Raw genomic sequence first — 69,984 nt, 5'->3', positions numbered from 1 at the left:
CTCTAACTCCCTCTCTGCCTCTCTGGTGTCTCTAACTCCCTCTCTGTCTCTCTGGTGTCTCTAACTCCCTCTCTGTCTCTCTGGTGTCTCTAACTCCCTCTCTGTCTCTCTGGTGTCTCTAACTCCCTCTCTGTCTCTCTGGTGTCTCTAACTCCCTCTCTGTCTCTCTGGTGTCTCTAACTCCCTCTCTGTCTCTCTGGTGTCTCTAACTCCCTCTCTGTCTCTCTGGTGTCTCTAACTCCCTCTCTGTCTCTCTGGTGTCTCTAACTCCCTCGCTGTCTCCCTGGTGTCTCTAACTCCCTCTCTGTCTCTCTAGTGTCTCTAACTCCCTCTCTGTCTCTCTGGTGTCTCTACCTCCCTCTCTGTCTCTCTCGTGTCTCTAACTCCCTCTCTGTCTCTCTCGTGTCTCTAACTCTCTCTCTGTCTCTCTGGTGTCTTTAACTCCCTCTCTGTCTCCCTGGTGTCTCTAACTCCCTCTCTGTCTCTCTGGAGTCTCTAACTCCCTCTTTGTCTCCCTGGTGTCTCTAACTCCCTCCCTGTCTCTCTGGTGTCTCTAGCTCCCTCTCTGTCTCTCTGGTGTCTCTAACTCCCTCTCTGTCTCCCTGGTGTCTCTAACTCCCTCTCTGTCTCTCTGGTGTCTCTAAATCCCTCTCTGTCTCTCTGGTGTCTCTAACTCCCTCTCTGTCTTTCTCGTGTCTCTAACTCCCTCTCTGTCTCTCTCGTGTCTCTAACTCATTCTCTGTCTCTCTGGTGTCTCTAACTCCCTCTCTGTCTCCCTGGTGTCTCTAACTCCATCTCTGTCTCTCTGGTGTCTCTAACTCCCTCTCTGTCTCTCTCGTGTCTCTAACTCCCTCTCTGTCTCTCTGGTGTCTCTAACTCCCTCTCTGTCTCTCTGGTGTCTCTAACTCCCTCTCTGTCTCTCTCGTGTCTCTAACTCCCTCTCTGTCTCTCTCGTGTCTCTAACTCCCTCTCTGTCTCTCTGGTGTCTCTAACTCCCTCTCTGTCTCTCTGGTGTCTCTAACTCCCTCTCTGTCTCTCTGGTGTCTCTAACTCCCTCTCTGTCTCTCTGGTGTCTCTAACTCCCTCTCTGTCTCTCTCGTGTCTCTAACTCCCTCTCTGTCTCTCTGGTGTCTCTAACTCCCTCTCTGTCTCTCTCGTGGCTCTAACTCCCTCTCTGTCTCTCTGGTGTCTCTAACTCCCTCTCTGTCTCTCTGGCGTCTCTAACTCCCTCTCTGTCTCTCTTGTGTCTCTAACTCCCTCTCTGTCTCTCTGGTGTCTCTAACTCCCTCTCTGTCTCTCTGGTGTCTCTAACTCCCTCTCTGTCTCTCTGGTGTCTCTATGTCCCTCTCTGTCTCTCTCGTGTCTCTAACTCCCTCTCTGTCTCTCTCGTGTCTCTAACTCACTCTCTGTCTCTCTGGTGTCTCTAACTCCCTCTCTGTCTCTCTCGTGTCTCTAACTCCCTCTCAGTCTCTCTGGTGTCTCTAACTCCCTCTCTGTCTCTCTGGTCTCTCTAACTCCCTCTCTGTCTCTCTGGTGTCTCTAACTCCCTCTCTGTCTCTCTCGTGTCTCTAACTCCCTCTCTGTCTCTCTGGTGTCTCTAACTCCCTCTCTGTCTCTCTGGTGTCTCTAACTCCATCTCTGTCTCTCTGGTGTCTCTAACTCCCTCTCTGTCTCTCTCGTGTCTCTATCTCCCTCTCTGTCTCTCTGGTGTCTCTAACTCCCACTCTGTCTCTCTGGTGTCTCTAACTCCCTCTCTGTCTCTCTCGTGTCTCTAACTCCCTCTCTGTCTCTCTCGTGTCTCTAACTCCCTCTCTGTCTCTCTCGTGTCTCTAACTCCCTCTCTGTCTCTCTCGTGTCTCTAACTCTCTCTGTCTCACTCGTGTCTCTAACTCCCTCTCTGTCTCTCTGGTGTCTCTAACTCCCTCTCTGTCTCTCTGGTGTCTCTAACTCCCTCTCTGTCTCTCTGGTGTCTCTAACTCCCTCTCTGTCTCTCTCGTGTCTCTAACTCCCTCTCTGTCTCTCTGGTGTTTTTAACTCCCTCTCTGTCTCTCTGGTGTCTCTAACTCCCTCTCTGTCTCTCTGGTGTCTCTAACTCCCTCTCTGTCTCTCTGGTGTCTCTAACTCCCTCTCTGTCTCTCTGGTGTCTCTAACTCCCTCTCTGTCTCTCTGGTGTCTCTAACTTCCTCTCTGTCTCTCTGGTGTCTCTAACTCCCTCGCTGTCTCCCTGGTGTCTCTAACTCCCTCTCTGTCTCTCTAGTGTCTCTAACTCCCTCTCTGTCTCTCTGGTGTCTCTACCTCCCTCTCTGTCTCTCTCGTGTCTCTAACTCCCTCTCTGTCTCTCTCGTGTCTCTAACTCTCTCTCTGTCTCTCTGGTGTCTTTAACTCCCTCTCTGTCTCCCTGGTGTCTCTAACTCCCTCTCTGTCTCTCTGGAGTCTCTAACTCCCTCTTTGTCTCCCTGGTGTCTCTAACTCCCTCCATGTCTCTCTGGTGTCTCTAGCTCCCTCTCTGTCTCTCTGGTGTCTCTAACTCCCTCTCTGTCTCCCTGGTGTCTCTAACTCCCTCTCTGTCTCTCTGGTGTCTCTAAATCCCTCTCTGTCTCTCTGGTGTCTCTAACTCCCTCTCTGTCTTTCTCGTGTCTCTAACTCCCTCTCTGTCTCTCTCGTGTCTCTAACTCATTCTCTGTCTCTCTGGTGTCTCTAACTCCCTCTCTGTCTCCCTGGTGTCTCTAACTCCATCTCTGTCTCTCTGGTGTCTCTAACTCCCTCTCTGTCTCTCTCGTGTCTCTAACTCCCTCTCTGTCTCTCTGGTGTCTCTAACTCCCTCTCTGTCTCTCTGGTGTCTCTAACTCCCTCTCTGTCTCTCTCGTGTCTCTAACTCCCTCTCTGTCTCTCTCGTGTCTCTAACTCCCTCTCTGTCTCTCTGGTGTCTCTAACTCCCTCTCTGTCTCTCTGGTGTCTCTAACTCCCTCTCTGTCTCTCTGGTGTCTCTAACTCCCTCTCTGTCTCTCTGGTGTCTCTAACTCCCTCTCTGTCTCTCTCGTGTCTCTAACTCCCTCTCTGTCTCTCTGGTGTCTCTAACTCCCTCTCTGTCTCTCTCGTGGCTCTAACTCCCTCTCTGTCTCTCTGGTGTCTCTAACTCCCTCTCTGTCTCTCTGGCGTCTCTAACTCCCTCTCTGTCTCTCTTGTGTCTCTAACTCCCTCTCTGTCTCTCTGGTGTCTCTAACTCCCTCTCTGTCTCTCTGGTGTCTCTAACTCCCTCTCTGTCTCTCTGGTGTCTCTATGTCCCTCTCTGTCTCTCTCGTGTCTCTAACTCCCTCTCTGTCTCTCTCGTGTCTCTAACTCCCTCTCTGTCTCTCTGGTGTCTCTAACTCCCTCTCTGTCTCTCTCGTGTCTCTAACTCCCTCTCAGTCTCTCTGGTGTCTCTAACTCCCTCTCTGTCTCTCTGGTCTCTCTAACTCCCTCTCTGTCTCTCTGGTGTCTCTAACTCCCTCTCTGTCTCTCTCGTGTCTCTAACTCCCTCTCTGTCTCTCTGGTGTCTCTAACTCCCTCTCTGTCTCTCTGGTGTCTCTAACTCCATCTCTGTCTCTCTGGTGTCTCTAACTCCCTCTCTGTCTCTCTCGTGTCTCTAACTCCCTCTCTGTCTCTCTGGTGTCTCTAACTCCCACTCTGTCTGTCTGGTGTCTCTAACTCCCTCTCTGTCTCTCTCGTGTCTCTAACTCCCTCTCTGTCTCTCTCGTGTCTCTAACTCCCTCTCTGTCTCTCTCGTGTCTCTAACTCCCTCTCTGTCTCTCTCGTGTCTCTAACTCTCTCTGTCTCACTCGTGTCTCTAACTCCCTCTCTGTCTCTCTGGTGTCTCTAACTCCCTCTCTGTCTCTCTGGTGTCTCTAACTCCCTCTCTGTCTCTCTGGTGTATCTAACTCCCTCTCTGTCTCTCTCGTGTCTCTAACTCCCTCTCTGTCTCTCTGGTGTCTCTAACTCCCTCTCCGTCTCTCTGGTGTCTCTAACTCCCTCTCTGTCTCTCTGGTGTCTCTAACTCCCTCTCGGTCTCTCTCGTGTCTCTAACTCCCTCTCTGTCTCTCTGGTGTCTCTAACTCCCTCTCTGTCTCTCTGGTGTCTCTAACTCCCTCTCTGTCTCTCTGGTGTCTCTAACTCCCTCTCTGTCTCTCTCGTGTCTCTAACTCCCTCTCTGTCTCTCTGGTGTCTCTAACTCCCTCCCTGTCTCTCTGGTGTCTCTAACTTCCTCTCTGTCTCTCTGGTGTCTCTAACTCCCTCTCTGTCTCTCTGGTGTCTCTAACTCCCTCTCTGTCTCTCTGGTGTCTCTTACTCCCTCTCTGTCTCTCTGGTGTCTCTAACTCCCTCTCTGTCTCTCTGGTGTCTCTAACTCCCTCTCTGTCTCTCTGGTGTCTCTAACTCCCTCTCTGTCTCTCTGGTGTCTCTAACTCCCTCTCTGTCTCTCTGGTGTCTCTAACTCCCTCTCTGTCTCTCTGGTGTCTCTAACTCCCTCTCTGTCTCTCTGGTGTCTCTAACTCCCTCTCTGTCTCTCTGGTGTCTCTAACTCCCTCCCTGTCTCTCTCTGGTGTCTCTAACTCCCTCTCTGGCTCTCTCGTGTCTCTAACTCCCTCTCTGTCTCTCTGGTGTCTCTAACTCCCTCTCTGTCTCTCTGGTGTCTCTAACTCCCTCTCTGCCTCTCTGGTGTCTCTAACTCCCTCTCTGTCTCTCTGGTGTCTCTAACTCCCTCTCTGTCTCTCTGGTGTCTCTAACTCCCTCTCTGTCTCTCTGGTGTCTCTAACTCCCTCTCTGTCTCTCTGGTGTCTCTAACTCCCTCTCTGTCTCTCTGGTGTCTCTAACTCCCTCTCTGTCTCTCTGGTGTCTCTAACTCCCTCTCTGTCTCTCTGGTGTCTCTAACTCCCTCTCTGTCTCTCTGGTGTCTCTAACTCCCTCGCTGTCTCCCTGGTGTCTCTAACTCCCTCTCTGTCTCTCTGGTGTCTCTAACTCCCTCTCTGTCTCTCTGGTGTCTCTACCTCCCTCTCTGTCTCTCTCGTGTCTCTAACTCCCTCTCTGTCTCTCTCGTGTCTCTAACTCCCTCTCTGTCTCTCTGGTGTCTTTAACTCCCTCTCTGTCTCCCTGGTGTCTCTAACTCCCTCTCTGTCTCTCTGGAGTCTCTAACTCCCTCTTTGTCTCCCTGGTGTCTCTAACTCCCTCTCTGTCTCTCTGGTGTCTCTAGCTCCCTCTCTGTCTCTCTGGTGTCTCTAACTCCCTCTCTGTCTCCCTGGTGTCTCTAACTCCCTCTCTGTCTCTCTGGTGTCTCTAAATCCCTCTCTGACTCTCTCGTGTCTCTAACTCCCTCTCGGTCTCTCTCGTGTCTCTAACTCCCTCTCTGTCTCTCTGGTGTCTCTAACTCCCTCTCTGTCTCTCTGGTGTCTCTAACTCCCTCTCTGTCTCTCTGGTGTCTCTAACTCCCTCTCTGTCTCTCTCGTGTCTCTAACTCCCTCTCTGTCTCTCTAGTGTCTCTAACTCCCTCCCTGTCTCTCTGGTGTCTCTAACTCCCTCTCTGTCTCTCTGGTGTCTCTAACTCCCTCTCTGTCTCTCTCGTGTCTCTAACTCCCTCTCTGTCTCTCTGGTGTCTCTTACTCCCTCTCTGTCTCTCTGGTGTCTCTAACTCCCTCTCTGTCTCTCTGGTGTCTCTAACTCCCTCTCTGTCTCTCTGGTGTCTCTAACTCCCTCTCTGTCTCTCTGGTGTCTCTAACTCCCTCTCTGTCTCTCTGGTGTCTCTAACTCCCTCTCTGTCTCTCTGGTGTCTCTAACTCCCTCTCTGTCTCTCTGGTGTCTCTAACTCCCTCTCTGTCTCTCTGGTGTCTCTAACTCCCTCCCTGTCTCTCTCTGGTGTCTCTAACTCCCTCTCTGACTCTCTCGTGTCTCTAACTCCCTCTCTGTCTCTCTGGTGTCTCTAACTCCCTCTCTGTCTCTCTGGTGTCTCTAACTCCCTCTCTGCCTCTCTGGTGTCTCTAACTCCCTCTCTGTCTCTCTGGTGTCTCTAACTCCCTCTCTGTCTCTCTGGTGTCTCTAACTCCCTCTCTGTCTCTCTGGTGTCTCTAACTCCCTCTCTGTCTCTCTGGTGTCTCTAACTCCCTCTCTGTCTCTCTGGTGTCTCTAACTCCCTCTCTGTCTCTCTGGTGTCTCTAACTCCCTCTCTGTCTCTCTGGTGTCTCTAACTCCCTCTCTGTCTCTCTGGTGTCTCTAACTCCCTCGCTGTCTCCCTGGTGTCTCTAACTCCCTCTCTGTCTCTCTAGTGTCTCTAACTCCCTCTCTGTCTCTCTGGTGTCTCTACCTCCCTCTCTGTCTCTCTCGTGTCTCTAACTCCCTCTCTGTCTCTCTCGTGTCTCTAACTCCCTCTCTGTCTCTCTGGTGTCTTTAACTCCCCCTCTGTCTCCCTGGTGTCTCTAACTCCCTCTCTGTCTCTCTGGAGTCTCTAACTCCCTCTTTGTCTCCCTGGTGTCTCTAACTCCCTCTCTGTCTCTCTGGTGTCTCTAGCTCCCTCTCTGTCTCTCTGGTGTCTCTAACTCCCTCTCTGTCTCTCTCGTGTCTCTAACTCCCTCTCTGTCTCTCTGGTGTCTCTAACTCCCTCTTTGTCTCTCTGGTGTCTCTAACTCCCTCTCGGTCTCTCTCGTGTCTCTAACTCCCTCTCTGTCTCTCTCGTGTCTCTAACTCCCTCTCTGTCTCTCTGGTGTCTCTAACTCCCTCCCTGTCTCTCTGGTGTCTCTAACTCCCTCTCTGTCTCTCTGGTGTCTCTAACTCCCTCTCTGTCTCTCTGGTGTCTCTAACTCCCTCTCTGTCTCTCTGGTGTCTCTAACTCCCTCTCTGTCTCCCTGGTGTCTCTAACTCCCTCTCTGTCTCCCTGGTGTCTCTAACTCCCTCTCTGTCTCTCTGGAGTCTCTAACTCCCTCTTTGTCTCCCTGGTGTCTCTAACTCCCTCTCTGTCTCTCTGGTGTCTCTAGCTCCCTCTCTGTCTCTCTGGTGTCTCTAACTCCCTCTCTGTCTCTCTCGTGTCTCTAACTCCCTCTCTGTCTCTCTGGTGTCTCTAACTCCCTCTCTGTCTCTCTGGTGTCTCTAACTCCCTCTCGGTCTCTCTCGTGTCTCTAACTCCCTCTCTGTCTCTCTGGTGTCTCTAACTCCCTCTCTGTCTCTCTGGTGTCTCTAACTCCCTCTCTGTCTCTCTGGTGCCTCTAACTCCCTCTCTGTCTCCCTGGTGTCTCTAACTCCCTCTCTGTCTCTCTCGTGTCTCTAACTCCCTCTCTGTCTCCCTGGTGTCTCTAACTCCCTCTCTGTCTCTCTGGTGTCTCTAACTCCCTCTCTGTCTCTCTGGTGTCTCTAACTCCCTCTCTGTCTCTCTGGTGTCTCTAACTCCCTCTCTGTCTCTCTGGTGTCTCTAACTCCCTCTCTGTCTCTCTGGTGTCTCTAACTCCCTCTCTGTCTCTCTGGTGTCTCTAACTCCCTCCCTGTCTCTCTGGTGTCTCTCACTCCCTCTCTGTCTCTCTCGTGTCTCTAACTCCCTCTCTGTCTCTCTGGTGTCTCTAACTCCCTCTCTGTCTCTCTCGTGTCTCTAACTCCCTCTCTGTCTCTCTGGTGTCTCTAACTCCCTCTCTGTCTCTGTCTGTTTATAATTCAGGAATGGGGGGGCGGGATTCTCCGACCCCCCTCCAAGTGGGAGAACCGCTGCGGCGCCGCGGGAATCACGGCACGCCGCGCTGATGCAGGGACGCGATTCTCCCACGATTGTGAAAACGGCCGCACGGAGAATTGCCGCAAAAGGCCGCGGTGGCGATTCTCCGACGGCGCCGTGATTCTCCCGCCAGGACGGGCCGCCGTCCGAAAAATTTCGAGTCCCGCCGGCGTCGTTCTAACATGCTCTGGGCCGGCGGGATCTCGGCGGTGAAGGGTCCGGGGGCGGCCTGTTGGGCCGGGGGAGGAGGGGTCTAACCGCGGGGAGGCCCTCCGTCGTGGCCTGGCCCGCGATCGGGGGCCCACCAATTGGCGAGCCGGCCTCTCGGGCTGCGGACCTCTTCCTTCTGCGTGGGCTACTGGATCCCTGCGCCAGTTGGCGTTGGGGCAGCCTCGGGGATGACAGCCAGTACGCCGCTCTGAGCTCGTGCCCCCGCGCTTCCCGCCACGCCCCTACTAGCCCCCTTGTCGGCCGGAGAATGCCGTCTCGGAACGGGCACCGGCAGCGAGGTAAAACGCGACAGTTTTCCCGCCGGCGCCCGCATTCTGTCGCCGGGGCTGAGAATCGCGGCCAGGAGCTCCCTGGATGATTCCCCACCCCCCACCCCACCCCCATCCCAACCTGTCCCCTACCCTGAGGTATTGAGTGCAATGGAACACGCGCTACCCCCAGGCCCTGAATGTGTGTGACCCACTCGGCTTCAAAGGGGATCCCCAAAATTCCGGGATTCTCGCAACCTCCGACTGAACTCCCAAAATGTACAGCACGGCGCGGTAGCGCAGTGGTTAGCACTGTCGCTTCACTGCTCCAGGGTCCCGGGTTCGATTCCCGGCTTGGGTCACTGTCTGTCGGAGTCTGCACGTTCTCCCCGTGTCTGCGTGGGTTTTCTCAGGGGTTTTCCTTTTTAAGAAGAACATTTCTCCTTGATTTTTGTTCGTGAATTCAACAACGCCGCTCTCCTTTGGCTGTTTTCAATCAGTTTGGGATTTTTGGCTGATGGGATACATGTGGGGTGAAGCAAGGCAAAATGTCCACAGTATCAAATCTTTTCGAAACAATCTGTGTCTTCAATCATTGATGGGTTTGCTTCAAGTGCTTTCCATTATTACAGCTGCCTGACCATCTAATCTCCTTCAATGCTTCATTTCTCAACTATTAACTGGTTCCCTCCAACCCTGTCTTAAAACCTCCCAGTTCTCTGCATTCATCCAGTTCTGACCTCCTGCAGCATCCCCAGTTACCACCTCTCCACCATTGGCGGTCAGGCCTGCAGCTGCCCTGGCCCCTACCCTCTTGAAATTCTTCCCTCAACCTCTCTTTACGTCTCTCCTCAAGCCTTACCTCTTGGTCCAAGCATTTGGCCGCCTCATATCTCTCCATGGCTACGCCAGCGCGGAGCACCGTGGGTTTTCAACAAGGCTCAAGGAATTATTTAAATACGATTGTATGGCACGGCACAGTAGCGCAGTGGTTTGCATTGTCGCTTCACAGCTCCAGGGTCCTGGGTTCGATTCCCGGCTTGGGTCACTGTCTGTGCGGAGTCTGCACGTTCTCCCCGTGTCTGCGTGGGTTTCCTCCGGGTGCCCCGGTTTCCTCCCACAGTCCAAAGACATGCAGGCTAGGTGGATTGGCCATGATAAATTGCCCTTAGTGTCCAAAGGGGTTGGGTGGGGTTGCTGGGTTATGGGTACGGGGCAGGGTTCTGGGCTTAAATGGGGGTGCTCTTTCCAAGGGCCGGTGCAGGCTCGATGGGCCGAATGGCCTCCTTCTGCCCTGTAAATTCTATGTATCTGGTTAAGATTTATTGAGTTCTCATTTTCCTAACAGTACGCCTCACCCCAGCGTGTCGCTCTGTCCGGGGGAACATGCACGCACGTGCTGATCCCCTGATATCCCAGACGACCGTCCTGACTGCGTGTCGCTACACAGCAGTTAGACCATGAGCCTGGCAGTCGGAGGCCGGCGGAGGTGACCCAGGACATCTCCAGGCAGATGTGTAAAGTGCGCAAAAGGATCAGATGGGCACTCTGCCGAACTGATTAAATTCTGTTGCATTGCTATAACGCCTTGCACAGCCACGATAGCTCCCAAAACGCCAAGCAAGCAAGGCTTGAAATATAGTCATTGTCACTGTTGTAATATATTGCTGAAAATAGAGACATGTTGCTGAAGCTTTTCATCTAGCACCCATCAGGACAAACACAAGAATGCCAAATTTCAAACTATCACAACAATTTATACTACAGGAACAAAAGGTGTTGATTGGTTGGCAAGTTGATTCTGATTAGTCGAGCCATTGTCAAGAAAGCAACGGGGAAACCATGGGCTCCCCAAGCTCCCGGGTAATTCTAAAGGTGGAGCAAGGCTTGAACATGCTCCTCTTGTTTGCAGAGAACAGCTGCCTGTGCATGAATGAATGTTGCTTCTAGCGAGCGTGAATGAGACATACAACAAACTCAGCCGATTATCTTAAAATTGTTGTTAGTGTTGCTATAAGCACACCCAGGATTGTTCAGTAAGTGCTGCCCAATTGCAGAATCATACCTAACAGTGTTGTGCAACAGGAAATACAGCAGACAATTCACGCACAGCAAGCTCAAATAGTAACAATCAGATAATCTGCTGTAGTAAACTTGGTTGAGGGATTTAGTTCGACCAAGAAGAGAGAATATTGAAGAGCATTTTTTTTTTCCAGACTGGGCAGAATTACACTCTGGTATTCCAAAGGGGTCAGTATTTGGATAGATGCACGTTTAATAAATTTTAATGACCGGGATTTGGGTATGAAGGGAGAATTTCATGGTTTGCGGATAACATGGGATCTCTGCTGAACTGTACTGAACAGAGAGGAGGACGTAACAGATATTCTTTTATTCGTTTGTGGAATGTAGGCATTTCTGGTTAGGCCAGAATTCATTACCTATCTCGAAGTGTCCTTCAGAAGGTGGGGGTGAGCTGCCTTCTTGAACCGCTGCAGTCCATTTGGTGTAGGTACACCCACAGTGCTGTTAGAGAGGGTGTTCCAGGATTTTGACCCAGCGACAGCGAAGGAGCGACCGATGTTTTTCCAAGTCAGGATGGTGAGTGGCTTGGAGGGGAACCTCCAGGTGGCGATGTTCCCAGGTATCTGCTGCCCTTGTCCTCCTAGATGGCAGTGGTCGTGGGTTCGGAAGATGCTGTCGAAGGAGCTTTAGTGAGTTCCTGCAGTGCATCTTGTATACGGTACACACGGCTGCCAGAGTACATTGGTGGTGGAGGGAGTGAATGTTTGTGGGTGGGGTGCCAATCAAGCAGGGTTGCTTTGTCCTGGATGGTGTCGAACCTTTTGAGTGTTATGGGAAATTAAGCATTCAGATGGCCGATGAAATTTAAGGCGGAGGAGTGTGATGGTCAGGAGAACAAGGAGAGGCAATATTTAGAGGCTGACGAGGCAGGTCCGCCCAGTCCATCACACCAACCTGCCTCCCATCCATTGACTCCATCTACACCTCCCGCTGCCTGGGGAAAGCGGGCAGCAGAATCAAAGACCCCTCCCACCCGGCTTACTCACTCTTCCAACTTCTTCCATCGGGCAGGAGATACAGGAGTCTGAGAACACGCGCGAACAGACTCAAAAACAGCTTCTTCCCCCTGTTACCAGACTCCTAAACGACCCTCTTATGGACTGACCTCATTAACACTACACCCTGTATGGTTCACCCGATGCCGGTGCTTATGTAGGTACATTGTATATGTTGTGTTGCCCTGTTATGTATTTTCTTTTATTCCCTTTTCTTCTCATGTACTTAATGATCTGTTGAGCTGCTCGCAGAAAAATACTTTTCACTGTACCTCGGTACACGTGACAATAAACAAATCCAATCCAATCCAATCCAGAGATGTTGTGGTGAATGGACACAAATCTTTAATGCTAGCAGAGTAAGTTTAAAAGGCTGGTTTAGAAAAGCATGTGGGATCCTTTGATTCATGAACAGAGTCATTGAGTGGAAATTAATCCAACCGACAGCCTTGCACTTAAATGGCCAGAGGGAGGCCTTCCCTATAATCGAGGACCCAGGAGGCGTGAATTCCACCTCTCCCGAAGAGGCTGTCAGCCAATCAGAGGCCGAGGATCAGTGAGGGACCCAGGCCACAGATGAGTGGGGGTGGGGTGGGGCTCACGGGAAGTGGGGGCAAGGGTGCCAGAAGAAAGGGCAGGGGCTGGTTCTGAGTGGGGGCCCCCTTCCTGACCTTAAGATATCTTGATCAGATATCTTATCTGACCCGCAAGTGAATCCGACTGTCCCGCCCTGCACTGGCTAAACGTCCTTCCCACCCAGAACTTACTGGGGAAGAATCAGGATCCTGGCAATGTGCTCTCTGGACCCTCTAGCCCAGTTAAATGCCAACCCCGACTTCCCCAGGCTCCATCTCACCCTGGGGAAGGGCAATTTGCACTCGAAGGGTTAAAATTGGGGTCATAGAATATAAAAAGAATGGAAATTGTAATACATCTTTAGAAAATGCTGACTAAGCCTCGGCTGTGTTTAATTCCGGGCACCGTGCTGTCGGAAGGATGTCTAGGCCTTGGGAAAGTGAAAAGGGAAACTTATTGGATGCGGAATTTCAGTTAATGCGGAATCGACTGGAGAAGCTGGGATTATTTTTCTCGGAGCAGGGAAGGTTAAGTGGAGATTTAATGGAGCTTTTGAGAGAGTAATTAGGGAGAGACTGTTTCCATTGGCAGGAGGGCCATTAATCCGAGGGCACAGATTTTAAATTCTCAGCGAAGGAACCAGAGGGGGAGCTGAGGATTGTTACACGGCGGGTTCCTGCGATCTGCAATGTGTTGCCTGAAAGGGCGGTGGAAGCAGATTCAACAACAGCTTTCCAAAAGGGAGTTTGCTAAGTCCTTGAGAGGATAGGTTCGCGGCCCTACGGGGTAAGGGGAAGGGAAGTGGGATTCGCCTGATCAGCAGAGGCGGGATGGAGGGATCGCTTGGTGTTGTATCATCCGATGAGTGCAGTCCAGCGGGGGCAACTAGCACCAGAGATCTGACCCCCAGAGCAGGGAGCCAAACTTCGCAGGTGCAGAGAGAGGGGTCGGGGAGGTGTTGGGGGAGGGGTTGAGGAGACATTGTGGTGATACATGTGAGTGATTGGCTGGTGGTTGTTTTTTGTCAAATCAAATACATCAACAGGTTGACGGGGTTCCACTGAAGTACATGTTGCCAATAGTGACAAAGAGGATAAAGAAGAGGGGGATATTCCTCAACCCATCCCCCGCATCTCTCAGAATAACCAGCATTGAACTGAGAGGCTCAATTTCAAAACTCTCATCCTTGTTTTCATATCCCTCCATGGCCTCATTCCCCTCCCCCCCCCCCCTCACTATCTCTGTAACCTCCTCCAACCCCATAATCCCTGGGATCTCCACACTCCTCTAATTCAACCACCCGAGTTTCCTCAAGTTTCAATCCTCCACCATTGGTGGTTGAGCCTTCGGCCGACGTGGAGCTAAACTCTCGAATTCTCCGCCGACGTACCGCTCTCCTCCTCGAAACGTACCTTTTTCACCCAGCTTTAGGCCACCAGTCCTTCCGCGACCCAGTGTCAAATTCTGTTTGGTCGCTTTCCTGGGAAGTACCTTGGGAAGTTTTACCATGATTAAAGAGACAAAATACATGCAACGAGGTTGTCACCGTTTGCAAGTGTTTCAAATTGAGTCCATGTCCAACACTTTAATCTCCCCTCGCCCCCTCTCATGAGGCCCCACTCTGGTTTCCAATTGCCTCAGTACCCCAAATTCACAATCCCTATTCCTTGCTGAGCCAGGAGATGGAGGATTTGAAACCACAATCTGGAGACGTTTGTACAACGTACAGGGCTGACCCTCGTGCTGCAGTACTGAGGGGGTGCGACTCTGCTGTCTTCCTGACGAGATGCTGGACTGAGGCCTTCGTCTGCCCTCTCGGCTGGGTGTAAATGATCCAACGGTCGCTATTTTGACACGCAGTCGGGGAGCCCTCCCCGGCTCCCAATATTTATTCCTCAATCAACAGCACGGATTATTATCACATTGCCGTTTGTGTGAGAGCTTGCTGCGTGCAAACGTTGCTCGCTGTGTTTTCCCCACGTTACAACAGTGGACTGCACCTCAACAGCACTTGGGTGTGTGGAGGGCTTTGGGATGTCCTGAGATCACTGTAGGGATGGAGCTTCTCTCGCTAACTCAGACGCAGGACTTCTGCTGTCTGAGCCACGCTGACTTTGCAGAATTCCCCCTGAACAAGGTTTTATTGTGCTGAGATCCTTTCTTGCAATTGAAAAGAAAAAATAAATTCATTTGGTTTAACCCACAAGCAGGGCTGGTTAATGCATGATTGTGGTAAGAGGTGTTCCCCCTTTGGTTTAGCAAGTGGCTCCTTGCTCTCCACATTCAGCACGATTTGCTTGCTCGGTATATATTTTTTTTCTTTGCCTTGTTTTAATCGCTGGGAGCTTCCGCAGCCCAGTTGCAAAGTGAGTGAAAAGCTCGGGGCACAGTCAGTTTGTAATCACTGCCTGGTGTGTGTAATGCAAATCTACCTTGTTCACCAACACATTGACAGAGGCAACGGGTCGCAACTACACATTCTGGCCCACCTCGTCTTTGAGTAAATCTCTCCACCCCACCACGCAGAGCAAATTCTGCGGAGGGGTTTGGGAGGGTGACGTTTTCTTGCTTTTATTCTTCCTCAACCGCAACTCCATTCAGTCCGGGAAATGTGCCTGGGATTTTAACAGGGGCTCTGAAATTCTCGATCGACTAGATTGGGGACAACGCTGAAGCAACAGAGGTAAGAGCCCCTTTTAGTTCTGACAACTTGCAAATCTTATCAGAGTCTTCTTCGTTGTTCTTTGTGGAGCGGTCTTAACCCTTTCACTGGCCGAAGATTAATGCGTTGATTCTCCTGACGGTTTATGCAGATGTGTCGGTACGTTGCAGGCCCTCCTCGAATTTACGATTTAACCTGCATGGGTGACATCCCACGTGAATCACAAATAAAGGAAATTCAGGAGCAAGAGAACGACACATCTGAACAATCAGAGAGTGAACTGGTCAGCAGGCGGCCAGAGGTTACCAGCACCGCCATTAATGAGAGCACACATTGAAGGGACGCAAGTGTTGGGCGAGGTTAGAGGAACTCTAAGTTAAAGCACCAAGTTTATCTGGGAGGGAGAGATGCTGTAACATTGGGTAAAATTGTGGCCCCAACAGAAGGTTTTGCGAAGGTGATTTTTGTTAGTGCTGTAGATAAGCCTGATATGGTTAAATTTTAAATCTTAACAAGAAGCAGGAAACTCAAGTACACGAGAGAGCGTGAAGTGTTCCCCCAGCCCGAACACCTCATTTGGTTCATTAAACAGAGCGGGCTTCCCAATCGAAGAAAGTAGAAAAATATTACGTACTGGGGACGGGATCAGACTGGCTTGATCCTGGACTGGGGTCGGGATCAGACGGAATTTTTCTTCTTTCTTCATTCTTACTGTCACACTAGGCTTGCATTAACGCTGCAATGAAGTTACTGTGACACGCCCCTAGTCGCCACGTTCCGGCGCCTGTTCGGATACACAGAGGGAGAATTCAGAATGTCCAATTCACCTAACAGCAAGTCTTGTGGGAGGAAACCGGAGCACCCGGAGGAAACCCACGCAGACACGGGGAGAACGTGCAGACTCCGCACAGACAGTGGCCCAGCGGGGAATCGAACCTGGGACCCTGGAGCTGTGAAGCAACAGTGCTAACCACTGTGCTACCATGCCGCCCCAGACAGTTATAGGTTGTCAGAGAAATTGAGAGTTCTTAGTATGAGTTTAGATACGGGAATCAGTTATTCAGCTCCTCGATCTTGGTGTTGAGTTTGCACTGTGCCATCTAGACCTTCAACTTGCCAGATAGTTCCATTCAGTGAGGTTTGCCTGATCTCTATCTCCTCACCCACCATCAATCTGATACAGGTCGACACCAAGCTGTCAGTCATGTCCTTTTGTGTTCAGCCTTTCTCTCACCCTTTAACCGAACCATTGCCTCATGGATTGCCTCTAACACTGTCTGGCTCTCAGTCGAAGGTTATGCCTCTTGTTCCAGACCCCCCCCCCCACCACCACCACCACCATGGGAAATAACTTCTCAATACTATCCGATCGTTGTAAACACCTCGACCAGATCATCACTCAGTCTGCTAAACTCGAAGGAAGACAAGTCTAGATTATGCAAAGAGACCTCCTAATTTAACCCTTTTAGCTCCATTGTCATTCTGCGTTGCGCGGCTCCCCCTGGTGGAGGAGATTCCCCAGGGCGTTGCCTGGGCTGGAGCGTTTCGGCCATGAAGAGAGGCCGGTTAGGCTGGGGTTGTTTTCCTTGGAGCAGACGTGGCTGAGGGGGAACCTTATTGGGGTGCACCAAGTTAAGAGGGACATAAGACAGGGTGGGTAGGAAGGAGCTTTTCCCCTTAGCAGAGGGGTCAGTAACCAGGGGGCCGAGATTTAGGTGAGGGGCAGGAGGTTTAGAGGGGATGTGAGGAAAAACCTTTTCACCCAGAGGGTGGCGGGAGTCTGGGACTCGCTGCCTGAAAGGGTGGGAGAGGCGGGAACCCTCACAACATTTAAGAAGCATTTAGATCAGCATTCGGAACGCCAGAGCACACAATGTCTCAGGCCACATGCTGGGAAATGGGATTAGAGTAAATAGGCATAGACACGATGGGCAGAAGGGCCTCTCTCCGTGCTGTAAGTCAATGGCACTGTGACTCAAGCTGGAGGCTCTCCGAGGCTCTTACCATCACACATCATTTGTTCTCTTTTCTATTCCCAGTCCCCCTTGAGGTAAAGGCCAACACTCCAATCCTTCCTTTGATTAATTCTTGAACCCATCAGCTAGGGTCCCTCTATCAGCATTCCGCAGAGACCGTTCCCTCCGAGATAATCGAGTCCACTCCTCCACCGGACCCATCACCCATGACACCTTCCCATGCAATCGCAGAAGGTGTAACACCCGCCCCTTTACCTCTTCCATGCTCAACATCCCAGGCCCAAAACACTCATTCCAGGTTAAGCAGCGTTTCACTTGCACCGCTTCCAATCTGGTCCACTGCATTCGCTGCCCCCAATGTGGTCTCTAGATCGGAGAGACCAAACACAAACTGGGTGATCGCTTTGCTGAGCATCTTCGGTCTGTGCACATTCAGGACCCTGACCTTCCTGTCGCTGCCATTTTAACACAAGACCCTGATCCCATGCCCACATGTCTGTCCTTGGCCTGCTGTAATGTTCCAGCGAAGCTCAACGCAAACTGGAGGAACATTTAATCTTCCGGTTAGGCAGCTACAGCCTTCCGGTCTCAACATCAAATTCAACAACTTCAGGTGATCAGCTCGACCCCACCTCGACCCCTTTATTTTCATTCAATTTTATTTTAACTGTCTTTTACATTTTATTTTTATTTATATATATATATATAGAGAGAGAGAGAAAGCGAGAGGGAGGGCTGCACTGTCAGAGGGTCAGTACTGAGAGAGTGCCGCACTATCAGAGGGTCAGTACTGAGGGAGTGCTGCACTGTCAGAGGGTCAGTACTGAGGGAGTTCTGCACTGTCAGAGGGTCAGTACTGAGGGAGGGCTGCACTGTCAGAGGGTCAGTACTGAGGGAGTGCTGCACTATCAGAGGGTCAGTACTGAGGGAGTGCTGCACTGTCAGAGGGTCAGTACTGAGGGAGTACTGCACTGTCAGAGGGCCAGTACTAAGGGATGCTACACTGTCAGAGGGTCAGTACTGAGGGAGTGCTGCACTGTCAGAGAGTCTGTACTGAAGGAGTGTTGCACTGTCAGAGGGTCAGTACTGAGGGAGTGTTTCACTGTCAGAGGGTCAGTACTGAGGGAGTGCTGCACTGTGAGAGTGTCAGTTCTGAGGGAGTGCTGCACTGTCTGAGGGTCAGTCCTGGGGCAGTGCTGCACTGTCAGAGGGTCAGTACTGAGGGAGTGCTGCACTGTTAGAGGGTCAGTACTGAGGGAGTGCCGCACTGTCAGAGGGTCAGTACTGAGGGAGTGCCGCACTGTCAGAGGGTCAGTACTGAGGGAATGCTGCACTGTCTGAGGGTCAGTCCTGGGGGAGTGCTGCACTGTCAGAGTGTCAGTACTGAGGGAGTGCTGCACTGTGAGAGTGTCAGTACTGAGGGAGTGCTGCACTGTCAGAGGGTCAGTACTGAGGGAGTGCTGCACTGTCAGAGGGTCAGTACTGAGGGAGTGCTGCACTGTCAGAGGGTCAGTACTGAGGGAATGCTGCACTGTCTGAGGGTCAGTCCTGGGGCAGTGCTGCACTGTCAGAGGGTCAGTACTGAGGGAGTGCTGCACTGTTAGAGGGTCAGTACTGAGGGAGTGCCGCACTGTCAGAGGGTCAGTACTGAGGGAGTGCCGCACTGTCAGAGGGTCAGTACTGAGGGAGTGCCGCACTGTCAGAGGGTCAGTACTGAGGGAATGCTGCACTGTCTGAGGGTCAGTCCTGGGGGAGTGCTGCACTGTCAGAGGGTCAGTACTGAGGGAGTGCTGCACTGTCAGAGTGTCAGTACTGAGGGAGTGCTGCACTGTGAGAGTGTCAGTACTGAGGGAGTGCTGCACTGTCAGAGGGTCAGTACTGAGGGAGTGCTGCACTGTCAGAGGGTCAGTACTGAGGGAGTGCTGCACTGTCAGAGGGTCAGTACTGAGGGAATGCTGCACTGTCTGAGGGTCAGTCCTGGGGCAGTGCTGCACTGTCAGAGGGTCAGTACTGAGGGAGTGCTGCACTGTTAGAGGGTCAGTACTGAGGGAGTGCCGCACTGTCAGAGGGTCAGTACTGAGGGAGTGCCGCACTGTCAGAGGGTCAGTACTGAGGGAGTGCCGCACTGTCAGAGGGTCAGTACTGAGGGAATGCTGCACTGTCTGAGGGTCAGTCCTGGGGGAGTGCTGCACTGTCAGAGGGTCAGTACTGAGGGAGTGCCGCACTGTCAGAGGGTCAGTACTGAGGGAGTGCTGCACTGTCAGAGGGTCAGTACTGAGGGAGTGCTGCACTGCCAGAGGGTCAGGACTGAGTGCTTTGGAAGAGTGCATTGGGTTTGTTGCACATTGACCAGAACTGGCTGTTGTTTTACCTTTTCACAGGAGAGTTCGTTCTGATATTCTGGCCAATATTTATCCCTCATTCAGCATCCCGAAAACATTGATCATGATCACATTGCAGTGTGTGGGATCTTGCTGTGCGTAGATTAGCTGCTGTGTTTCCCAGACAACAACTGCTAGTTTTCAAATGACTTAATTGTCTTTAATTCATATTGGGGTATTGTGTCTGTGAAAAACATCATATAATACCAAGATAGTTGTTGAGAGGATGTTTCCCCTTTGTGGGAGAGTCTGGGACCAGAGGGTAGAATCTCAGAGTAAGGCGTTGCTTACTTAAGACAGAGATGAGGAGGAATTTCTTCTCTCAGAGGGTGGTGAATCTGTGGAATTCTTTACCACAGAGAGCTGCAGGGGCTGGGTCGTTCAGTATGTTCGTGGCTGAGATAGACAGATTTTTACTCAGTGAGGGAATCGAGGGTTATGGGATAAGGTGAGAAAGTGGACGTCATGATCTCATTGAATGTCGGAACGGACTCGACGGGCCGAATGACCTACTGCTGATCCTACCTGTTATGAAGTTATAGTCCAGGATTTTGTTCCTTTTAGAATAGAGAACATAGCACATACAGTGCAGAAGGAGGCCATTCGGCCCATCGAGTCTGCACCGACCCTCTCAAGCCCTCACTTCCACCCTATCCCCGTAACCCAATAACCCCTCCTAACCTTTTTGGGCCCTTAGGGCAATTTATCATGGTCAATCCAACTAACCGGGAGGAAACTGGAGCACCCGGAGGAAACCCACGCAGACACGGGGAGAACGTGCAGACTCCGCACAGACAGTGACCCAGCGGGGTATCGAACCTGGGACCCCGGCGCTGTGAAGCCACAGTGCTAACCACTTGTGCTACCTTGCTGCCCTTGCCTTTAAAACGATATGGAATGTTTTATATCTACCTGACATTACTTTTCAGGTTAACTATAACTCCATCACTGCTTTTTAAAAATTTACTTTACTGGGCTTAGTCGTCGCTGGTTAGGCTAGCATTTATTGCCCAGCCCTAATTGCCCTTCAGAAGGTGGTGGTGAGCCGCCTTCTTGAACCCGCTGCAGTCCCCGAGGTGTAGGTACACCCACTGTGCTGTTAGGGAGGGAGTTCCAGCATTTTGACCCAGTGACAGTAAAGGAACGGCCGATACATTTCCAAGTCAGGGTGGTGAGTGACTCGGAGGGGAACCTCCAGGCGGTGGGGTTCCCAGGTATCTGCTGCTCTTGTCCTTCTAGATGGTGGTGGTCGTGGGTTTGGGAGGTGCTGTCTGAGGAACCTTGGTGAGTTCCTGCAGGGCATCTTGTAGATGGTACACACGGCTGTCACTGTTCATTGGTGGTGGAGGGTTTGAATATTTGCGGAAGGGGGGGCAATCAAGTTGGCTGCTTTATCCTGGATGGTGTCGAGCTTCTTGAGTGTTGTTGGAGCTGCACTCATCCAGGCAAGTGGAGAGTATTCCATCACACTCCTGACTTGTGCTTGTAGATGGTGGACAGGCTCTGAGGGGGTCAGGAGGTGAGTTATTCGCCAGCCTCTGACCTGCCCTGAATTTGTATGGCTGATCAAAGAACAATACATTTTGAATTAAGACCTAGAGAGAGTGCTGGTGACCATGACAACCATCATTGATTGTTGTAAAAACCCATCTGGTCCTTTCATGAAAGGAAATCTGCCGTCCTTACCCGGTCTGGCCTACATGTGTCTCCAGACCCACGGCAATGTGACTGACCCTTAACTGTCCTCGGAAATGGCCGAGAAAGGTGCTCAGCTCTTCAGTACGGCTCAGGACAGCTATTCAACCCTCTAGTTACATCATTCAACCAGATTGACCCCCGGTATTGGCTGGAATTTGTCCAGTTGGTTTGGGTCAAGTAAGAGGCCTCCTCGGTGTCTGATGTTGGCGGGATCCCAGGGCGGGAGGCCCAATCAGAGGGCCATCCGTCCCACAGGGAAAGCTGGACGCTGCTGAGGCAGCAAGGGGAGCACGAGGCCACCTCAGCCTGGAGATGATCTCGAGTGCCTTCTGCCAATCTGAGAATGAAGAGACCCGCCAAATTATTAGTCCCTCTCATGCCTCGTTGTATAAATGCGGTGCAATGCCAGGCCTCAGAAATAAAGGTTGAGTTTGACCGCCAAGCTCGCCTAATCACCGGGAAAGAAAGCAATGCGATGACCTGAAAGATAATTTCGGTTTGGATATAGGGAGTGTCATCCTGCAGGTGTGAAGGTCTTGCCAGGCAGAGAATATCTTCAGGCAACCTCAGACTAGTTAATGGTAGAAAGGCTCTGGAGGCCCGAGAGGGTGAGTTAACCAACATCTATTTAGTTGACGTAAAGGCTGCTACGCAGTTTACAACTCAGCGGTCCCAGCTGGGACTAACGGAAGTGCTGGTCCCATTCCGGGCCGGCTTTTAAAGGACATGTTTACGAGACCCAGCTGGGCGGGCCTTCGCCCACTAGCAGTGAATCTCGGTCTACGAGCCCCACAGGGAGATCGATCGATGTGTCCCCGTGGGTCTTGTGAGGGGTACTATATGAAGAATGTATGAATGTAAGAGCAGACTGATGCGACCATCAATTCACACGAGACGATGAGTAGAAGTGAACAGTGGTTTCAATCAGCTAGGTTTGTGCCTGCCTGCGACTGCTCTGTACTGAGAGCCGCCTCCAGGCTGCAGCTCTGTATACCACCCCCGAGGGGGCGGAGCCCACAAGGGCATCAACATAATACAATACAGAGTAATGCAATATAATGGTGAATGGTAGCAGTAATACATTCACCACATTCACCCCCTGTTAAAAATTGAAGTCCGGCGGGGGTGAAGTGGGCTCACAGATGGAGTCTGTCCGGCACCTTGATCATTCTCCGTGATCACCTCAGCTCCAGCTTCGCTGCGGGCAGGGGTGTTGAACTCGGCGCTGCGGGCAGGGGTGTTGAACTCGGAGCTGCGGGCACGGGCATTGAACTCGGAGCTGCGGGCACGGGTGTTGAACTCGGAGCTGCGGGCACGGGTGTTGAACTTGGCGCTGCGGGCACGGGTGTTGGGCCTGTTGTATCTGTGAGCGTGTCGTCTGGAGCTTCATCACTGTAGGTCGGTGATGGGGGGAGGGGGGGTGTAGGCCGTGTAGGGGCGGGGACGGTGTCCGGTGTAGGGTGGGGGGTGGGGGTAGGTGATGGTCGCAGGGGAACCGGCGGGTGCCAGATCCCGGCGGGAGACTGTATCTTGTCGGCCGTCGTGGTGCACCGCGTAGGCATACTGAGGGTTGGCGTGTAGGAGCTGGACCCTCTCGACCTGGGGGTCAGACTTATGGCTTCTCACGTGCTTTCGGAGGAGGACAGGCCCCGGTGTCGTCAGCTAGGACGGAAGCGAGACCCCGGAGGGGATTTCCTGGGGAAGACAAATCGGCGGTCATGAGGGGTCTCGTTTGTGCAAAGGAACGACCTAATGGAGTGGAGCGCATCGGGGAGGACGTTCTGCCAGCGGTAAACTGGGAGACTTCTAGACCGTAGGGCCAGAAGGACGGTCTTCCAGACCGTCGCGTTCTCCCTCTCCACCTGTCTGTTTCCCCGGTGGTTGTAGCTGGTCGTCCTGCTCGAGGCGATGCCTTTGCTGAGCAGGAACTGGCGCAGCTCGTCGCTCATAAAGGACTTTTCCCCTATCACTGTGGATGTATGCGGGGAAACCGAACAGTGTAAAAATACTTGAGGGCCTTGATGACGGTGGTTGCGGTCATGTCGGGGCAGGGGATGGCGAATGGGAACCGGGAGTACTCGTCAATCACGTTCAGGAAGTACGTGTTGCGGTCGGTGGAGGGGAGTTGGCCTTTGAAGTCCATGCGGAGGCGTTCAAAGGGACGGGAAGCCTTTATCAGATGCGCCCTTTCTGGTCGGTAGAAGTGCGGTTTGCACTCTGCGCAGATTTGGCAGTCCCTGGTGACTGTCCTGACCTCCTCGATGGAGTAAGGCAGGTTTCGGGACTTGACGAAATGGAAGAACCGGGTGACTCCCGGGTGGCAGAGGTCCTCGTGGAGGGCTCGGAGGTGGTCAACTTGTGCAGTGGCGCAAGTGCCGCGGGACAGGGCATCAGGAGGCTCGTTCAGCTGCCCGGGACGGTGCAAGATCTCGTAATTGTAGGTGGAGAGTTCGATCCTCCACCGCAAGATCTTGTCGTTTTTTTATCTTGCCCCGCTGTGCATTATCGAACATGAAAACAACCGACCGTTGGTCCGTGAGGAGAGTGAATCGCCTGCCGGCCAGGTAATGCCTCCAGTGTCGCACAGCTTCTACTATGGCCTGGGCCTCCTTTTTGACTGAGGAGTGGTGAATTTCGGAGGCATGGAGAGTGCGGGAGAAGAAAGCCACGAGCCTGCCCGCTTGGTTGAGGATGGCGGCCAGAGCTACGTCGGACGCATCGCTCTCGACCTGGAAGGGCAGGGACTCGTCGATGGTGCGCATCGTGACTTTTGTGATGTCCGCTTTGATGCGGCAGAAGGCCTGGCGGGCCTCTATCGATAGGGGGAAGGTTGTGGATTGGATCAGGGGTCGAGCCTTGTCGGTGTAATTAGGGACCCATTGTGCATAGTAGCTAAAGAAGCCGAGGCAGCGCTTTAGGGCCTTGGGGCAGTGAGGGAGGGGGAACTCCATGAGGGGGCGCCTGCGTTCAGGGTCGGGGCCTATGACTCCATTTCGCACTACGTAGCCTAGAATGCCTAGACGGTCGGTGCCAAACACGCATTTCTCCTTATTGTAGGTCAGATTGAGGAGGTGCACGGTCTGGAGAAATTTACGGAGGTTGGTGTCGTGGTCCTGGTGGTCATGGCCGCAGATGGTGACGTTGTCAAGATATGGGAACATTGCGTGTAAGCCGTATCGGTCAACCATTCGGTCCATCTCACGCTGGAAGACCGAGACCCCGTTTGTGACACCGAAGGGAACCCTTAAAAAGTGGTAGAGCCGCCCATCTGCTTCGAAGGCAGTGTACTGGCGGTCACTATTACGGAGGGGTAGCTGGTGGTAGGCAGACTTGAGATCCACCGTGGAGAAGACCTTGTATTGCGCGATCCTGTTTACCAGGTCGGCTATACGGGGGAGGGGGTACGCGTCCAGTTGCGTAAACCGGTTGATGGTCTGGCTATAGTCGATGACCATCCTATGTTTCTCCCCGGTCTTTGCCACCATGACTTGAGCCCTCCAGGGGCTGTTGCTCGCTTCGATGACCCCTTCCTTCAGCAGCCTTTGGACCTCGGACCTGATGAAGGTCCAGTCCTGGGCACTGTACCGTCTGCTCCTGGTGGCGACGGGTTTGCAATCCGGGGTGAGGTTCGCAAACAGGGAAGGCGGGTCGACCTTAAGCGTCGCGAGGCTGCAGACAGTAAGGGGGGGTATAGGGCCGCCAAATTTAAAGGCCAGGCTTTGCAGGTGGCACTGGAAATCCAGTCCCAGAAGGGTGGCTGCGCAGAGGTGCGGCAGCACGTACAGACGGAAATTGCGGAATTCCCTGCGTTGGACGGTGAGGTGCGCGAGGCATAACCCCTTTATCTGCACTGCGTGTTACCCGGATCCGGGCCAGGGAGATCCTTTGTTTGATGGGATAGGTGACCAGAGAACAGCGCCTTACTGTGTCGGGGTGGACGAAACTCTCTGTTCTCCCGGAGTCGATGAGGCACGACGTCACGTGGCCGTTGATGGCGATCATAGTGGTGGCCTTCGCTAACGTTCGGAGCCGACTCTGGTCCAGGGTAACGGAGGCCAGCTGCAGTAAGGAGTTTAGGTCGGGCGGCGCGTAGTCAGCCGTGCTGGGGGCTTGAGGCGCCATCCAAGATGGCGCCGGCCATGGATCGCGCATGGAGTACGGGGGCGGGGACTCCGAAGATGGCGGCGGGGAGAAACAAAATGGTGGCAGGGAGGAACAAAATGGCAGCGCGCACTGCTCCAGCGTGGCGGAGGCCAGCTGCAACAATGAGTTTTGGTCGGGCAGCGCGTAGTCAGCCGTGCTGGGGGCTTGAGGCCCCATCCAAGATGATGCCGGCCATGGATCGCGCATGGAGTCCGGGGACGGGGACCCCGAAGATTGGTCCGGCGAGGGCTAAAATGGCGGCGCGCACTCCTCCATCGTGGGTGCCGGGGCGCAAAATGGCCGCAGCTGCGGGTGGCACACTGCCTGGAGGGACAAAGGCTGCGGTGCGCGTTTCATCATAGAATTTACAGTGCAGAAGGAGGCCATTCGGCCCATCGTGTCTGCACTGGCTCTTGGAGAAGAGCACCCTACCCAAGGTCAACACCGCCACACCCTATCCCCATAACCCAGCAACCCCACCCATCACTAAGGGCAATTTTGGACACTAAGGGCAATTTTTCATGGCCAATCCACCTAACCTGCACATCTTTGGACTGTGGGAGGAAACCGGAGCACCCGGAGGAAACCCGCGCACACACGGGGAGGATGTGCAGACTCCGCACAGACAGTGCCCCAAGCCGGAATCGAACCTGGGACCCTGGAGCTGTGAAGCAAGTGTGCTAACCACTATGCTACCGTGCTGCCCCCAGCGTTGGGCCGGCTGGGCTGGGAAAAAGGACTGCGGTGGGCCTTGGGCAGGCGGGACTTGGAAAAATCGCTGCGATTCGGCAGCAGGGACCTGGAAAAACGGCTGGGGGTATTCGCTGGATACCACGGCCACCGCGCGGGCTCGGCAAATCGCGGCATAGTGGCCTTTCTTGCCGCACCTTTTGCAGGTGATGGTGTCGGCCGGGCAGCGCGCGCGGGTGATTCGCCTGACCGCAGAAGAAGCAGCGTTGGCCGGCGGCGGTAGCGGGTAAGTCTGCGGGTTAAGCGGGTAAGTCTGGGGGGCTGCCGTGGCGGGGTGCCACGCAGCCCAGTGGGGCACGGTGCGCACAGGGGCGTACGCAAGGGCGTTTTTGTACGCCACGTCCATGGACCCTGCCAGGGCCTGGACCTCGGTAAGGCCCAGTGTATCCATCTCTAGGAGCCTTCGGCGGATGTCGGGGGAAACCATACCTGCCACGAAAGCGTCTCGAATTAAGAGTTCAGCGTGCTCGTTCCCCGTCACCGCTGGGCAGCCGCAGTTTTGGCCCAGCACTATCAGTGCCCGGTAGAAGTCTTCGAGTGTCTCATCTGGGCTCTGCCGTCTCGTTGCCAGCAGGTGACAGGCGTAGACCTGGTTCAGTGGACGAATGTAATGTCCTTCCAGCAGTTCCATGGCTTTAGCATAGTTCGCTGCCTCTTCGATCAGGGGGTAGATCGCCGGACTGACCCGTGAGCATAGGAGGTGTACCTTCTGTCTTTCCGTGGTGGTGTCGGCAGCCGTATCGAGGTAGCTCTGAAAAAACGCCAGCCAATGCTTAAAAATCACGGCGGAGTTTTCTGCGTGAGGGCTGAGCTGAAGGCACGCCGGCTTGATGCGGAGAACCATCCTTCAGAAGTAGTTATCTGATTAAATTGATGCACAATCAATACTCTCAAGACCACGAGGAGTCATATCGATTCAACTTTAATCAGATAGAACTGTACCCAGCTGCGATGTTACAGAAGTGGAGGCTGCTGGGACGGCATTGGTTCTTATACCCCGCCTCGCAGGGCGGGGCTATATACATTACCCAATGGTAGACCCCGCGGTCTAGCCAATGGTCACTCACCTCTCAGGTTCTGCAATACCTGGTATTACCACAGCTATATCGTGGAAAACGGGGTCCTAGGGCCTGACCCGGACCGCATGCACCCCCTCCTGCAACTCCCCCTTCCCCACAGCCCCTAGGCCCCGAAGAGATGCCTCGGGTTCTTTTCATATTATGCCCAGTGGGTCCCCAACTATGCGGACAAAGCCCGCACACTTATCAAAGCCACTATCTTCCCCCTGACGACTGAGGCCCACCTGGCCTTCAGCCGCATCAAGGCAGACATCACTAAAGCCGCGATGCACGCGGTGGACGAGTCCATCGCCTTCCAGGTGGAGAGCGATGCGTCAGATGTCGCCCTGGCCGCCACCCTTAATCAGGCAGGCAGGCCCGTGGCCTTTTTTTCCCGTACCCTCAACGCCTCCGAGATTCGACATTCCTCAGTAGAAAAAGAAGCTCAAGCCATTGTGGAAGCTGTGCGGCACTGGAGGCACTACCTGGCTGGTAGGAGGTTCACCCTTGTCACCGACCAACGGTCGGTAGCCTTTAGGTTCAACAACACACAGCGGGGCAAGATCAAGAATGATAAAATCTTGAGGTGGCCCTTCACTCCATTCGGTCCCTGCTATGTACTACCACAAACCAGACACCTCACGAACGTCTCCTTGTTTTCCCCAGGAAGTCCTCCTCTGGGACCTTGATCCCAACCTGGCTAGCGACACCCGGACCCGTCCTGCTGCGGAAACATGCGAGGGCGCACAAGTCGGACCCGCTGGTCAAGAGGGTCCACCTGCTGCATGCCAACCCCCAGTACGCCTACGTAGCGTTCCCCGACGGACGCCAAGATACGGTCTCCCTTCGGGACCTGGCGCCCGCCGGAGCCCCACACGCGCCCGCGCCACTGCCCCTACAACCCCCGCAGCACCTGACCGGGGGGTCAGTATTGCCGCCGGAACCCATACCCAGCGCCGAACAGGCACCGACGCCCCCAACAGGCGCCCCTCCCCCCTGCCCATTTTCCGCCCCTACAGCGCCGCCTAGGGGTGACGAAACTCCCTGGGAGGAAGACACCACGTTCCCGGAGTCACAACCGCCGGGGCCCTCACCAGGATCGCCGGCGAAACTTAGACGCTCCACAAGGACGACCAGGCCGCCCGATCGTCTGATTGCAGCACCATGAAGAAAATAAACAACACAAGAACTTTCTCCGTTACCCTCGACAGCATGGTACCTGCAATACCTGGTCCTACCATGCGAAGGCGACAGTAATACTGGCCATCACCCCGCTGGGTCCTTTTTTAACAGGGGGTGAATGTGGTAATACCAGGTATTGCAGTACCTGAGAGGTGAATGACCATTGGCTACCATTGGGTAATGATATAGCCCCGCCCTGCGAGGCGGGGTATAAGAACCAATGCCGTCCCAGCAGTCTTCACTTCTGTAGCATCGCTGCTGGGTACAGACCTATCTGATAAAAGCTGAATCGATATGACTCCTCGTGGTCTCAAGAGTATTGATTGTGCATCAATAGCCGAGGATGGCTAGTCGGGTTGTGCGGAAAACACATTTCTCCTTGTTATAGGTGAGATTGAGGTCTTGGGTGGTTTGGAGAAACTTCTGAAGGTTGGCGTTGTGGTCCTGCTGATCATGGCCGCAGATGGTGACGTTATCCAAGTATGGGAACGTGGCCCGCAGCCCGTACTCGTCAACCATTCGGTCCACCGTTCTTTGGAAGACCGAGACCCCATTGGTGACGCCGAAGGAGACCCTGAGGAAGTGGAAGAGCCGGCCGTCTGCCTCAAAGGCAGTGTAGTGGCGATCTTCCGGGCGGATCGGGAGTTGATGGTATGCGGACTTCAGGTCTACCGTGGAGAAAACCCGGTAGTGTGCGATCTGGTTTACCATGTCCGCTATGCAGGGGAGGGGGTACGTATCGAGTTGTGTGTAACGATTTATGGTCTGGCTGTAGTCTACAACCATCCGGTTCTTTTCCCCGGACCTGACGACCACCACTTGGACTCTCCAGGGGCTATTACTGGCCTCGATAATCCCCTCTCTCAAGAGCCGCTGGACCTCTGACTTGATAAAAGTCCTGTCCTGAGCACTGTACCGCCTGCTCCTGGTGGCGACGGGTTTACAGTCGGGGGTGAGGTTCGCGAAGAGCGAGGGAGGGGCGACCTTAAGGGTCGCGAGGCTACATATGGTGAGAGGGGGTAAGGGTCCGCCGAACTTCAGGGTCAGGCTTCGGAGGTTGCACTGGAAATCCAGTCCTAACAAGAGGGGAGCGCAGAATGGGGAAGGACATAGAGTTTAAAATCGGCGTACTCGGCGCCCTGTATCGCGAGGTTCGCGACACAGTACCCCCGGATCTGCACTGAATGTGATCTGGAAGCGAGGGAGATTGTTTGGGATGCGGGGGAAATCTTCAGAGAGCAACACCTTTCCGTGTCTGGATGTATGCAGCTCTCCGTGCTCCCAGAGTCAAACCGGACGGTCATCATCGAGTTCCTGAGGTGCTTGGGCCGTGACTGGTCGAGGGTGACAGCGCCGAGCTGCGGGTAGCTGGCATGGTCGGAGGTAGTGGGGTGGTCCCAACATGGCGGCCCCCGTCGATCGCACGTGTCGTGCGGCGTTGAAGATGGCGGCCAAGATGGCGGCCCCCATGAGTCGCACATGGCGGACGGAGTTAAAGATGGCGGCCCCCATGAGTCGCACATGGCGGACGGAGTTAAAGATGGCGGCCCCCATGAGTCGCACATGGCGGGCTGGGTTGAAGACGGTGGCCAAGATGGCGGCCCCCATGAGTCGCACGTGTCGGACGGAGTTAAAGATGGCGGCCCCCACGGATGGCATGAGGCGGATGACGCGTCGGAAGGGGGCAGTGCCGGCAGGCACGCAGCCACGCTGCGGGGTCTGCAGGCCTGTGAGTCTGTGAGTTGGGCCTGCGATTTAAGAGCTTTGAGTCGGGCCAAGCAGACTTTGGCAAAATGTCCTTTCTTGCCGCAGTCGCTGCAGGTCACGTTCCGGGCTGGCCAACGCTGCCTGAGGTGCTGTTGCTGGCCGCAGAAATAGCAAGACGGCCCCCCGGGTTGGGCGGGCAGTCGCGCGGCACAGGCCTGGGGCAACCTCGGGTCGGGTGACCACGAGGGACTCGCGTGGTCGGAGGGGAAAGCGTTTAAGCTCTGGAAAGCTATTTCTAAGGAGATGGATAGGTCGAGGGCGCCCTTTTTGAGCAGGCGCTGTCTTACATAGTTGGACCGGACTCCAGCCACATAGGTGTCCCGGACGGCGACTTCCATATGCTGCGAGGCCTTGATGTCCTTATAATTGCAGTTTCAAGCGAGTGCCTCAGGTCGCGTAGGTATTCCTCCAGCGATTCCCCGGGGCGTTGACGACGAGTGGTGAGGAGATGCCGCGTGAACACTTCGTTCACCGGCCTCATGTACTGCCTTTTCAGGATCGCGGCTGCGTCTGCGTACGTGGTCGTTTCCTCGATTAGTATGGAGATTCGGTGGCTCACCCGGGCATGGAGCAGACTCAGCTTCTGTTCCTCGGTGCGGGAGGGCGAGGAGGAGGCGGCGAGGTAGGCCTCAAAGCAGCGGAGCCAGTGCGAAAAGTTTCCTTTGGCTTCAGCTGTCTGTGAGTCGAGTTCCAGTCGATCAGGTTGGAGGGCTGCTTCCATCGCGATATTGTAGCTGATTAAATTGATGCGACCATCAATCCACACGAGACGGTGAGTAGAACTGAACAGTGGTTTTAATCAGTTAGATCTGTGCCTGCCTGCGACTGCTCTGTACTGAGTGCCGCCTACAGGCTGCAGATCTATATACCTCCCCCGAGGGGGCGGAGCCATAGGCAGAGCCCACAAAGGCACCAACCTAATACGATACAATGTAATGCAATACAGTGGTGAATGGTAGCCGTACTACATTCACCACACAAACATTCTGCAGGTGTAGTGTATTGTGGATAAGTGTGAGGGGGAAAGAAAAACATGGGGCTAGATTCGCCGTCCCGCCGCGCCAGATTTCTGGATCAGCTCGCCGGCAGGATGCTCCGGTTTCACCGGCTGGTCTATGGGGTTTCCCATTGTGGGGCAGCCCCACGCCGTCGGGGAAACCCCCGGGCTGCGGCAAAACGGAGCACCCCCGGCGGAGAATCCCGCCCAAGGAGTGGGAACGTCCACTGTGGTCCTTTATGCCTCAGAGATAGGCAGAGATGACACACCACCTTTTATGTGTTAACAAGAGTTTTATTCAATGCTTTAAAATGTCCGCTCTCATGTTTACAGCATCAGTCTGGCTCCTGTTTCGAAATGACGACACCCAGGTTTAACAAATCCGATACAGTGAGCAGTCAACAGACACACATTACCAAACACCGAACAATTGAACATTACCTCCACTTAATGAGAGGATATTGAAGGATGATGAAAAACAGTGACCCAGAGATATAAACTACATAATTTCCCGACAGTTTCAATGCAGGAAAAGAAATGCCTCAAACTGTTTTAGAGTTTGATAAATCGAGTACTCAAATAATGATAAAACATTTGTACGTAATACTGAAGTTTGGTCAAAGAGTTATGGATTTATGCAGAGAGAATGAGATGAGGATGTTTCGGGAGGAAATTCCAGAGCGTAGGGCCCAGGCACGATCTCCAATGACCGATTGATTAATAACACCTTCCAAACCCACGACCTTTACCATCTAGGAGGACAAGGCTCTCAAACACATGGGAACACCACCACCTGCAAGTTCCCCTCCAAGTCACTCAGCACCCTGACTTGGAAATATATCGTTGTTCCTTCGCCGTCACTGGGTCAAAGTCCTGGAGCTCCCTCCCTAACAGCACTGTGGGTGTACCTACACCACGGGGACTGCAGCGGTGCGAGGAGGCAGCACACCGCCCCCTTCTCCAGGGCAATTAGGAATGGGCAGTAAATGCTGATTTAGCCAGCGACTCCCTCATCCCAGGAAAGGATAAAACAATTGGGGGATGTGCAGGGGGCCAGAGTTGAAGGGGCGCAGGGATTTTGGATAGTTAAAGAGCTGGAGGAAATTGCAGAGACAGAGCAGGAGGTGAGGCCCCGAGGGACTTGAGCGGGAAGGTGAGAATTTTAAATTCAGTGGTACCTCAACAAGACAGAAGCCTGGAGAAAACTCATCAATGCAATATAGCAAGTCGGTGTGCGTTTTTTGGTGACAGATTTGAGGTTGCTGCGAAGACTGATTTAGCTATTTTTGTTTTGTTAAAGAACGTCGGGCTCCGGTGAGGAGTGTGTGGAACATGTTGCTTCCGGCCTGCAGGAACGTTCTCTCTCTGCAGCTTATCCTCAGCCTCGCTGGCTCCGCACAGAAGCTGCCAGGGAGAGATCTGACCGTTGTGCAAACTCTTTACAATCAGCTGACGCCCCAGGACCTGACAGCCATGCCAGATGGAACCGAAATCACCGGGTTTCTCCTGAAAGACACACCAAAGAGGTAACTCAAAGGCAGGACGGTCGGTCTTCCAGGCTAATCCCTGGGTAGGTGGGACTGTCCTGTGAGGAGAGATTGAGGAGACTGGTCCCGTATTAAAGATCAAAGAAAAGTACAGCACAGGAGCAGGCCCTTCAGCCCCCTAAGCCTGTGCCGACCATGCTGCCCGTCTAAACTACAATCTTCTACACTTCCTGGGTCCGTATCCCTCTATTCCCATCCTATTCATGTATTTGTCAAGATGCCCCTTAAATCACTATTGTCCCTGCTTCCACCACCTCCTCCTGCAGCAAGTTCCAGGCACCCACCACCCTCTGTGTAAAAAACTTGCCTCGTACATCTACTCTAAACCTTGCCCCTCACATCTTAAACCTATGCCCCCTAGTAATTGACCCCTCTACCCTGGGGAAAAGCCTCTGACTATCCACTCTGTCTATGCCCCTCATAATTTTGTAGACCTCTGTTAGGTCACCCCTCAACCTCCGTCGTTCCAGTGAGAACAAACCGAGTTTATTCAACCGCTCCTCATAGCTAATGCCCTCCATACCAGGCAACGTCCTGGTAAATCTCTTCTGCACCCTCTCTAAAGCCTCCACATCCTTCTGGTAGTGTGGCAACCAGAATTGAACACTGCACTCCAAGTGTGGCCTAACTAAGGTTCTATACAGCTGCAACATGACTTGCCAATTCTTATACTCAATGCCCCGGCCAATGAAGGCAAGCATGCCGTATGCCTTCTTGACTACCTTCTCCACCTGTGTTGCCCCTTTCAGTGACCTGTGGACCTGTACACCTAGATCTCTCTGACTTTCAATACTCTTGAGGGTTCTACCATTCACTGTATATTCCCAACCTGCATTAGACCTTCCAAAATGCATTACCTCACACTTGTCCGGATTAAACTCCATCTGCCATCTCTCCGCCCAAGTCTCCAAAGAACAAAGAAAAGTTACAGCACAGGAACAGGCCCTTCGGCCCTCCCAGCCCGCGCCGATCCAGATCCTCGATCTAAAACTGCCGCCTATTTTCTAAGGATCTGTATCCCTCTGCTCCCTGCCCATTCATGTATCTGTCTAGATGCATCTTAAATGATGCTGCCGTGCCCACCTCTACCACCTCCGCCGGCAATGCGTTCCAGGCACCCACCACCCTCTGCGTAAAGAAATTCTCTCGGGTTCAGAAAAGTGAGCGGCAATTTCATTCAAACAAAGAAGTCTTTTACAGGGCTCAACAGGGTAGATGCAGGAAGGATGTTTTCCCAGGCCTGGGGGGGTGGTGGGGGCGGGGGGCGGGGGGAGGCTCTGGGAGAAGGTGGGATGTCCAGAACCAATGGACACTGCCTCAGGATAAGGGACAGGATTGAGGAGGAATTTATTCACTCAGGGCGGGAGATCTTGAGAATTATCTCCCCGAGAAAGCTGCGGAGGGTTGTTCATTGGCTATCTTCGAGACTGAGCTCGATAGATTTCCAGACATTAAAGATATTAAGGGATGTGGGGATAGTGTGGGGAAAATGGCATTGAAGTTAACGATCAGCCATGGTCTCATTGAATGGCGGAGCAGGTTCAAAGGGCTGAATGGTCGCCTCCTATCCCCTTTCCCCTGTGTCCATTGGGAATCAGTGAGCTGGTCTGTGCAGCACGGTAGCACAGTGGTTAGCACAATTGCTTCACAGCTCCAGGGTCCCAGGTTCAATTCCCGCCTTGGGTCACTGTCTGTGCGGAGTCTACACATCCTCCCCGTGTGTGCGTGGGTTTCCTCCGGGTGCTCCGGTTTCCTCCCACAGTCCAAAGATGTGCAGGTTAGGTGGATTGACCATGATAGATTGCCCTAAGTGTCCAAAATTGCCCTTAGTGTTGGGTGGGGTTACTGGGTTATGGGGATAGGGTGGAGGTGTGGGCTTGGATGCGGTGCTCTTTCCAAGTGCCGCTGCAGACTCGATGGGCCGAATGGCCTCCTTCTGCACTGTAAATTCTATGATAACCTGTGATCAGAAGCCATCTCAGTCAGAATGAATCGAATCACAAAGCACAGGCGGAGGCCGCTCTGAACTTCTGAATTCCCCAGCGAATTGATTTAGATCTGTGTCCCTCTGCTTCCTGACTCTCCAGCCAATGGAAACAGCCTCTCTTTATACACTCCATAAAAATGCCTCACCATTTTAAATGCCTTGACTAAATCTCCTCCTGAACCTTCTCTGCTCTAAGGAGAACGATCCCAGTTTCTCCTAATCTCTGCACATAAATACAGCTCCTCGTTTGGCACTTTGGCGTAGGGAATAGGTGGAGGTTTATTTTTTGAGATGTCCAAAAGTGAACTCGAGGGGGGGGGCGGGGGGGATTGGGGGGGGGGGGGGGGGGGGGGGGGTGGGGGGGGGAGGGGGGGGGTGGAGGAAGGGCCTTAAGGTATTTGAAAAATTGTAAAATCAACAGGAATAATGGAGATGAACAATTTTTACAGCTGTTCTATCCAATCCAATTCAGTGACTCGTTTCTCCAGAGACAGTTTGAATGACAGAAACAAACTGGCTGGAGAGCACCTCAGGCACAAGACATGTTCCTCTACCACAGAATTGGAAATTTAGTTTACAATATCCAGCTTCCTTCTCTTTTAATGAAGTTTGGAATTTGGAATTCTGACTTCGGTTGATCAGATACCTCCTGCTCTCCCCATTCAGAATCATTACTCTGTTTATCCCTCAGATTCTCACCATTCTCCATCCAGATATCCCCCTCATGTCTCCATGCAGGCAAACTCACCGCCCTCTCCCCTCCGAACCCTTGTATTTTCCATTTAGACTCCTGCCCTCACTCTCCTCCCAGTCTCTGTCTCTGACTCTCCCAAAAACCTCACCCACTCTCCTACCCGGACCGCTCCCCACCCTTTCCCTAGGTCCTCCCCTGTTCTTCCAGACCCTCCCTCACTCTCCTCCCATATATTCCCCACACTCCTCCCAGACCCTCTCTCCCAATCTCCTCCCAGACCCCCTCCCTCACTCTCCTCCCAGACTCTCTCCCCCACTCTCCTCCAAGACCCTCTCACCCACTCTCTTCCCAGACCCTCTCTCCCACTCTCTGCCCAGAGCCTCTCCCCCACTCTCCTCCCAGACCCTCTCCCACTCTCCCCCAGACCCTCTCTCCCACTCTCCTCCCAGACCGCTGCCCTCACTCTCCTCCCAGACCCCCTCAACCACTCTCTTCCCAGACCCTCCCCCACTTTCCTCCCAGACCCTCTCCCACTCTCCCCCAGACCCTCTCTCCCACTCTCTTCCCAGACCCTCTCTCCCACTCTCCCCAAGACCCACTCTCTGCTCTCTTCCCAGACCCCCTCTCCCAATCTCCTCCAAGACACCCTCCTCCACTCTCCTCCCAGACCCTCTCCCACTCCCCTCCCAGACCCCCTCCTCCACTCTCCTCCCAGACCCCCTCCTCCACTCTCCTCCCAGACCCCCTCCTCCACACTCCTCCCAGACCCTCTCTCCCAATCTCCTCCCAGACCCCCTCCCTCACTCTCCTCCCAGACCCTCTCTCCCAATCTCCTCCCAGACCCTCCCTCACTCTCCTCCCAGACCCTCTCTCCCAATCTCCTCCCAGACCCCCTCCCTCACTCTCCTCCCAGACCCTCTCCCCCACTCTCCTCCCAGACCCTCTCCCACTCTCCCCCAGACCCTCTCTCCCACTCTCCTCCCAGACCGCTGCCCTCACTCTCCTCCCAGACCCCCTCAACCACTCTCTTCCCAGACCCTCACCCACTTTCCTCCCAGACCCTCTCCCACTCTCCCCCAGACCCTCTGTCCACTCTCTTCCCAGACCCTCTCTCCCACTCTCCCCAAGACCCACTCTCCGCTCTCTTCCCAGACCCCCTCTCCCAATCTCCTCCAAGACACCCTCCTCCACTCTCCTCCAAGACCCTCTCCCACTCCCCTCCCAGACCCCCTCCTCCACTCTCCTCCCAGACCCCCTCCCCCACTCTCCTCCCAGACCCCCTCCTCCACACTCCTCCCAGACCCTCTCTCCCAATCTCCTCCCAGACCCCCTCCCTCACTCTCCTCCCAGACCCTCGCTCCCAATCTCCTCCCAGACCCTCCCTCACTCTCCTCCCAGACCCTCTCTCCCAATCTCCTCCCAGACCCCCTCCCTCACTCTCCTCCCAGACCCTCTCTCCCAATCTCCTCCCAGACCCCCTCCCTCACTCTCCTCCAAGACCCTCTCTCCCAATCTCCTCCCAGACCCCCTCCCTCACTCTCCTCCCAGACCCTCTCTCCCAATCTCCTCCCAGACCCCCTCCCTCACTCTCCTCCAAGACCCTCTCTCCCACTCTCCTCCCAGACCCTCTCTCCCTCTCTCTTCACAGACCCTCTCCCACTCTCCTCCCAGACCCCCTCTCCCACTCTCTTCCCAGACCCTCTCTCCCACTCTCCCCCAGACCCTCTCCCACTCTCTTCCCAGACCCTCTCCCACTCTCCTCCCAGACCCCCTCTCCCACTCTCTTCCCAGACCCTCTCTCCCACTCTCCCCAGACCCTCTCCCACTCTCTTCCCAGACCCTCTCCCACTCTCCTCCCAGACCCTCTCTCCCACTCTCTTCCCAGACGCTCTCCCACTCTCCTCCCAGACCCCCTCTCCCACTCTCTTCCCAGACCCTCTCCCACTCTCCTCCCAGACCCTCTCTCCCACTCTCTTCCCAGACCCTCTCCCACTCTCCTCCCAGACCCCCTCTCCCACTCTCTTCCCAGATCCTCTCTCCCACTCTCCTCCCAGACCCCCTCCTCCACTCTCCTCCCAGACCCCCTCCTCCACTCTCCTCCCAGACCCCCTCCTCCACTCTCCTCCCAGACCCCCTCTCCCACTCTCTTCCCAGACCCCCCCCCACTCTCCTCCAAGACCCTCTCTCCCAGTCTCCTCCCAGACCCCCTCCCTCACTCTCCTCCCAGACTCTCTCTCCCACTCTGTTCCCAGACCCTCTCTCCCAATCTCCTCCCAGACCCCCTCCCTCACTCTCCTCCCAGACCTTCTCTCTCAATCTCCTCCCAGACCGCCACTCCCACTCTCTTCCCAGACCCTCTCCCACTCTCTTCCCAGACCCTCTCCCACTCTCCTCCCAGACCCTCTCCCACTCTCCCCCAGACCCTCTCCCACTCTCTTCCCAGACGCTCTCCCCCACTCTCCTCCCAGACCCCCTCCCCCACTCTCCTCCCAGACCCTCTCCCCCACTCTCCTCCCAGACCCTCTCTCCCACTCTCTTCCCAGACCCTCTCCCACTCTCCTCCCAGACCCTCTCTCCCACTCTCCTCCCAGACCCTCTCCCACTCTCCCCCAGACCCTCTCCCACTCTCTTCCCAGACCCTCTCCCACTCTCCTCCCAGACCTTCTCTCTCAATCTCCTCCCAGACCCTCTCCCACTCTCCTCCCAGACCCTCCCCCACTCTCTTCCCAAACCCTCTCTCCCACTCTCCTCCCAGACACCCTCCCTCACTCTCCTCCCAGACTCTCTCTCCCACTCTGTTCCCAGACCCTCTCTCCCAGTCTCCTCCCAGACCCCTCCCCCACTCTCCTCCCAGACCCCTGCCCTCACTCTCCTCCCAGACCCCCTCCCCCACTCTCCTCCCAGACCCCTGCCCTCACTCTCCTCCCAGACCCCCTCCCCCACTCTCCTCCCAGACCCCCTCCCCACTCTCCTCCCAGACCCCTGCCCTCAGTCTCCTCCCAGACCCCCTCCCCCACTCTCCTCCCAGACCCCCTCCCCCACTCTCCTCCCGGACCCCTGCCCTCACTCTCCTCCCAGACCCCCTCCCCCACTCTCCTCCCAGACCCCCTCCACCACTCTCCTCCCAGACCCCCTCCCCCACTCTCCTCCCAGACCCCCTCCCCCACTCTCCTCCCAGACCCCTGCCCTCACTCTCCTCCCAGACCCCCTCCCCTACTCTCCTCCCAGACCCCCTCCCCACTCTCCTCCCAGACCCCTACCCTCACTCTCCTCCCAGACCCCCACCCCCACTCTCCTCCCAGACCCTCTCCCCCACTCTCCTCCCAGACCCCTGTCCTCACTCTCCTCCCAGACCCCTGCCCTCACCCTCCTCCCAGACACCCTCCCTCACTCTCCTCCCAGACCCCCACCCCCACTCTCCTCCCAGACCCTCTCCCCCACTCTCCTCCCAGACCCTCTCCCACTCTCTTCCCAGACCGCCTCTCCCACTCTCTTCCCAGACCCTCTCCCACTCTCTTCCCAGACCCTCTCCCACTCTCCTCCCAGACCTTCTCTCTCAATCTCCTCCCAAACCCTCTCTCCCACTCTCCTCCCAGACACCCTCCCTCACTCTCCTCCCAGACTCTCTCTCCCACTCTGTTCCCAGACCCTCTCTCCCAGTCTCCTCCCAGACCCCCTCCCCCACTCTCCTCCCAGACCCCTGCCCTCACTCTCCTCCCAGACCCCCTCCCCACTCTCCTCCCAGACCCCTGCCCTCACTCTCCTCCCAGACCCCCTCCCCCACTCTCCTCCCAGACCCCCTCCCCACTCTCCTCCCAGACCCCTGCCCTCACTCTCCTCCCAGACCCCCTCCCCCACTCTCCTCCCAGACCCCCTCCCCCACTCTCCTCCCGGACCCCTGCCCTCACTCTCCTCCCAGACCCCCTCCCCCACTCTCCTCCCAGATCCCCTCCACCACTCTCCTCCCAGACCCCCTCCCCCACTCTCCTCCCAGACCCCCTCCCCCACTCTCCTCCCAGACCCCTGCCCTCACTCTCCTCCCAGACCCCCTCCCCTACTCTCCTCCCAGACCCCCTCCCCACTCTCCTCCCAGACCCCTACCCTCACTCTCCTCCCAGACCCCCACCCCCACTCTCCTCCCAGACCCTCTCCCCCACTCTCCTCCCAGACCCCTGTCCTCACTCTCCTCCCAGACCCCTGCCCTCACCCTCCTCCCAGACACCCTCCCTCACTCTCCTCCCAGACCCCCACCCCCACTCTCCTCCCAGACCCTCTCCCCCACTCTCCTCCCAGACCCTCTCCCACTCTCTTCCCAGACCGCCTCTCCCACTCTCTTCCCAGACCCTCTCCCACTCTCCTCCCAGACCCCTGTCCTCACTCTCCTCACAGACCTTCTCTCCCAATCTCCTCCCAGATCCCCTCCTCCACTCTCCTCCCAGACCCTCTCCCACTCTCTTCCCAGACCGCCTCTCCCACTCTCTTCCCAGACCCACTTTCCACTCTCTTCCCAGACCCTCTCTCCAAATCTCCTCCCAGACACCCTCCTCCACTCTCCTCCCAGACCCTCTCCCCCACTCTCCTCCCAGACCCTCTCCCACTCTCCTCCCAGACCGCCTCTCCCACTCTCTTCCCAAACCCTCTCTCCCACTCTCCTCACAGACCCCCTCCCCCACTCTCCTCCCAGACCCCCTCCCCACTCTCCTCCCAGACCCTCTCCCCCACACTCCTCCCAGACCCCTGCCCTCACTCTCCTCCCAGACCCCCTCCCCCACTCTCCTCCCAGACCCCCTCCCCACTCTCCTCCCAGACCCCTACCCTCACTCTGCTCCCAGACCCCCACCCCCACTCTCCTCCCAGACCCCCTCCCCACTCTCCTCCCAGACCCCTACCCTCACTCTGCTCCCAGACCCTCTCCCCACTCTGCTCCCAGACCCTCTCCCCCACTCTCCTCCCAGAGCTTCTCTCTCAATCTCCTCCCAGATCCCCTTCTCCACTCTCCTCCCAGATCCTCTCTCCCACTCTCTTCCCAGACCGCCTCTCCCACTCTCTTCCCAGACCCTCTCCCCCACTCTCCTCCCAGACCTTCTCTCTCAATCTCCTCCCAGATCCCCTTCTCCACTCTCCTCCCAGACCCTCTCTCCCACTCTCTTCCCAGACCCTCTCTCCCACTCTCCCCCAGACCCTCTCCCACTCTCTTCCCAGACCCTCTCTCCCACTCTCCTCCCAGACCCCTGCCCTCACTCTCCTCCCAGACCCCCTCCCCCACTCTCCTCCCAGACCCCCTCCCCACTCTCCTCCCAGACCCCTACCCTCACTCTCCTCCCAGACCCCCACCCCCACTCTCCTCCCAGAACCTCTGCCCCACTCTCCTCCCAGACCCCTGTCTCCACTCTCCTCCCAGACCCCCTCCTCCACTCTCCTCCCAGACCCCCTCCTCCACTCTCCTCCCAGACCCTCTCCCACTCTCTTCCCAGACCCTCCCCCACTCTCCTCCAAGACCCTCTCTCCCAGTCTCCTCCCAGACCCCCTCCCTCACTCTCCTCCCAGACTCTCTCTCCCACTCTGTTCCCAGACCCTCTCTCCCAATCTCCTCCCAGACCCCCTCCCTCACTCTCCTCCCAGACCTTCTCTCTCAATCTCCTCCCAGACCGCCTCTCCCACTCTCTTCCCAGACCCCCTCCCACTCTCTTCCCAGACCCTCTCCCACTCTCCTCCCAGACCCTCTCCCACTCTCCCCCAGACCCTCTCCCACTCTCTTCCCAGACCCGCTCCCACTCTCCTCCCAAACCCTCTCTCCCAATCTCCTCCCAGACCCTCCACCACTCTCCTCCCAGACCCCCTCCCCCACTCTCCTCCCAGACCCCCTCCCCCACTCTCCTCCCAGACCCTCTCTCCCACTCTCCTCCCAGACCCTCTCTCCCAATCTCCTCCCAGACCCTCCACCACTCTCCTCCCAGACCCCCTCCCCCACTCTCCTCCCAGACCCCCTCCCCCACTCTCCTCCCAGACCGCTGCCCTCACTCTCTTCCCAGACCCTCCCCCACTTTCCTCCCAGACCCGCTCCCACTCTCCCCCAGACCCCCTGTCCACTCTCTTCCCAGACCCTCTCTCCCACTCTCCCCAAGACCCACTCTCCGCTCTCTTCCCAGTCCCCCTCTCCCAATCTCCTCCCAGACACCCTCCTCCACTCTCCTCCCAGACCCTCTCCCACTCTCCTCCCAGACCCTCTCTCCCAATCTCCTCCCAGACCCTCCCTCACTCTCCTCCAAGACCCTCTCTCCCAATCTCCTCCCAGACCCCCTCCCTCACTCTCCTCCCAGACCCTCTCTCCCAATCTCCTCCCAGACCCCCTCCCTCACTCTCCTCCCAGACCCTCTCTCCCACTCTCCTCTCAGACCCCCTCCCCCACTCTCCTCCCAGACCCTCTCCCACTCTCCTCCCAGACCCACTCTCCCACTCTCTTCCCAGACCCTCTCTCCCACTCTCCCCCAGACCCATTCCCACTCTCTTCCCAGACCCTCTCTCCCACTCTCTTCCCAGATCCTCTCTCCCACTCTCCTCCCAGACCCCCTCCTCCACTCTCCTCCCAGACCCTCTCCCACTCTCCTCCCAGACCCCCTCTCCCACTCTCTTTCCAGACCCTCCCCCACTCTCCTCCAAGACCCTCTCTCCCAGTCTCCTCCCAGACCCCCTCCCTCACTCTCCTCCCAGACTCTCTCTCCCACTCTGTTCCCAGACCCTCTCTCCCAATCTCCTACCAGACCCCCTCCCTCACTCTCTTCCCAGACCCTCTCCCCCACTCTCCTCCCAGACCCCCTCCCCCACTCTCCTCCCAGACCCTCTCCCCCACTCTCCTCCCAGACCCTCTCCCCACTCTCCTCCCAGACCCCCTCCCCCACTCTCCTCCCAGACCCCTACCCTCACTCTCCTCCCAGACCCCCACCCCCACTCTCCTCCCAGACCCTCTCCCCCACTCTCCTCCCAGACCCTCTCTCCCACTCTCTTCCCAGACCCTCTCCCACTCTCCTCCCAGACCCTCTCTCCCACTCTCCTCCCAGACCCTCTCCCACTCTCCCCCAGACCCTCTCCCACTCTCTTCCCAAACCCTCTCTCCCACTCTCCTCCCAGACCCCCTCCCTCACTCTCCTCCCAGACTCTCTCTCCCACTCTGTTCCCAGACCCTCTCTCCCAGTCTCCTCCCAGACCCCCTCCCCCACTCTCCTCCCAGACCCCTGCCCTCACTCTCCTCCCAGACCCCCTCCCCCACTCTCCTCCCAGACCCCCTCCCCCACTCTCCTCCCAGACCCCTGCCCTCACTCTCCTCCCAGACCCCCTCCCCCACTCTCCTCCCAGACCCCCTCCCCCACTCTCCTCCCAGACCCCTGCCCTCACTCTCCTCCCAGACCCCCACCCCCACTCTCCTCCCAGACCCCCTCCACCACTCTCCTCCCAGACCCCCTCCCCCACTCTCCTCCCAGGCCCCCTCCCCCACTCTCCTCCCAGACCCATGCCCTCACTCTCCTCCCAGACCCCCTCCCCCACTCTCCTCCCAGACCCCCTCCCCACTCTCCTCCCAGACCCCTACCCTCACTCTCCTCCCAGACCCCCTCCCCACTCTCCTCCCAGACCCCTACCCTCACTCTCCTCCCAGACCCCCACCCCCACTCTCCTCCCAGAACCTCTCCCCCACTCTCCTCCCAGACCCCTGTCTCCACTCTCCTCCCAGACCCCCTCCTCCACTCTCCTCCCAGACCCCCTCCTCCACTCTCCTCCCAGACCCTCTCCCACTCTCTTCCCAGACCCTCCCCCACTCTCCTCCAAGACCCTCTCTCCCAGTCTCCTCCCAGACCCCCTCCCTCACTCTCCTCCCAGACTCTCTCTCCCACTCTGTTCCCAGACCCTCTCTCCCAATCTCCTCCCAGACCCCCTCCCTCACTCTCCTCCCAGACCTTCTCTCTCAATCTCCTCCCAGACCGCCTCTCCCACTCTCTTCCCAGACCCTCTCCCACTCTCTTCCCAGACCCTCTCCCACTCTCCTCCCAGACCCTCTCCCACTCTCCCCCAGACCCTCTCCCACTCTCTTCCCAGACCCGTTCCCACTCTCCTCCCAAACCCTCTCTCCCAATCTCCTCCCAGACCCTCCACCACTCTCCTCCCAGACCCCCTCCCCCACTCTCCTCCCAGACCCCCTCCCCCACTCTCCTCCCAGACCCTCTCTCCCACTCTCCTCCCAGACCCTCTCTCCCAATCTCCTCCCAGACCCTCCACCACTCTCCTCCCAGACCCCCTCCCCCACTCTCCTCCCAGACCCCCTCCCCCACTCTCCTCCCAGACCGCTGCCCTCACTCTCTTCCCAGACCCTCCCCCACTTTCCTCCCAGACCCGCTCCCACTCTCCCCCAGACCCTCTGTCCACTCTCTTCCCAGACCCTCTCTCCCACTCTCCCCAAGACCCACTCTCCGCTCTCTTCCCAGACCCCCTCTCCCAATCTCCTCCCAGACACCCTCCTCCACTCTCCTCCCAGACCCTCTCCCACTCTCCTCCCAGACCCTCTCTCCCAATCTCCTCCCAGACCCTCCCTCACTCTCCTCCAAGACCCTCTCTCCCAATCTCCTCCCAGACCCCCTCCCTCACTCTCCTCCCAGACCCTCTCTCCCAATCTCCTTCCAGACCCCCTCCCTCACTCTCCTCCCAGACCCTCTCTCCCACTCTCCTCTCAGACCTCCTCCCCCACTCTCTTCCCAGACCCTCTCTCCCACTCTCTTCCCAGATCCTCTCTCCCACTCTCCTCCCAGACCCCCTTCTCCACTCTCCTCCCAGACCCTCTCCCACTCTCCTCCCAGACCCCCTCTCCCACTCTCTTTCCAGACCCTCCCCCACTCTCCTCCAAGACCCTCTCTCCCAGTCTCCTCCCAGACCCCCTCCCTCACTCTCCTCCCAGACTCTCTCTCCCACTCTGTTCCCAGACCCTCTCTCCCAATCTCCTCCCAGACCCCCTCCCTCACTCTCTTCCCAGACCCTCTCCCCCACTCTCCTCCCAGACCCCCTCCCCCACTCTCCTCCCAGACCCTCTCCCCCACTCTCCTCCCAGACCCTCTCCCCACTCTCCTCCCAGACCCCCTCCCCCACTCTCCTCCCAGACCCCTACCCTCACTCTCCTCCCAGACCCCCACCCCCACTCTCCTCCCAGACCCTCTCCCCCACTCTCCTCCCAGACCCTCTCTCCCACTCTCTTCCCAGACCCTCTCCCACTCTCCTCCCAGACCCTCTCTCCCACGCTCCTCCCAGACCCTCTCCCACTCTCCCCCAGACCCTCTCCCACTCTCTTCCCAAACCCTCTCTCCCACTCTCCTCCCAGACCCCCTCCCTCACTCTCCTCCCAGACTCTCTCTCCCACTCTGTTCCCAGACCCTCTCTCCCAGTCTCCTCCCAGACCCCCTCCCCCACTCTCCTCCCAGACCCCTGCCCTCACTCTCCTCCCAGACCCCCTCCCCCACTCTCCTCCCAGACCCCCTCCCCCACTCTCCTCCCAGACCCCTGCCCTCACTCTCCTCCCAGACCCCCTCCCCCACTCTCCTCCCAGACCCCCTCCACCACTCTCCTCCCAGACCCCCTCCCCCACTCTCCTCCCAGACCCCCTCCCCCACTCTCCTCCCAGACCCATGCCCTCACTCTCCTCCCAGACCCCCTCCCCCACTCTCCTCCCAGACCCCCTCCCCACTCTCCTCCCAGACCCCTACCCTCACTCTCCTCCCAGACCCCCACCCTCACTCTGCTCCCAGACCCTCTCCCCCACTCTGCTCCCAGACCCTCTCCCCCACTCTCCTCCCAGACCTTCTCTCTCAATCTCCTCCCAGATCCCCTTCTCCACTCTCCTCCCAGACCCTCTCTCCCACTCTCTTCCCAGACCGCCTCTCCCACTCTCTTCCCAGACCCTCTCCCCCACTCTCCTCCCAGACCTTCTCACTCAATCTCCTCCCAGATCCCCTTCTCCACTCTCCTCCCAGACCCTCTCTCCCACTCTCTTCCCAGACCCTCTCTCCCACTCTCCCCCAGATCCTCTCCCACTCTCTTCCCAGACCCTCTCTCCCACTCTCCTCCCAGACCCCTGCCCTCACTCTCCTCCCAGACCCCCTCCCCCACTCTCCTCCCAGACCCCCTCCCCACTCTCCTCCCAGACCCCTACCCTCGCTCTCCTCCCAGACCCCCACCCCCACTCTCCTCCCAGACCCTCTCCCCCACTCTCCTCCCAGACCCCTGTCCTCACTCTCCTCCCAGACCTTCTCTCCCAATCTCCTCCCAGATCCCCTCCTCCACTCTCCTCCCAGACCCTCTCCCACTCTCTTCCCAGACCGCCTCTCCCACTCTCTTCCCAGACCCCCTGTCCCACTCTCTTCCCAGACACTCTCTCCCACGCACCCCCAGACCCTCTCTCCAAATCTCCTCCCAGACCCCCTCCCTCACTCTCTTCCCATACCGCCTCTCCCACTCTCTTCCCAGACCCTCTCCCACTCTCCTCCCAGACCCCTGTCCTCACTCTCCTCCCAGACCTTCTCTCCCAATCTCCTCCCAGATCCCCTCCTCCACTCTCCTCCCAGACCCTCTCCCACTCTCTTCCCAGACCGCCTCTCCCACTCTCTTCCCAGACCCACTTTCCACTCTCTTCCCAGACCCTCTCTCCCACTCTCTTCCCAGACACTCTCTTCCACGCACCCCCAGACCCTCTCTCCAAATCTCCTCCCAGACACCCTCCTCCACTCTCCTCCCAGACCCTCTCCCCCACTCTCCTCCAAGACCCTCTCCCACTCTCCTCCCAGACCGCCTCTCCCACTCTCTTCCCAGACCCTCTCCCCCACTCTCCTCCCAGACCTTCTCTCTCAATCTCCTCCCAGATCCCCTTCTCCACTCTCCTCCCAGACCCTCTCTCCCACTCTCTTCCCAGACCCTCTCTCCCACTCTCCCCCAGACCCTCTCCCACTCTCTTCCCAGACCCTCTCTCCCACTCTCCTCCCAGACCCCTGCCCTCACTCTCCTCCCAGACCCCCTCCCCCACTCTCCTCCCAGACCCCCTCCCCACTCTCCTCCCAGACCCCTACCCTCACTCTCCTCCCAGACCCCCACCCCCACTCTCCTCCCAGACCCTCTCCCCCACTCTCCTCCCAGACCCCTGTCCTCACTCTCCTCCCAGACCTTCTCTCCCAATCTCCTCCCAGATCCCCTCCTCCACTCTCCTCCCAGACCCTCTCCCACTCTCTTCCCGGACCGCCTCTCCCACTCTCTTCCCAGACCCTCTCCCACTCTCCTCCCAGACCCCCTGTCCCACTCTCTTCCCAGACACTCTCTCCCACGCACCCCCAGACCCTCTCTCCAAATCTCCTCCCAGACCCCCTCCCTCACTCTCTTCCCATACCGCCTCTCCCACTCTCTTCCCAGACCCTCTCCCACTCTCCTCCCAGACCCCTGTCCTCACTCTCCTCCCAGACCTTCTCTCGCAATCTCCTCCCAGATCCCCTCCTCCACTCTCCTCCCAGACCCTCTCCCACTCTCTTCCCAGACCGCCTCTCCCACTCTCTTCCCAGACCCACTTTCCACTCTCTTCCCAGACCCTCTCTCCCACTCTCTTCCCAGACACTCTCTTCCACGCACCCCCTGACCCTCTCTCCAAATCTCCTCCCAGACACCCTCCTCCACTCTCCTCCCAGACCCTCTCCCACTCTCCCCGCAGACCCCCTCTCCCTCTCTCTTCCCAGACCCTTGTGGTAGTATGCATTAGGGGTCATGTGGGACTGTGAAGCCGTGATGTCATTGGCTGACAGATCCCGGGTCCTGGTTGGACGTTGACCTCTAGCTCCGCCCTGAAGTCGGAGTATAAGTACCAGGAGTCCTCCCCCGCAGGCAGTCTACTACAGAACTGCGGGGGAACAGTCACGCTTAATAAATTGTAGCGCACAAAGACTCCGAGAGACGAATAGAGTGAAGTCGATGAGGCTTTATTAAGCGTGACTGTTCCCCCGCAGTTCAGTAGTAGACTGCCTGCGGGGGAGGTCTCCTGGTACTTATATTCCGCCTTCAGGGCGGAGCTAGAGGTCAACGTCCAACCAGGACCCGGGATCTGTCAGCCAATTACATCACGGCTTCACAGTCCCACATGACCCCTAATGCATACTACCACAACCCTCTCTCCCACTCTCCTCCCAGACCCCCTCCCCCACTCTCCTCCCAGACCCTCTCCCACTCTCCTCCCAGACCCCCTCTCCCTCTCTCTTCCCAGATCCTCTCACCCACTCTCCTCCCAGACCCGCTCCCTCACTCTACTCCCAGACCCTCTCACCCACTCTCCTCCCAGACCCTCTCTCCCACTCTACTCCCAGACCCTCGCCCCCATTCTCCTACTCGTCCCTCCCCTCCCACTCTCCTCCCAGACCCTCCCCTCCCACTCTCCTCCCAGACCGTCCCTCACACCCTCCTCCTCGACCCTCCCTCCCACGCTCCTCCCAAACCCCCTCCCCCACTCTCCTCCCAGACCCCCTCCTCCACTCTCCTCCCAGACCCTCTCCCCCACTCTCCTCCCACACCCTCTCACCCACTCTCCTCCCAGACCGCCTCTCCCACTCTCCTCCCAGACCCTCTCCCACTCTCTTCCCAGACCCTCTCTCCCAATCGCCTCCCAGACCCTCTCCCACTCTCTTCCCAGACCCTCTCTCCCACGCACCCCCAGACTCTCTCTCCCAATCTCCGCCCAGACCCTCTCACCCACGCTCCTCCCAAACCCCCTCCCCCACTCTCCTCCCAGACCCCCTCCTCCACTCTCCTCCCAGACCCTCTCCCCCACTCTCCTCCCAGACCCTCGCCCCCCACTCTCTTCCCAGACCCTCTCACCCACTCTCCTCCCAGACCCTCTCCCTCTCTCCTCCCAGACCCTCTCTCCCAATCTCCTCCCAGACCCTCTCTCCCAATCTCCTCCCAGACCCCCTCCCTCACTCTCCTCCCAGACCCTCTCTCCCATTCTCCTCCCAGACCCCCTCCCCCACTCTCTTCCCAAACCCTCTCCCTCACTCTCCTCCCAGACCTTGTCTCCCAATCTCCTCCCAGACCCTCTCCCTCACTCTCCTCCCAGACCCTCTCCCACTCTCCTCCCAGACCCTCTCCCCCACTCTCCTCCCAGACCCTCTCCCCCACTCTCCTCCCAGACTCTCTCCCCCACTCTCCTCCCAGACCCTCTCCCCCACTCTCCTCCCAGACCCTCTCCCCCACTCTCCTCCAAGACCCCCTCCTCCACTCTCCTCCAAGACCCTCTCCCACTCTCTTCCCAAACCCTCTCCCCCACTCTCCTCACAGACCCTCTCCCACTCTCCTCCCAGACCCCCTCCCCCACTCTCCTCACAGACCCCCTCCCCCACTCTCTTCCCAGACCCTCTCACCCACTCTCCTCCCAGACCCTCTCCCAATCTCCTCCCAGACCCTCTCTCCCAATCTCCTCCCAGACCCCCTCCCTCACTCTCCTCCCAGACCCTCTCCCACTCTCCTCCCAGACCCTCTCTCCCAATCTCCTCCCAGACTCTCTCCCCCACTCTCCTCCCAGACCCTCTCCCCCACTCTCCTCCAAGACCCCCTCCTCCACTCTCCTCCCAGACCCTCTCCCACTCTCTTCCCAAACCCTCTCCCCCCAGACCCCCTCCCCACTCTCCTCCCAGACCCTCTCCCCCACACTCCTCCCAGACCCCTGCCCTCACTCTCCTCCCAGACCTTGTCCCCCACTCTCCTCCCAGACCCCCTCCCTCACTCTCCTCCCAGACCCTCTCCCCCACTCTCCTCCCAGACCCCTGCCCTCACTCTCCTCCCAGACCCCCTCCCCCACTCTCCTCCCAGACCCCCTCCCCACTCTCCTCCCAGACCCCTACCCTCACTCTGCTCCCAGACCCCCACCCCCACTCTCCTCCCAGACCCCCTCCCCACTCTCCTCCCAGACCCCTACCCTCACTCTGCTCCCAGACCCTCTCCCCCACTCTGCTCCCAGACCCTCTCCCCCACTCTCCTCCCAGACCTTCTCTCTCAATCTCCTCCCAGATCCCCTTCTCCACTCTCCTCCCAGACCCTCTCTCCCACTCTCTTCCCAGACCCTCTCTCCCACTCTCCCCCAGACCCTCTCCCACTCTCTTCCCAGACCCTCTCCCCCACTCTCCTCCCAGACCCCTGCCCTCACTCTCCTCCCAGACCCCCTCCCCCACTCTCCTCCCAGACCCCCTCCCCACTCTCCTCCCAGACCCCTACCCTCACTCTCCTCCCAGACCCCCACCCCACTCTCCTCCCAGACCCCTACCCCCACTCTCCTCCCAGACCCCCTCCCCACTCTCCTCCCAGACCCCTACCCCCACTCTCCTCCCAGACCCTCTCCCCCACTCTCCTCCCAGACCCTCTCCCCCACTCTCTTCCCAGACCCTCTCCCCCACTCTCCTCCCAGACCCCTGTCCTCACTCTCCTCCCAGACCTTCTCTCCCAATCTCCTCCCAGATCCCCTCCTCCACTCTCCTCCCAGACCCTCTCCCACTCTCTTCCCAGACCGCCTCTCCCACTCTCTTCCCAGACCCTCTCCCACTCTCCTCCCAGACCCCCTGTCCCACTCTCTTCCCAGACACTCTCTCCCACGCACCCCCAGACCCTCTCTCCAAATCTCCTCCCAGACCCCCTCCCTCACTCTCTTCCCATACCGCCTCTCCCACTCTCTTCCCAGACCCTCTCCCACTCTCCTCCCAGACCCCTGTCCTCACTCTCCTCTCAGACCTTCTCTCCCAATCTCCTCCCAGATCCCCTCCTCCACTCTCCTCCCAGACCCTCTCCCACTCTCTTCCCAGACCGCCTCTCCCACTCTCTTCCCAGACCCACTTTCCACTCTCTTCCCAGACCCTCTCTCCCCACTCTCTTCCCAGACACTCTCTTCCACGCACCCCCAGACCCTCTCTCCAAATCTCCTCCCAGACACCCTCCTCCACTCTCCTCCCAGACCCTCTCCCACTCTCCCCCGCAGACCCCCTCTCCCTCTCTCTTCCCAGACCCTTGTGGTAGTATGCATTAGGGGTCATGTGGGACTGTGAAGCCGTGATGTCATTGGCTGACTGATCCCGGGTCCTGGTTGGACGTTGACCTCTAGCTCCGCCCTGAAGTCGGAGTATAAGTACCAGGAGTCCTCCCCCGCAGGCAGTCTACTACTGAACTCCGGGGGAACAGTCACGCTTAATAAAGCCTCATCGACTTCACTCTATTCGTCTCTCGGAGTCTTTGTGCGCTACAATTTATTAAGCGTGACTGTTCCCCCGCAGTTCAGTAGTAGACTGCCTGCGGGGGAGGACTCCTGGTACTTATATTCCGCCTTCAGGGCGGAGCTAGAGGTCAACGTCCAACCAGGACCCGGGATCTGTCAGCCAATTACATCACGGCTTCACAGTCCCACATGACCCCTAATGCATACTACCACAACCCTCTCTCCCACTCTCCTCCCAGACCCCCTCCCCCACTCTCCTCCCAGACCCTCTCCCACTCTCCTCCCAGACCCCCTCTCCCTCTCTCTTCCCAGATCCTCTCACCCACTCTCCTCCCAGACCCGCTCCCTCACTCTACTCCCAGACCCTCCACCACTCTCTTCCCAGACCCTCTCACCCACTCTCCTCCCAGACCCTCTCTCCCACTCTACTCCCAGACCCTCGCCCCCATTCTCCTACTCGTCCCTCCCCTCCCACTCTCCTCCCAGACCCTCCCCTCCCACTCTCCTCCCAGACCGTCCCTCACACCCTCCTCCCCGACCCTCCCTCCCACTCTCCTCCCAGACCGCCTCTCCCACTCTCCTCCCAGACCCTCTCCCACTCTCTTCCCAGACCCTCTCTCCCAATCGCCTCCCAGACCCTCTCCCACTCTCTTCCCAGACCCTCTCTCCCACGCACCCCCAGACTCTCTCTCCCAATCTCCTCCCAGACCCTCTCACCCACGCTCCTCCCACACCCCCTCTCCCAATCTCCTCCCAGACCCTCCCTCCCACTCTCCCCCACACCCTCTCACCCACTCTCCTCCCAGACCGCCTCTCCCACTCTCTTCCCAGACCCTCTCTCCCAATCGCCTCCCAGACCCTCTCCCACTCTCTTCCCAGACCCTCTCTCCCACGCACCCCCAGACCCTCTCACCCACTCTCCTCCCAGACCCCCTCCCCCACTCTACTCCCAGACCCTCGCCCCCCACTCTCTTCCCAGACCCTCTCCCACTCTCTTCCCAGACCCTCTCTCCCAATCGCCTCCCAGACCCTCTCCCACTCTCTTCCCAGACCCTCTGTCCCACGCACCCCCAGACCCTCTCACCCACTCTCCTCCCAGACCCTCTCACCCACTCTCTTCCCAGACCCTCTCTCCCAATCTCCTCCCACACCCCCTCTCCCTCTCTCTTCCCAGACCCTCTCTCCCAATCTCCTCCCAGACCCCCTCCCTCACTCTCCTCCCAGACCTTCTCTCCCAATCTCCTCCCAGACCCCCTCCCTCACTCTCCTCCCAGACCCTCTCCCACTCTCCTCCCAGACCCTCTCTCCCACTCTCTTCCCAGACCCTCTCCCTCACTCTCTTCCCAAACCCTCTCACCCACTCTCCTCCCAGACCCCCTCCCCCACTCTCCTCCCAGACCCTCTCTCCCAATCTCCTCCCAGACCCCCTCCCTCACTCTCCTCCCAGACCTTGTCTCCCAATCTCCTCCCAGACCCCCTCCCTCACTCTCCTCCCAGACCCTCTCCCACTCTCCTCCCAGACCCTCTCTCCCAATCTCCTCCCAGACCCTCCCTCACTCTCCTCCCAGACCTTGTCTCCCAATCTCCTCCCAGACCCCCTCCCTCACTCTCCTCCCAGACCCTCTCCCAATCTCCTCCCAGACCCTCTCCCAATCTCCTCCCAGACCCTCCCTCACTCTCCTCCCAGACCCTCCACCACTCTCTTCCCAGACCCTCTCACCCACTCTCCTCCCAGACCCTCTCTCCCACTCTACTCCCAGACCCTCCCTCACTCTCCTCCCAGACCCCCTCCCCCACTCTCCTCCCAGACCCCCTCCCTCACTCTCCTCCCAGACCCTCTCTCCCACTCTACTCCCAGACCCTCCCTCACTCTCCTCCCAGACCCCTGCCCTCACTCTCCTCCCAGACCCCCTCTCCCACTCTCCTCCCAGACCCTCCCCTCCCACCCTCCTCCCCGACCCTCCCTCCCACGCTCCTCCCAAACCCCCTCCCCCACTCTCCTCCCAGACCCCCTCCTCCATTCTCCTCCCAGACCCCCTCTCCCACTCTCCTCTCACACCCCCACTCCCAATCTCCTCCCAGACCCTCCCTCCCACTCTCCCCCACACCCTCTCTCCCACTCTCCTCCCAGACCGCCTCTCCCAATCTCCTCCCAGACCCTCCCTGCCACTCTCCCCCAGACCCTCTCTCCCACTCTCCCCCAGACCCTCCCCCCCCACTCTCCCCCAGACCCTCTCTCCCACTCTCTCCCAGACCCTTCCTCCCACTCTCCCCCAGACCCTCTCTCCCAGTCTCTCCCAGGCCCTCTCACCCACTCTCTCCCAGACCCTCCCTCCCACTCTCCCCCAGACCCTCCCTCCCACTCTCCCCCAGACCCTCCCTCCCACTCTCCCCCAGACCCTCTCTCCCTCTCTCCTCCCAGACCCTCTCCCTCTCTCCTCCCAGACCCTCCCTCCCACTCTCCCCCAGACCCTCTCTCCCTCTCTCCTCCCAGACCCTCTCCCTCTCTCCTCCCAGACCCTCCCTCCCACTCTCCCCCAGACCCTTCCTCCCACTCTCCCCCAGACCCTCTCTCCCAGTCTCCCCCAGACCCTCTCTCCCTCTCTCCTCCCAGACCCTCCCTCCCACTCTCCCCCAGACCCTCTCTCCCTCTCTCCCCCCAGACCCTCCCTCCCACTCTCCCCCAGACCCTTCCTCCCACTCTCCCCCAGACCCTCTCTCCCAGTCTCTCCCAGACCCTCCCTCCCACTCTCCCCCAGACCCTCTCTCCCTCTCTCCTCCCAGACCCTCTCCCACTCTGTTCCCTGACCCTCTCCCCCCTCTCTCCTCACAAACTCTTTCCCATTCTCCTCTGAGTACTTCTCCCCACGCTCCCCCAGACCCGCCCTCCTCTCCTCCCAGACACTCTCTCCCACTCTCCCCCAGACCCTCTCTCCCCACGCTCCCCCAGACCCGCCCTCATCTCCTCCCAGACACTCTCTCCCTCTCTCCTCCCAGACCCTCTCCCTCTCTCCTCCCAAACGCCCCCATTAACCAGGCAGAGATTTCCCGTGAAACTTGGATAATTTTTAAAGATAAATTGATGATTGCCAAGCCGGGTGAACCCCAAGCACAGGGTTCATCCAACGACAGTGGGCTTGCTGACTGAACATCTGGAGATCCTCCTTTTCATACTTAATGTTGTTTCGTTCCTTGAAGATACTACTTCATAGTGGAGGAGGACAACACACCTGTCACAGTGAGGGTTACACCGTGTGACACACCTTTACAATGGACCCTCACAATTCAGGAGCTTGAGTACCAGTCCAGTGGAGATGGATCAGGTGAGGGAAAGACCGATGGCAGCTGAACTTTTGTCTCCCTATCTCCATAATCTCTTCCATCTCTACACATCTATGTCCCCTCCGATGCTGCCCCACCAATCCCTAATGTCACGCCAATGGGGGACAAGTATTCAGCCTAGGTAGGCCCTGAGATCTACAATCTCCTCCCAAAACCTCTCCAGCTCTCCCCCTCACTTGCCCCCTTGAAGACCCAATCTACCTCTTTGACCAAGGTTTTAGTCAGCTAATATCACTTGGTGCCGCCATAAGGCCAGAAGACATAGGAGCAGAATAAGGCAATTCGGCCCATGGAGTCTGCTCCGCCATTCAATCACGGCTGATATGTTTCTCATCCCCATTCTCCTGCCTTCTCCCCGTAACCCCTGACTCAGTGTCCAATTTTATTTGATAATCATGCCTTTAGGAGGGGGGTGAGACTGTTCCTGGAAAGGTTGGGGTTCCCTAGGGTGGAGGAGGAGAGGATGCAGGGATTGGAGGCCCCGTTCGGGCTGAGGGAGGTGACGGACGGAGTTGGTGCGATGCAGGCAGGGAAGGCCCCGGGACCGGACGGTTTCCCAGTGGAGTTTCACAAGGTCTTTGGTAAGGAGTTGGGGCCTCTGCTAGTGAGGATGTACAATGAGGTACGTGGTATTGGGGAGCTCCCCCCCCACATTGCCGCAGGCGTCCATTTCCCTAATTATGAAGCAAGGTAAGGACCCGGAGCAGTGTGGGTCGTACCGCCCGATTTTACTGCTTGATATTAACGCAAAGTGGAGGCTATGAAGGAGTAGGTCGCACATTTGGTGGCTCCCGCTCGGGTCGGAACTTTGGACCTATTTCCCCCATTTATTGTCGGATCTGAAGTGGAAAATTGATGTTGGATACAACTGTGAAGAGGAATCCTACATCAGTGCATGGAGAAGCGGACCAGGAGTGCTCGCAAAGGAAGAAATAGGCGAACGGAGAAGGCTTGGGCTGAGGCTGCAGCGGGAGACAGCATGGCGGATGACCGGAGTCCTGGCTCGACGACCCAGCGGTCGATGGAGCAGCTGACGCAGTTTATACAGGAGGGCTTCGCCAAGCAGAAACAGGAATGCTTGGACCCGATTGAGGAGTCGATTGCGCGGCTGGAACTCAGACTGGATGCTCAAGATCGGGCGATCCAGAAAGTGGAGAAGGCGCTGACTGAGCAGGAGGAACAGCAAACTGCGGTGGAGTTGGAGGTGGGAATGTTGAGAGACCAACAGAAAAGGCTCCAGGAGAAGGTGAAGGACCTGGAGAACAGGTCCCGCCGGCAGAACTTGAGAATCGTTGGTCTCCCGGAGGGGTCCGAAGGAACGGGCGCAGGGGCGAGAATAGCGGGTACGTTTGAGAAGCTATTGGGAGATGGGACCTTCACCCGACCCTTGGAGGTGGACAGCGCACACAGAGCGCTCGCAAGGAAGCCGCGTGTAGGTGACCCCCTGAGAGCGATGGTGGTGAGATTCCACAGGTACCTTGACAAGAAGTACATTCTACGGTGGGCCAGGCAGACACGGAGCTGTAAATGGGAGACCAGGATCCTGCGGATCGATCAGGATCCAGGCGCGGACGTGGCCAGGAGAAGAGCAGGGTTCAACCAGATAAAATCGACCCTTTTTAAGAAGAAGGTAAAGTTTGGACTACTGTATCCGGCCCGTCTCTGGGCTACTCACGAAGAGCAGCATTTTTATTTCGAGTCGCCCGAGGAAGCGATGGACTTCACTAGAAGGAAAGGGTTGGTAGCGGACTGAGGTGTTTGGACTGAACTTTGCTGCAGTGTTGGGCGCGATTCTCCGACCCCTCGCCGGGTGGAAGAATTGCCGGGAGCTGGCGTGAATACCGCCCCCACCGTGTCCCGAATTCTCCGCCACCTGAGAATTGGCGGGGGCGAGAATCGCGCCGCGCCGGTAGGCGGGCTCCCCCCGGCGATTCTCCGGCCCGCGATGGGCCGAAGTCCCGCCGCTGCCAACCCTCTCCAGCCGGCGTGGATTGAACCACCTACCGTACCGGCGGGAGCAGACAGCGGGGGCGGGCTCCGGGGTCCTGGGGGGGGGGTGCGGGGCGGTCTGGCCCCCGGGGGGGTGCCCCCACGGTGGCCTGGCCGGCGATCGGGGGCCACCGATCCATGGGCGGGCCTGTGCCGTGGGGGCACTCTTTTTCTTCCGCCTTCGCCACGGTCTCCACTATGGCGGAGGCGGAAGAGACCCCCTCCACTGCGCATGCGCGGGGATGCCGTGAGCAGCTGCTGACGCTCCCGCGCATGCGTTGCCGGCGAAGTCCTTTCGGCGCCGGCTGGCGTGGCGCCAAAGGCCTTTCCCGCCAGCCGGCGGGGCGGAAACCGCTCTGGCACGGGCCTAGCCCCTCAAGGTGAGGGCTTGGCCCCTAAAGGTGCGGAGAATTTCACACCTTTGGGGCGACCCAACGCCGGACTGATCCGCGCCATTTTTGGCGCCGGGTAGCGGACATCGTGCCATTTGCGGAGAATCCCGCCCGGTCTTTTTTGTTATATTTTTTAAAAGAAAGAGAAGTTTTTGTCTTTGGGTGTTACTTGTAATGCCTTCTGTATCAATTTGGGGTCTGCGGACGAGCTGCTTGAGTTAAAATTTGCATTCGCACTGATGGGGGATGGAGGTGTGAATGTTAGATGTTGGATCAGCTTTCTGATTTTCTTTGAGTTTCTTTTGGGCAATTGCGTTGGGATTGTTTACGTTTGCATGTGTGTGAGGCAAGGGAGCGAGGGGTGCTTCCCCCGACGATGTCACAGGCCCCTATCTCATTGATCCTGAAGCGGGATAAGGACCCGGAGTTATGCGGGTCCTACAGACCGATCACCCTACTAAATGTAGACGCCAAATTGTTGGCTAAGATCTTGTCCTCAAGGATTGAAGACTGCGTCCCGGACGTGATTGGGGAGGACCAGACGGGATTTGTTAAGTGGGGGCAGTTGGCGGCCAACGTAAGCAGGCTGTTGAATGTTATCAAGATGCCCCCAGAGGGTAGGGACGTAGAGGTAGTGGTCGCAATGGACGCAGAGAAGGCATTTGACCGGGTGGAATGGGATTATCTGTGGGAGGTACTTGGCCGGTTTGGATTTGGGCGGGGCTTCATTGACTGGGTCAGGCTGCTGTATCAGGCGCCTGTGGCGAGTGTTCGGACGAACAGGCTGACATTGGGCTTTTTTAGGCAGGGATGCCCCCTCTCCCCGCTGTTGTTCGCACTGGCCATAGAACCGCTGGCAATTGCGTTGAGTGCCTCAAAGGGCTGGAGGGGGCTGGTCCTGGGGGGGTGGGGCGGGGGGCGTTGGTGGAACACAGAGTCTCGCTATACGCGGACGATCTGCTCTTATATGTGTCGGACACATTGGAAGGGATGGAAGAAATTATGGGGACTCTGGGGGAATTTGGCCGGTTTTCGGGCTACAAATTGAACATGGGGAAAAGCGAGATGTTCGCGATCCAGGCAAGGGGGCAGGAGAAGCGATTGGGGGAGCTGCCGTTTAGAGTGGTAGGGGGAAGCTTTCGATACCTAGGCATCCAGGTGGCGCGGGAATGGGAACGGCTGCACAAGCGTAATCTGGCCCGACTAGTGGACCAAATGAAGGAGGGTTTTCGGAGGTGGGATGTGCTCCCGCTGTCACTGGCTGGGAGAGTGCAGACGGTGAAAATGACGGTTCTACCGAGATTCCTGTTTGTGTTTCAGTGTCTCCCCATCTTTATTCTTCGGTCCTTTTTTAAATGGGTCAACAAGGTGAACCCGTGCTTTGTATGGGCGGGTAAGACCCCGTGAGTTAAAAAGGGGATGATGGAGCGCAGCCGGGGGGCGGGCGGGCTGGCGCTGCCGAAATATGGTTATAGAGGGGAGCTTCCCCTGTTTCAGGGAACTGGAGGTGAAATTTGAACTGATGGGAGGGAATGAGTTTAGGTACCTGCAGACGTGAGACGTCCTACGCAGGCAGGACTCAACCTTCCCGCTCCTACTACCAAGGGGGATACAGGACAGGGTAGTTTCCAGAGTGTGGGTGGGCGAAGGGAGGGTTTTGGATATTTATAAGAAGCTTATGGGGTCAGAGGAATCACAGACCGAGGAGCTGAAACACAAATGGGAGGAGGAGTTAGGAGGAGAGATAGAGGATGGTCTCTGGGCAGACGCGTTGAGTCGAGTCAACGCGTCCACAACATGTGCCAGGCTCAGCCTGATACAATTTAAGGACCTTCACCGGGCTCACATGACAGTGGCCCGGATGAGCAGGTTCTTTGGGGTAGAAGATAGGTGCACAAGGTGTGTGGGTGGGTCAGCGAACCATGTCCACATGTTCTGGGCATGCCCAAAGCTTAGGGGATTTTGGCAGGGGTTTGCAGATGTCATGTCCACGGTGTTGAAAACAAGGGTGGCACCGAGTCCAGAGGTGGCGATTTTCGGGGTGTCGGAAGACCCGGGAATCCAGGAGGAGAAAGAGGCAGACATTCTGGCCTTTGCCTCCCTGGTAGCCCGGAGACAGATACTATTAGCATGGAGGGACTCAAAGCCCCCGAAGTCGGAGGCCTGGCTATCACACATGGCTAGCTTTCTCTGTTTGGAGAAAATCAAGTTCGCCTTGAGAGGGTCACTGTTAGGGTTCACCCGGAGGTGGCAACCATTCGTCGACTTCTTCAGGGAAAAATAACCGTCAGCAGAATGGGGGGGGGTGGGGGGGGGGGGGGGGGGGGGGGGGAGGTAGTTTAGTGTAGAGTAGGGGGTTAGAAAAGGTGGGAGCTGTGAGAGAGGAAGACGGCTTTTGCACTATGTTTATAATTGTATGTACACTGTTTCTTCTGCTACTGTTATAAAACCATAAAGTCCTCAATAAAATGTTTATTAAAAAAATATTAACGCAAAGTTGTTGGCGAAGGTGTTAGTGAAGGTTCTGGCATCGGGGATAAAGGATTGGATGCCGGGGGTGACAGGGGAGGACCAGACGGAGTTTGTGAAGGGGCGGCAGTTGTTGCCGAATGTGCACAAGCTGCTGAATGTGATTATGATGCCCTCTGAGGGGCAGGAGGTAGAAGTATTGGTGGCAATGGTTGTGGAGGAGGCCTTCGATTGGGTGGAGTGGGCATATTTGTTGGAGGTGCTGGGTCAGTTTGGGTTTGGCCGGGGGGGTGGTGGAGTAGGTACAGCTGCTGTACAGGGCACTGATGGCTAGTGTCCAGCCGAAAAGGACGAGTTTGGGGTACTTTTGGCTGCATCGGGGGACGAGGCAGGGGTGCCCGTTCTCCCCGTTGCTTTTCGCCTTGGCGATAGAGCCACAGGTGATGGTGCTCAGGGTGTTGACGTGTTGGAAAGGGATTGGGCGGGCGAGGAACACAAAGTCTTGCTCTCTGCGAGCGACCTGTTGTTCTATCTTTCGGACCCAGTGAGCAGCTTCGAAACGACCATGGAGACCTTGAAGGAATTTGGCCGGTTCTTGGAGTATAAATTAAATATGGGGAAGAGCGAGGTATTCCTGCTTAATGCTAAAGGGCAGGAGAGGAGGTTGGGGGAGATGCTGTCCTGGGTGGGTGGGGTGAGTTTTCGATATCTCGGAATACAGGTGGTGCAGAGTTGGGCACAGCGACACAAATTTAATTTGGCGCGGCTGGTGGAGGGCATGAAATGGGACTTTAGGAGGTGGGATGTGTTGCCACTGGCTGGGCGGGTGCAGATGGTTAAAATGACGGGGCTGCCCAGGTTCCTGGTTGTGTTCCAGAACCGCCCCATCTTTGCTCCTGAATCCATTTTTAGGAAAATGAACGCTATAATTTGGGGGTTTGTGAGGGTGAGGAGGACCCCGTGGGTGAGGAGGGTGTTTTTGGTGTGGGGGTGGGGGGGGGGGGGAGAGAGAGGGTTGGCGCTGCCATGTTTGATATAAATTATTATTGGGTGACAATGGTGGGGAAATGGGCGGTGGGGGAGGGGTCGGTGTGGGGGCGGATGGAGGCAGCGTCGTGCAGGGGGACGGTCTGGGGGCACTGTTGTTGGTGCCCCTTCCGTTCTCGCCAGTCCGGTACTCCGTGAGCCCGGTGGTGGTGTCGGCGTTGTTAGTGGGGAGCCTCGCAGGCAGAATTTCGGGTTGGAGGGCGTGTCCTTGTGGGCGGCGATATGTGATAGTCACAGGTTTGGATGCGAGGTTCCGGGGGTGACGGCAGGTGGGGATCGAGTACTTCCGGGACTTGTTCATACGCGGCAACTTTGCAGGTCTGGAGGAGTCGGAGGTGATGTATGAGTTTCCCAGAGGGAATGGTTCCAGGTACCTGCAGGTGAGGGATTTTGTGTGGAGAGAGGTGCCGTCCTTCCCAGGGCTGCCATCTCCGGTTCTGCAGGACAAGCTGTTGTCAGAAGAGGATATTGAGGAGGAGAGGGTGTCGGAATCTGCAGTGAGTTGATGGAAAGGGAGGGCGCCCCGGTGCAGGAGATTAAGTGTAAATGGGAGGAGAGGTTGGGTGGGGAGTAGCAGGCCGGGCGGTGGAAAGAGGCCTTGCGGAGGGTGAACGCGTCCTTGACGTGGCGAGGTTCATCCAGTGCACAGGGCCCACATGACGGTTGCAAGGATGAGCCAGGGGTTCCCGGACGTGCTGTCCAAGATTCTGGGTCTGGGGGTGGGCCCCAGTCCGGAGGTGGCGATACTTGGCGAGTCGCATGATCCGGGGGGGGGGGGGGGGGGTCCAGGTGGGGGGAGAGGCCTTTGCCTCCCTGATAGCCCGGCGAAGGAGCTTGTTGTCCTGGCGGGACTCGGAGCTGCCCGAGGTGGGGGTTACAGGTCAGTGACCTGTCAGAATTCCTGATTGGAGGAGAAGGTCAAGTTCGCTTTGCGGGGTTCGGAGGACGGCTTCACCCAGGGGTGGTAACCGTTCATTGAGTCCTTCAAGGTGGATTGAGGGGTCAGTGGGGGTGGTGGGGGGTGGGGGAGTTATCGGGGACTGAGGGGGTATAAGGGGGAATGATTAAGAAGGCGGGATGTGGTGGGCTGTTGGTTTCAGGGGAGGTTGGGGGCTGGTGGTTTCTGTTCATGTGGATGTTTCATCTTCGGATATTTTCACCTATATATGTAAAATGCCTTGAATAAAAATATTTCAAGAAAAAGATAATCACGCCTGGGGCTGAAGTGGGTCTTTGTGACCTGAAAGGTGCTGTGTGAATACAGGTTGTTGCTGATGTTGTTGTGATTGGAGGATGGTGCTGTCAAACCTAATGCGAATTTCAATTGTGTTCTGAATTCTCGCCCCCACAGGGTTGTAGATGCTCCATCTCTGAGGCTCAGGTGGACATGTTTCGTCTCTCAGAGAATCGAGGGATATGGGGAGCAGGCGGGAGTTGAAGCCAAAGTTCACCCTGACCGTATTGAACGGCAGAGCAGACTCGAGGGGCTGTAGAGTCCCATTGAATCCACCCCTGTTTCCGGGAAAGCACCGACAGGGCCACGTCTCCGCACCGGCCATGGCGGAGGTGCAGAGCAGCCGGTGCGGAGGGAATAGAGTGCCTCCATGGCACAGGCCCGCCTGCGGATCGGTGGGCCCCAATAGCGGGCCAGGCCACCGTGGGGGCACCTCCCGGGGCCAGATCCCCCCCGCACCCCCCCACCCACAGATTCCCCCTTGGTCTCTAATGGGCCCTACTCGTTCCCTGGTAAGCATCTACCCATCGATATACTTATAGAATATCCTGGGATTCACCCTACTTTTACCAGCCAGAGCTTTCTCACATCTTCTCTTTGCTCTCTGAATTGCTTTTTTAAACTCCATTCTGCACAGTTTGTACTCCATTAATGCCTCCGCAGATTTGAATTACACTGGGATTGAGTGACACTGGGATTGAGTGACACTGGGATTGAGTGGCACTGGGAGTGAGTGGCACTGGGAGTGAGTGGCATTGGAAGTGAGTGGCACTGGAAGTGAGTGGCACTGGGAGTGAGTGGCACTGGGAGTGAGTGACACTGGGAGTGAGTGGGACTGGGAGTGAGTGGCCCTGGGAGTGAGTGACACTGGGAGTGAGTGACACTGGGAGTGAGTGGCACTGGGAGTGAGTGGGACTGGGAGTGAGTGACACTGGGAGTGAGTGACACTGGGAGTGAGTGACACTGGGAGTGAGTGGCACTGGGAGTGAGTGACACTGGGAGTGAGTGGCACTGGGAGTGAGTGGCACTGGGAGTGAGTGACACTGGGAGTGAGTGACACTGGGAGTGAGTGACACTGGGAGTGAGTGGCACTGGGAGTGAGTGACACTGGGAGTGAGTGGCACTGGGAGTGAGTGGCACTGGGAGTGAGTGACACTGGGAGTGAGTGGCACTGGGAGTGAGTGACACTGGGAGTGAGTGGGACTGGGAGTGAGTGACACTGGGAGTGAGTGGCACTGGGAGTGAGTGGCACTGGGAGTGAGTGACACTGGGAGTGAGTGGGACTGGGAGTGAGTGGCCCTGGGAGTGAGTGACACTGGGAGTGAGTGGCCCTGGGAGTGAGTGACACTGGGAGTGAGTGGCACTGGGAGTGAGTGGCACTGGGAGTGAGTGGCACTGGGAGTGAGTGGCACTGGGAGTGAGTGACACTGGGAGTGAGTGGGACTGGGAGTGAGTGGCCCTGGGAGTGAGTGACACTGGGAGTGAGTGGCCCTGGGAGTGAGTGGCACTGGGAGTGAGTGACACTGGGAGTGAGTGACACTGGGAGTGAGTGACACTGGGATTGAATGGCACTGGGAGTGAGTGGCACTGGGAGTGAGTGGCACTGGGAGTGAGTGACACTGGGATTGAATGGCACTGGGAGTGAGTGGCACTGGGAGTGAGTGACACTGGGATTGAATGGCACTGGGAGTGAGTGGCACTGGGAGTGAGTGGCACTGGGAGTGAGTGGCACTGGGAGTGAGTGGCACTGGGAGTGAGTGACACTGGGAGTGAGTGACACTGGGAGTGAGTGACACTGGGAGTGAGTGACACTGGGATTGAGTGGCACTGGGAGTGAGTGAGACTGGGATTGGTCGACATTGGTGGGGAAATTAGACAGAATAAAACACTTAGTGGAGAAGAGGGTTTAGGATGAGAGGTGTAAAGCTGAAGAAACACACGTGTCCATGTTTAGTTCATTCCAATTATGCAGAAATGTGTCATTTGTGTTGTTTATCCAACAGCTTTTTGAAAGTCTGGTTTATTAGTAGCTGCTCTGAACCTGGAACATCCCCATCTCAACATCAACAGCTCAGAATGCTGGAGAGCACCATCTACAAACTATCCGAATTGCAAAAACAAGGATTTAAATCATTGCCTTGTGCCCACATCAAAGCAGAAAGAGTGACATTTCCAAACTGACTTCAAAGTTGTAGAAAGCAGGAGACAAACATAAAAACCAACATTCCCCCGCTCGAACACAAAAATATATCTCCAACCTCATCCCCCGCTCGAACACAAAAATATATCTCCAACTTCATCTGAGGGTTAAACTGATTGTGGCCAATTGCTTGATGTGTCTTTAATCTTTCACATCCTCAAACTGAAATCTCTGTCAGGCTTAAGGTTGGAGGAGGCATTTGATTATTTTTGTCCAGTAAAGCCTCTTTTTATTCATTCGTAGTTTAATTTCAATGGAGCTGTCAAGTTGTAGTGATGTACAGAAAGTGATTGATGGAATATAGAATAGAACTTCCACACATAGGTGGGAACTTGTATTTAGCTGCAGCAGTCCAAGATATAGTCTGGGATTCTCCGTCCCCACGCCGAGTCAGAGAATCGCCGGGGGGGGGGGGCACGTGAGAATCGCGCCACGCCAGCTCATCGATTCACCGGCGCCGATTTTCGGGCCTCGACGGGCCAAGTTCGGCCGAGTCAGCCGAGTCCCACTGGCATGGGTTACATATGGCCTCACCCGGCAGGACCAGGAAGCTCTGTCTGCGGGGGCCGTCCTGGAGGGGGACGGGGTGGGCAGCGGGGGGATCCGACCCCGGGGTGGGCCTCCATGGTGGTCTGGTCCGCGATTGGGGCCTTCCGATCGGCGGGTGGGCTGGTTCCGTGGGGCCCTATGTTCCTCCGCGCCGGGAACCTGTCGGGGTCCCCCATATTGCCCGGGGCCAGTGCGGAAACGGGAACCCACGCGCATGCGCGAACCCGCCGGCTTTCGGGCGACGGAGCTGCGGCGGCCACTCCCGCGCCGTACTAGCCCCCTGGGAAGGGCTGGATAGCTGCCAGGTGAGGCCCGTTGACGCCGGAGTGGCTCCCGCCACTTTTCACGCCGGCGTCAGAACTTGGCCGCAGGATTGGAGAATCCCAGCCATAATCACACAGTCATCAGTTAAAAACCTACATTTTAAAACATTTGTTCATGGGATGTGGGCATTGCAGGCTGTGCCAGCATTTATTGCCCATCACTAATTACCCTTGAGGGACAGTTAAGAATCAATCATCTTTGCTGTGGGTCTGGAGTCACATGTCGGCCAGACCAGGTCAGGGCGGCAAATTTCCTTCCCGAAAGGGCGTTAGTGAACCAGACGGGTTTTTCCAACAATCAACAATGGTTTCATGGTCATCGTTAGACATTTTAAATTCCAAGTATTTTATTGACCCCAGATCATTATTCTGGGTCTCTAGATTACGAGTCCAGCGACAATACCACTAATAATCTTTATTATTATCATGAGTAGGCTTACATAAATACTGCAATACTGTGAAAATCCCCTAGTCGCCACACTCCGGCGCCTGTTCGGGTACACAGAGGGAGAATTCAGAATGTCCAACTCACCTAACGAGCACGTCTTTCGGGGCTTGTGGGAGGAAACCGGAGCGCCCGGAGGAAACCCACGCAGACACGGGGAGAACGTGCAGACTCCACACAGACAGTGACCCAAGCCGGGAATCGAACCTGGGACCCCGGAGCTGTGAAGCAACAGTGCTAACCACTGTGCTACCGTGCCGCCCTGCACAGCTTTGGACTGTAGGAGGAAATCAGAGCATCCGGAGGAAACTCACGCAGACATGGGGAGAATGTGTAAACTCCACACAATTTAAAACTGAAATTAAAATAGAGTATTCAAAGAAAACAGGGAACTATGTTAAGACAATGTCTTTGTTCTTCTTTCTTCAAAGCTGCAATTAATACTCAAAGAAAAAGGTAAATTCTCAAGAACTACATTAAAATTATGTTAAAAATGTAAGTTTAACACTCTTCCGCAGCCAGCTTTTGAATCAAAATGTAAAGCATTATATTCCATTGCCCCAGAATCACCACTTTCCCATCGGAATAAAGCAATTACTTTAACAACTCCTCTCTTATTTTATCACACTTCATCCTTCTGCTCACTCAACCTCATTCAAAAGGCAATTACATACACACATTAAACAAGCAAATTTAAGACAACTAACAGAACCAGACCTTGGAGTTGAGAAAGCTGAGGACCTGATTGAGGTGATAAAAATTATATGGGGCATAGAAAAGAACCTTTCCCTTAGAATCCTTACAGTGCAGAATGTAGGCATTCGCCCCATCGAGTCTGGCATACTGGCACTGGAGCGGGTCCAGCGGAGATTCACACGGATGATCCCAGGAATGGTAGGCCTAACATACGATGAACTTCTGAGGATCCTGGGATTATATTAATTGGAGTTCAGGAGGTTGAGGGGAGATCTAATAGAAACTTACAAGATAATGAATGGCTTAGATAGGGTGGACGTAGGAAAGTTGTTTCCATTAGCAGGGGAGACTAGGACCCGGGGGCACAGTCTTAGAATAAAAGGGAGTCACTTTAGAACAGAGATGAGGAGAAATTTCTTCAGCCAGAGAGTGGTGGGTCTGTGGAATTCATTGCCACAGAGGGCGGTGGAGACCGGGACGTTGAGTGTCTTAAAGACAGAAGTTGATAAATTCTTGATTTCTCGAGGAATTAAGGGCTATGGAGAGAGAGCAGGTAAATGGAGTTGAAATCAGCCATGATTGAATGGTGGAGTGGACTCGATGGGCCGAATGGCCTTACTTCCGCTCCTATGTCTTATGGTCTTATGGTCTGCACTGACCCTCTGAAAGAGCAGTCCACCAAGGCCCACCACCCTGCCCCATTCCAGTAACACCAACTCACCTTTGGACACTAAGGGGCAATTTATCATGGCCAATCTACCTAACCTGCACACCTTTGGACTGTGGGAGGAAACCGGAGCACCCGGAGGAAGCCCACGCAGACACGGGGAGAGCGTGCAGACTCTGCACAGACAGTCACCCGAGGTCAGAATTGAACCCGGGTCCCTGGCGCTGTGGGGCAGCGGTGGGAATCACTGTGCCACATTCGCATCCATAGCGCCCAGTAGCAGAGGAGTCAATACCCAGGGGGATAGATTTAAGGTTATGGGTAGGATGTCTATAAGAGATGTGAGGAAAACCCTTTTGACCCAGAGGGTGCTGGGAATCTGGAACTGACTTTTCCCGTGCTCTTTTGTCTGCCCAGCTCCGTTCTCAGTCTCGCTCTTCCCCACGCTATCTTATCTCCCGGCTCCACTCTCAATCTCGTTCTTTCTTGCGCTCTTTTATCGTCCTGGCTCCGCTCTCTCACAGAACCTTTTATATCTGCTCGAGAGAGCACACAGGGCCTTGGTTTAACAAACGATGACCTCTTCAACTGTACTGGGAGTGCCAGCTGAGATTTTTGTGTTCAAACCTGTCATCGGGGCCCGAACCCGCAACCTGTGATTCAGAGGCAAGAGCCCCTGCAACTGAATCTCTGTTGGCATCTTTGTTTCACCTGATCATTTCTTCTTTTAACAGGCGAATTGGAGCCTTTTAATCTGCAGAAGGACCCCAAGGCAACTGTTCAGGGACAAAGTGCAGAGTTGTTTTATTATCAAGGTAATGATGTTGAGTGTTATGGCATTGCGGATAGCCCAGCTGGCATCTACAGACTGGAACTTGTGTCGATCGAGAAGGACACCATTTTCAACGCCTATGCCACAACCACCCCTGAATCTGATCAACCGTACCCCAAACTGCCCAGTGACTCACGGCTGGGCCTGACATTTGTGGGACGTACTAGTGTTTCTCTGTTGTGGAAGCCAAGTCCAGCTGTCTCTCAGTTCCACCAGCCCACAGAGTACTGTGTGGTCGTTAATAAGAAGCACAACTATAAAAGCCTGTGTGCCGTTGAGGCTAAACTTAACGATGCCGGCCTTTTCAAAAGAGTACAGTGGTCGGGGTTGGATTGGGGGCTGTCAGGGTCTCCGCCCCTTGGCGGTGCGGCCAATCGGCCAATTGTTGGGCGTCAGTCTACAAAACCATCAGCTGGACACCAGGCAGGCATTCAGAAAACCTGCACCGGGAGCAAAAACGCGTTCACCGTATCCCGGCTAAAACCTGCCACCCAGTACTACTTTGACGTCTTCATTTCGAATGTCCTGAGCAACGTGAGCTCGGCCTACCTGGGGACGTTCGCTAAAACCAAGGACGAGGTGAAGCAAAAAGTGCAGGAGCTGAAAGCTGGGAGGGTGACGGAGATTCTCATCAAGCGGGGAGGTTCCAAATCCTTGCGGTTCAAGCCTGTCTCCTCTCATCATTCGGTGATGGTCTCTCTTCAGTCCTGCTATCATACAGCCCACGTTCAGATCAGGCAGAACAGAGAGGTGGTGGCATCCCAGAGTGTGGAGGGAGTTCAACATTTCCACCTCATCGGCAAGCCGAAAGCTAGGTACCTGCTCCGCCTAAAAGCTGGGAAAGGCAGCAAGGCCTTGTTGAAAGTTCACGTAACCACCCACCCCAGCAAGCAGCCCTTCCCAGCCCTCCCCCGTGACGCGAGGCTCAAAGTGTTTGACCGGCTGCGCGCCTGCTCTTCCTTGACTGTCGCCTGGCTGGCCACACAGGCCCTGAACAAATATTGTGTGTACAGAAAGCGGGTGGCGGGCAAGGAGAAACCCAAAGAACTGCAAAACCACTGCCTCGACCCAACAGCGAGAAGCAAGTCAGAGAAGGTGAGCTGCCAATATTTCCGTGGCTCAAATCTGCGGAAGGCGGTGATGACAGAACATATTGAGGGCCTGGAGCCTGGGGAAACCTACCAACTCGATGTCTATGTGATAGGCCAAGGGAGAAACTCGGTGAAGTACCAGAGCAAGATAGTCAGAACGAGGAAGGCATGTTGACGTGCGGGGAAGACTTCACCTCTGCACCTTCTCTCTTCCCTTCCCTCAAACTTTGGAGGACTGGTGTGCAGGCTTGGGGTGGGGACCTGGCCTCCCGCTCACCTTGTCTTCTCTCCTGCTGTCTTCAATGTTCGGGTGGTGACCTTTCACCTCAGGTTAGGTCCCCTGAGGATTCTCTGGTTGGGAAAAGAGAGACAGATTTTGGGGCAAAAATGTGAAGATGTCTCAGAAGGTGAGTGGGGCCATCCCTCTCACTCACGCCAGGCAGAGAAACCTCAACAAGCACAGTGTTTCCAATGAGGTGTGTCTAACCGTCACCTAGTTCACTTTGTAAAGAGTTTACAGAAAATAAATACCCAATTAATTTAAAAGGACCAGGTTTTGGCATTGTGTACAATGTGAGTTGACATTTTATTGTGGACCTCACTTTTTTTTGCTGACCTATCAATCACCATCCCTACCACAGCTAAACAAATAAATGAACTGTTTATTTATTTATTTATTCGGTCTGAGATGTGGGGTTCTCGTTAATTCCTTTGTCTCTGTGATGTGCCATCAATTATAACAAAGACGAGTTGTGGAACAAAACTGTGGCTTTAATAAGCTAAACGAGAACCTGCTGGCAACTGATCTTGAACTGGGGCAGGGCCAGAGGTCGGCCACCTTTATACAGAACCTGAGGGGAGGGGCCACAGGCGGAGCCAGCAGAGACAACAAACAATAAATACAATACAGTAACAGTGGTTTACCACAATATATATAATACAGTAACAGTGGTTTACCACAATATATATAATACAGTAACAGTAGTTTACCACAATATAAATAATACAGTAACAGTGGTTTACCACAATATATATAATACAGTAACAGTGGTTTACCACACTCTGATGGTCAGAATTGCAGGGTTATACCTGTCAGGAAAGATTGACTATAGAAGTTCAGAAGTTATGTTGAGGTTGTACAGGATGTTGGTGAGGCCGCACCTGGAGTATTGAGTTCAGTTTTGGTCGCCTTGCTATGGGAAAGATGTTATTAAACTGGAGAGAGTGCGGAAGAGATTTACAAGCATGTTGCCAGGACTCAAGGGACTGAGTTACAGGGAGAGATTGGACAAGCCGGGACCTTTTTCTTTGGCACGCAGGAGACTGAGGGGTGATCTTATAGAGGTGGAGAAGATCATGAGAGTCATGGACAGGGTGAATGCTCTCAGTCTTTTTCCCAGGCTTGGGGAATCGAGAACTAGTTAAGAGGGGAAAGAATTTAAGTTTAAATTGGATTGGATTGGATTTGTTTATTGTCACGTGTACCTCGGTACGGTGAAAAGTATTTTTCTGCGAGCAGCTCAACAGATCATTAAATACATGAGAAGAAAAGGGAATAAAAGAAAATACATAATAGGGCAACACACGGTCCACAATGTAACTACATAAGCACTGGCATCGGGTGAAGCATACAGGGTGTAGTGTTAATGAGGTCAGTCCATAAGAGGGTCATTTAGAAGTCTGGTAACAGGGGGAAGAAGCTGTTTTTGAGTCTGTTCGTATGTGTTCTCAGACTTCTGTATCTCCTGCCCGATGGAAGAAGTTAAGAGGGGAAAGGATTAATGGGAACTTGAGGAGCAACTTTTTTACACAGAGGGTGGTACAGGTGTGGAATGAGCTGCCAGAGGAAGTGGTTGAGGCAGGGACCAACATTTAAAAGGCACTTGGACAGAAACATGGATAGGAAAGGTTTAGAGAGGGATATGGGCCAAATACAGGCAAATGGGGTTAGGTTAGATGGTTTTTTGGTTGGCATGGACCAGTTTAGGGCAAAGGGCCTGACTCCGTGACCTCTTTAAATTAAGGAATTTGATAACTGTACAGAGGATGTTTTCAAAGAGGCCGAAATTAGGGACCAGAAATATAAAATAGTCACTTAATAAATCCAATGGTCAATCCAGAAGGAACGTCTTTACCCAGAGAATGTTGGGAATGAGGGAATGGTTGAGGTGAATGGTGGAGATGGATCTCACGGGAAGCTGGATAAACACGTGACCGGGGGGGTGGAGGAGGAGAAGGTTATGCTGATTGGGTGGGATGAACTAGTGTGGGCGGAGCTTCAGATGGAGCATAAACTCTGGCATGGACCCTTCGAGCTGATTGGCCTGTTTCTGTTCTGTACGTTCATTGTAAAGATGCCGGCCAATTATCCCCAAACATGTCTTTTATTGTCAAACGTCAGTTATCCGAAGAGACTAAAAGAATTCAGGGCTCTGGGGGAAGGGCGGGTGAGTGGGACCAGTGGAGTTGAGAGAAGAGGGCCATCCCAAACAGAATGGGTGGAATGGCCTCCTGTGTTGGAAACATTCTACGGTTCAATGAAAGCCAATCAGCGGGATACGCCGTTTCTGATGCCGGGGCAGGATTCGCAGAGTTCCACAACAGCAAAACTGGCGCCGAACCTGGGCCGATTCTGCTACTGTTAAGGGACAAGCACCGGCGGCACATGGAACACAATCGATTCCAACGAGAAACGGTGCGGGATTCACCGGGTCCGTGATTGACACTCAGGAGGCTGACAGGCTGCAGACGC

At 56.0% G+C, this 69,984-nt stretch overlaps 1 protein-coding gene across 1 annotated transcript; it reads left to right on the top strand.

The window, feature by feature from the left end:
- The first annotated feature begins 14,367 nt into the window (after positions 1-14,367).
- LOC140427496 (protein NDNF-like) lies at positions 14,368-67,760 on the top strand. The gene is made up of 4 exons (XM_072513005.1): positions 14,368-14,538; positions 31,770-31,995; positions 53,155-53,279; positions 66,044-67,760. The coding sequence occupies exons 2-4, from the start codon at positions 31,802-31,804 to the stop codon at positions 67,405-67,407; spliced, it is 1,683 nt and encodes a 560-aa protein (XP_072369106.1). The 5' UTR covers positions 14,368-14,538; positions 31,770-31,801; the 3' UTR covers positions 67,408-67,760.
- Positions 67,761-69,984: the final 2,224 nt, after the last annotated feature.

Source organism: Scyliorhinus torazame, chromosome 7 (genome assembly GCF_047496885.1).
Source record: "Scyliorhinus torazame isolate Kashiwa2021f chromosome 7, sScyTor2.1, whole genome shotgun sequence".
NCBI classification, from domain to species: domain Eukaryota; kingdom Metazoa; phylum Chordata; class Chondrichthyes; order Carcharhiniformes; family Scyliorhinidae; genus Scyliorhinus; species Scyliorhinus torazame.
Note: the sequence above shows the minus strand (reverse complement) of the source record. Positions and strands in the feature narration are given on the sequence as shown.

What these genes read in the sequence shown, in the direction of transcription:
- LOC140427496 (XM_072513005.1), top strand. Translation starts at nt 31,802, where the DNA reads ATGTTGCTTCCGGCCTGCAGGAACGTTCTCTCTCTGCAGCTTATCCTC. An exon ending in CTGAAAGACACACCAAAGAG is followed by an intron (nt 31,996 to 53,154) that starts GTAACTCAAAGG and finishes CGTTCCTTGAAG; the next exon opens with ATACTACTTCATAGTGGAGG. An exon ending in GTCCAGTGGAGATGGATCAG is followed by an intron (nt 53,280 to 66,043) that starts GTGAGGGAAAGA and finishes TTCTTTTAACAG; the next exon opens with GCGAATTGGAGCCTTTTAAT.